The sequence below is a fragment of the Manis pentadactyla genome, chromosome 13, assembly GCF_030020395.1.
Source record: "Manis pentadactyla isolate mManPen7 chromosome 13, mManPen7.hap1, whole genome shotgun sequence".
Lineage (NCBI taxonomy): Eukaryota > Metazoa > Chordata > Mammalia > Pholidota > Manidae > Manis > Manis pentadactyla.
The window spans coordinates 100734938-100806588 of record NC_080031.1 but is presented as its reverse complement, the minus strand read 5'-3'; the positions used below and the strand labels follow the sequence as shown (position 1 = coordinate 100806588).

General features: G+C 44.9%; 2 protein-coding genes and 1 pseudogene across 5 annotated transcripts; 1 reads left to right on the top strand and 2 right to left on the bottom strand.

Annotated features, from left to right (window-relative positions):
* Positions 1 to 39995: 39995 nt before the first annotated feature.
* Positions 39996 to 44598, bottom strand: IGIP (IgA inducing protein). Its single transcript, XM_036896680.2, has one exon. It carries the CDS (start codon positions 40300 to 40302, stop codon positions 40141 to 40143), a length of 162 nt encoding a protein of 53 aa, XP_036752575.1. The 5' UTR covers positions 40303 to 44598; the 3' UTR covers positions 39996 to 40140.
* Positions 44599 to 49284: 4686 nt separating this feature from the next.
* On the bottom strand, positions 49285 to 61461 carry PURA (purine rich element binding protein A). 4 transcript variants are annotated; one of them, XM_057490961.1, is made up of 2 exons: positions 61274 to 61461; positions 49285 to 54656 (listed from the first exon to the last, which is right to left on the bottom strand). In XM_057490961.1, the coding sequence occupies exon 2, from the start codon at positions 54498 to 54500 to the stop codon at positions 53529 to 53531; it is 972 nt and encodes a 323-aa protein (XP_057346944.1). In that variant the 5' UTR covers positions 54501 to 54656; positions 61274 to 61461; the 3' UTR covers positions 49285 to 53528. The 4 variants fall into 4 exon arrangements, with proteins under 4 accessions (XP_057346944.1, XP_057346942.1, XP_057346943.1 ...); XM_057490959.1 differs by lacking the exon at positions 61274 to 61461 and adding an exon at positions 60324 to 60733; XM_057490960.1 differs by lacking the exon at positions 61274 to 61461 and adding an exon at positions 60458 to 60733.
* Positions 61462 to 69956: 8495 nt separating this feature from the next.
* LOC118916832 (40S ribosomal protein S6-like) lies at positions 69957 to 70735 on the top strand (annotated as a pseudogene).
* The last annotated feature ends 916 nt before the right edge of the window (positions 70736 to 71651 follow it).

The following is a 71651-nucleotide window of genomic DNA, read 5'->3' as shown; positions in this document are numbered from 1 at the left end:
CCACCATCTCTTTTTTATTTTATTACATCTCAAAACACACCATTCATCCAAACATTAAAATATTCTACTTCGGAAGAACTCAAATTTCATATGAGTCTCTATTTAATTCTCCATGGTACCTTTGCAAAGGGGGGTAGTGACCATTATCCTGTTTCAAGGTCAAAGAATGTTTCCATGCCAAGAAAGGAGGGCCCTGCCTAAGGCCTTGGGTGATAAAGGTGCAGGCCTGGAATGCTCCACGGCCATATACGCCAGCTCTGCCCCTCACCTCAGCCCAGTTCCCTTTAACAGAGAACACTTCTGCTCTTCAACAGAACAGCCAGGCCCAGTGTTTATCACAGCTTGTGTTTAGGGAAACACACTAACATTTTTTTCTGACAATCAAGTCTTTAAATTCTCTACTAGTGGGAAGACATGTGGGGGTGGTAGGGGTGAATGAAAGTGGAAAATTTCCCCAAACTCTTGGCCTACTTAATTGCCCTGACAGCACATAGTTATAGTTTTGGGGAGGGGGGTGAGGTGTGTGTGTGGTGTGGTGTAGACTGTTTCCTTCCAAAGGAGGCATGATTAGTTGGCTGGCGATTTAGAATTAGAAAATGGTTAACTTTTTTTAAATGAGGCCAAGAAATCTAATTTTCAACAAGTCTTAATATTACAGGACTCCTGCAAAGAACCTTAAAAATCACCATCATAACAAATTCTACCACTGAACAGGTCACAAAGGGGGGAAAACCTTGCAGGTAAGGAGTAATGTGTTATAAACAAGTGATCTACCTTAAGACTTCTTTTACAGAGAAGTCATCACTGATCTGACTGGAGGTTTGCTCTACGTAAGTGCCACCACTCTGGATTTGCCCTCCGGTAAAGTGCTGTGCTGGTTTCTACCCTTTATACACAACCAGCTGAGGCCACCTTCCCAAGTTCTCTACAATTCCCTCAACTGCCTTTTACTGTACAAGTTCCCTGGAGGTTCAATTCTGTTTTCTGGAGTCAAACAAATACAAAACAAATTGGTGGGAAAGTTCAGCCATTTCACATCCTCCCAGAAAACAGAAGTTGCTAAAGCTCAATATAAAATGAACTTCTGTGTATTTTGGGGGGTCACAGAATCAGTAAACTGGGAAAAGCCATAAATTACCACATCATTCCTCTTCAATGATCAAATTATCTTCTTCCTGTTTCTCAGAAAACTAAGACAAAATGGCCAAATAACACTGCAGCACCCTTTGGAAGAGAAAACCACAAGCTATGGTGAGCAGGTAGGAAAGAGAACTCTTTGTTCTTAAATTACCAAAGCACAGAACTCCTTTCACCTTTCCCAATGCCCCATATTCATGTTTTGGAAACTGTCCTTCAATAATTTCCCCCCATTAAATCTCCCACCAGTCCTTAGGGTTTGGATTTCACCCTAAGGATAAGGTGTCTGAAACCCCTGAAGGGCAGGCACCGTGGACAGTACAACCTCCGTGCATACAGAGTTGGGGAAGCTCTCAGGTACTCAATAAATCGTCCAAAGTAGATAAAATTAACTGCAGTTGGGAGCATCCTTTCTCTCACAAGAAGGAATTTTTTAAAAAAAATCTGTGAACAACGGCTAGGGTGTACAGCACCTGGCTGCCTGCGCCCCCACCCTGTCTGTTGCAAATATTTCATAAGCAGGAAGTTCGTAGAACCGCATCTCACCAGTTTTAGGCATTGCACCCGTTCCCAACTTGTCACAATGGCTTCCTCTGTGTCTCCTCATCCCAGTGCTTCCCCTTCCCCAATCCACCCGACGCTTCGATGGCTCCCGACAGCACATAAACCCTCGGCTGGGCACGCAGGAGTTTTTCCTAGTTGGCCCTTTCCAAACGGTCCCCCGCCAAACAACTCCAGCACTCGGAGCTTTCTCGTCTTCGCCTTCTCCAGCGTAAGGCACCCACGGTCTCCTGGCCCGGAGTTCCCCCTTCCTCGCCCTGCACTTCAAGCCCCCGCCGCTGCCGGGAGACGAGTCCCCACCCCTGAGGACTCCGCTCAGGTTTCACCTCACCCGTTAGGGCTACTAGCTCCTGATTCCCGGCTCTCAAGAATCAGGATTCCTCCCCACAACGCAACACCTTCTCATACCCCCGGCCCCTCTCCCGCCGCGTGGCTCCCGAGCGGCCTCTCGTCCCCAGCAGGCCCGGCTCAGAGCACGAAGTAGGCTCCCGGCAGCGCCCCCAAAATCGCAGCCCAAGGCGAAAAGATGCGGAAGCTTCCGGCAGACATCCCCCGAGACGGGGTGTGGCGGGCCCGCCTACTCCGCAGGGCGCGACCGGCTGAAGCGCGGAGCCTCGAGTCCGCAGCCCGGAGGCAGGACGGGCGGCGCGGGACCTTCCCCCGGCCCCAGCCCGCGCCGGCGGCACGGCCACGCGGGGCCTGGCGAGCGGCCGCGGGGCGCCCGAGTGGGCATCGAGCCAGCTGCGGCCGTTTCCCGGGCTCCCGGCTTCTCCTCCCGAGCGGGCCCACCTCGCCCCGGCGCCCGCCGCTCTCCGGGCGCCTTCGGAGGAGCGCGGCGGGCGGAGCCGCACAGCCCCGGGTGGGCCCTGCCCGCGCGTCACCCCCTCCGTGGTCCCAACTGGGCAGGGCTTGGGGCCGCCGCGCCTCACCTCTCCTCGCCACTAGCCGGCTGGACTCTGGTACCGCCGGGACGCGACCCGACCAAGCGAAACAGCGCCAGACGCGCAGCACCTGCCTCTTAACCGGTGAAGAGCCGCGGCGCGCCTGACGTCGCAGCCGCCCCTAGCGCCCGGAGCTCCGAGTCACCTGATCACCCTGGCAACGCGCGCGGGGCGGGGCGAGGCAAGGGGCGGTGTCACAGCACGAGGCCCGCCCCCAGTCGCGGGCCCCCGAGGCGCCGCCGAGAGAGCGCGGGGCTCCGCGGCGCAGGGACGCGAGGTCTGGCATCGGCCTCCTACCCCCGCCTCCGAGCTGGGACGGATACCTGAGACTCCAGCAGGCGCTCGCGCACTCGCGTCCGGTTGGATCGGTTCTCGGAGATTCCGGACGATGGCCTGTCGCCGCCAGTGCGGGTGCCTGAAAGCCAGGGCCTGTGTCCCCTCTGTACCCGGCTCGGTGAGTGGCACGTAGGGTTTGCTGGAGGCTGCTCCTCCTGCCTTCCCGGTCTAAACTCAACTCGATTTGGGGGTTTCCTCCCCGAGCTGTCCCTGAGAGGACCGGGGCCGAGGCTGATAACTGGATTGCTTTCTGGCAACTTTCCCCCGTAAACATCACAGCAAGTAGTGCAGCTTCTGCTGGAGGAAGTACTGAAACTCCAATCATTCAGCCCAGGGGAGGAAAGGGGCTGGACTCCAGGCCCAAACCTCCTGTCCTGAAGGCCTCCTCCTCCTATTCCACAAGAAAGAGAAATCTCTAAAACATTCCCAGAGCAAAACCTAGGACAGAACCTGCAAATCCTACTTGGAAAGATTTTTTTCCTGTTTTTTCCTTTAGAAACTGTTTTCTCTTCAAATTCCTCCCCTTTCTTGCTATAATCCTATGCCTACACCTCTGTGACTCTGCAGTCTCCAGGCATGGACCATCAGCTGCAAAATGAAAATTTAACACACCATGAATGTCACAGTTTAAGAGACGCTGCTTATTCACCCCTTCACTTCTTGCTGATTTTCATTTACATTTTATTCTCTTATTCCCTGTACTTCTATGGATGTTTCATGTATGTAGTCCTTCTCAAACTATGGAATTTTAGACCAAAAAGTTATTTTATAATGAAATTCTAGTGAGCACCTTTTGGTGTCTTTTATGCTTTTTTACTTTTATACATTTATTTTTAAAAAACTAACATATACATAGGGAAAAAAGACAGTTGTGAAAGGGAGAGAAGAATCACAGCTCCAAACAGAAAGACGGGTACAAACAGGAGAGAAGAGATGGAACTTGGAATCTAGGTCCCTAGTGGGCAGGAAGGTGGTGGGAGCAGGGCAGGAGCAGCCAGACCTGGGGGGTTAGGCAGATCTGAGGAGGGGAGCTCTAACTGGAGGTCAGAGAGGGCTGGGACACTTGGGGCCCCGTGCTGGGAGAGGAGAGATGATAGGAACTGCTTTCAATAATGTCCCTGGCCCCTCCCATTACCCTGGGTTGGTTAGGTTCTGAAAGGGTATAACCTTCCAAGGAAAAACAGAACATTCCCACTGCCCCCACCGCCCCCACCACGAGGAAGGAGTGCCATCAGGGAGTCCAGACTCAGGGTATGTTGCTGGCAGCATCCTAGAACCAGATACTAGCCAGGGAGCGCATCCCACATGGCTCTTTCCCTAGGGTTTAACCTCAACGCTGCACAGCGACCAGCTGGAGATGTTGGTAGAGTTTCACCAAGTTTCTTCCTAACAGCAGTGAGTTTCCATTCCTGGAAATTAAGAAAAATGTTTGTGTAGAAGGCCCTAGGAAAGCATTTTCTCTATGAAGTGCATTAGCCTCAGAAGCTGCAATTAATTTTGAACATTTGCAATTCAGAAACATCCAAGGATTGTTGTTCCATCCAGGGTTTGTTTAAGGAGGCAGCATGATCCAGTGGCCAGGAGCCACTGGAGATTTATCTGCTTTTTGAACTTGGGGAAGTTACCTACTTCTTTGAACCTCAGTCTTATCTGTAAAAAGGGGATGATAATACAATTGATCCTTGAACAACACAGGTTTGAACTGCATGGGTCCACTTATACATGGAATTTTTTTCAATAAACATTGGAAAATTTTTGGAGATTTATGACAATTTGAGAAAACATTTCTGTAGCTTATTGTAAGAATACAGTATATAATACATATACAAAATATGTGACAGTCAACTATTTATGTTATCAGTAAGGCTTCCAGTCAACAGTAAGCTATTAGTAGGTTAAGTTTCAGGAAAGGCAAAAGTTGTACTTGGATTTTTACCCCTAACACAGAAGTTCTTCAAGGGTCAACTGTACTAATCTCATGAGACTATTATAACCTTTAGGTGAATCCTTAGTCAAAGGAAGAACCCAGATTCGTAAGTTTTCAAAAAGCCATTTAAAAACCGTTGTATTTTCATTGAACCCCATTTGTTCACTCAACAACTGGATGAAAAAATGTTTCTTGGAAGCGTCATGTGCACTCAACACCGTGATGGTACCAAAGGAGTGTGTCCCCTGACTTGGTCCTTCAGGCATCTGATTCCCGATAGGAAAGTGAGACAGCATGACACCTCATAAGGCCCCCATGAAATTGAATGCTGAACTGTGCCATGCCCTTTTGTACCCTCAGCATTCATGGAAAGGGAGGCCATGCCAGCTGCATTGGCTAAGATGGAGTGCATGAAAGGCAGGGTCTGGAGTAGAACCCTGAAAAGCAGGATTTAGAAAAGAGGGGAGAGAAGAGAGCATTCTTAGTTATGTCACCCAGACAACATAAGCACCCGGGGCAGGGGCTCAGTACATTTTTGCTAAATGTACTGAGACAGTACATTCAGCTTTTGAGACAGCAGAAGCTTCTGGTAGGAACATGGGAGCTGGAGTGACAGGATTGCATTCAGAGTCCATCACTTATTGGCCATGTGACCCTGATCAAGATACTTAACTTCTCTGTGCATTAGTTTCCAAACCTGGAAAAAAAATAGGGATAATGTTGATATGGACTTAATGGCATTCTTTCGAGGACTAACTGAGATAATGCATATGAAACTAAGCATGGTGCCTGGCATGTCTTAAATGCGCCAAACTGTTAGCTGTTGTTATTAGTATTAGTTTCATTAAGAGCTGAGAAGAGTATCGATTCAATATGAGAACTACAGCGAAGCTGCTTGGAGTGGAAATAGGCATGGGATGCAGTATTTTGTAAAGAATCATTGGGCAGCAGAATTCAGGCAGCCAAAAAAGGAAAGGAGGGCCACAGGAAAGGTGCAGCCCCAAAGGGTAAAAAGGGCTGACTGAGGCCTAGAAACAGCCTCCTGAAAAGGAGAAAGCCCGCCCCACTTGCTCATATATGTGTGGAAGTTGAAGCCTGGCAGGCAGAGACGCTCAGTAACATTATTAGAGGAACATCTCTAGATGCCTTGCAAACTGAACAACATTGTTTTGGAGCTCCTAGGCTCAATGGCAAACACTAGTGGAATTCCCCTAAGTCAAGTGCAGAGAGTTTTAAAGCACTGAGAGGTCCACTAAGGGCTGGCCTTATTTCAATGTCTTCTCCCCGTGGAAGCAGACAGATGAACACATGCGAAAGCACAACCAGTGAATGTAGCCAGCACACGCACAAAACCCAGAAAAGAATGACCAGATTCTTTTCTCATGTTGGGGTATTAAAGAAATGAGAAAAAAAAAAAGTACACGTCTACTTCCTAGCTCACTGCTCTGCCTGATTCTAATGGAATTTGAGGTGCATGTCAAGGAGAAAGAGACAAAGTCATCAGTTCAAGGTTGAAGGTTTTGGTTTTTACCTGAGCAATGGGTCTCATGGTTTTGTGCCTCTTTTTCAGATCTCTTTCCCAGCAGTTTTAAGAAAAGCTCCAGATTGGAGACTTAGGGTTTGTGTTGGCTATGGGTAACTTGCTTTCCTCTGACTGGGTGGCTGTGGCCAAGGGATGTGACACCTTGGCTAGTTCCATGCTTTCCTCTGGAGCTGGGAATGAGATTAGCCTCTCCCAAATCCCATAGTTGAAAGTGTGGAAGCAACATCTTCCCCAGAAAAATTTAAGTTTAATTACCATAACTAGGAGGAATGGATGCCTAGCAAACAAAAACACAGCTGAATACCACAGTCACAAGGTCATCAAAGGCTCCTGCAGGCACATGGAATATAATATTCCAATAGGCAAACTTTGAATCTGCTTGGGAGTCAACTCGCCTTCTGTCTTTTCAGGAAAGTTGCTTCAGTGGGAAGCAAACTCCAGCACTCAGAGGTTGAGCCTTATTGGGATCATGGCACAAAACCTGTCATTGTTTTTATCTAAGTGCACTCTCTGCTCTGGAAGTATTATCGCTGAGGAAAAGGCTTCAGGGAGCAATTAATGCCTTAAATGTGTACACAGTACCTTGAGTTCTCAAGAAGCATCACAAATGTGTGCATTTTTATTTTTATTTTTTAATCTTTTGTGCATTTTTAATTGTGACTTTTTGAAGCATCAAATCCTGAAGTGGCCTGGCATTCGGATAATGATCTTAGATCTCAGCTCTGGAGGAAACATGTTTTTCTCCTTGGCTGTGACTCACCTGAGTGTGGCAAGCAAGTTCCTTCCCATCAACTCTGAAGAATATTCCTGCTTTTTGATATTTTGAAGGAATAAGAAAAAAAATCAACACAGATAAATTAGACATACTCAGCCCATAAGTCATTTGCACTTATATTTATAAAATGGACCAATAATAACTTAGCACATGACATATGAAGAGTAAGAACTCAGGGCAACATTGAATCCACGTAACATTCAGTCCATTTACTAAGTGCCTACCATGCGCCAGACTGTATGAAGCTCTGGGAATGTAGGAATAAGCAAAACAGATGGAGAAAATCCTTGTACATGACTCTCTCATTGCAGTGGAGTGTGCCCATTTATATGCCTCTGCGAGTTTGTGTCATTGGCAGGAAATAGTCATACATGCCAATAAGCATACAGCACAAATTCTTAGGGCTTCCTCAAGGCTTGGCTTTCTGCTGGTGCTCTGCATACATTATTTCATTATTTTCTTCTTCCTAGGGATTAAAAACAGGCTTCAGAGAGATGCAGACACCTGTTCAAAGGGCCACAGGAAAAACGTGGTGGTGTCAAGACTGGAACTCGTATCTCCGCATCTGCCTTTCAACTTGTACCCTCTCTTAGGGTGTGGATGGGGGGTGATGGGGAGTGATGGGGACTACGGCAAACTGGAGAACAAACTCTGTTTAAAGGAAATCACTATTATTCAGCTCGAGCCACTTACTTGCCATGGGGGAAATGTGGCCAGGTTTTCTGATTTTTTCACGAGAAGCCAGCAAACAGGATTTTGATTGTGAAAACCAGTTTTTAAAACCATGTGAAAGCCAAAATTCAGCATAATTCAGGCCATGGGTCTTCCCTTTATTAGAGGTCACACTGTGTCCAGGAAGGTCCTCGGGAAGGTAGGATTCCAGATAGCAATCCCGCAACTAAATGTGGATGGAAAACTGTAAAAACAGCTGTGACCTTAGAGCAAAGTATTTCTCAGGTTGACTTTGTAAGGCTAAGGTAGGAAAACTGTGCCTTTGTTTACCAAAAAAGCAAAGTCCTTAATGGAAGGTAACAGCAAAGGAGGAGCCAGAGCATTCCAACCCCCCCGTACTGTGGAGGAGGTTGGGATAGAACCCTCCTATGCTGGGTTGACAGGCCATGCTTATCTGAAAGGGAAAATTTAACTTTAGGGCGGGCTTCATGTTACATCTGAGGTCCTAATAATGATCATTATGCTGTCAGCACACCAGACATGGTTCAAAATAATTCTCCTCCTAAAAGTCACATTCTCTGCATTTCCTGGCCCTTCCTTTCCTCCTCCGCCCTGTGCTCTCCCACACTCCACAGCCCACCCCATTTGCCAAGGGATGGCAGCCACAGGACATACGGAGGTCTCATCGCTGGGGTGGCCTGGGACTGGAATGGAGTTGGCCTGGTGGTGGCAGTGCCTCTTCCTCTCCTGGCCTTTGGAGGGAGGGAGGGGGCACAGAACAGCTTCCACAGTTAAAAAGTATTTGCACCATCAATAAAGACTGAAATTCTGCAAGACAATGGTTTTACTTAAAAAGTACAAAGGAACGCCCATCCGCTGGATCTTAACAGGAGCAGAAAACCTCTGTTTACTATAAGAATTGTTTCAGAAAGACAAGTGAAATCTGGCACATGAAAAATCCCATTTCTATCCACTCTGAAGATAGTAACTTTGCAGCCATATGCCACGTGTATCTCATCACAGCAAAACGTACTTAGTGCACTGGGACAGACCTGCTGCGGCCACCACCTCTGCCACCTCCTTCTGTTGCTTGGATAAAGCTGAGGCATGTGGCACTGCTGTGAGATTCTTAGAGGCCCAGGCAAGTGCGCCTAGCAGGGTCCCTACAACTCAGCACCAGGAGGCTCCAAATCCCAACATCTTTGGGTCCTGGGAGACTTTTCTTTGCAAAACACACATAGTCTAAAGACTTAGATACCTTCTGAAAGGATGGGACAAAGAAAATGTGTACCTCCTCACTCCCCCACTCCCCTTGCTTGAAAAATCATTTAAGATTAAGAGATGAAGTGACCTCTCCCACTCAGGAGGAGGCAGGGCAATGCTGTGACTAGGTGTGCCAGAGACCTGGGTTCCAGCCCTGATTCCCCTACATCCTTGCCTTGGGACCCGGAACAATTTACTAAACCTTTTGGGGCCTCAGTTTCCTCATCTGTAAGATGGAAATAATGGGATTGAGCACACAGAGCTGTCACAAAGGTTAATTGGCAAGACGCCAAGTGCATGACACGCTGCTCTCTCTGCACAGAACTTGCTCCCCTGTTCACTTCAGGCTCCAGGAGCCCCCATCATGCCCCCCATCCACAAACTAGGAGCTATACACGCCTATTGTGGCTCTGCCACCAACTCCTGTGGCTCCTGGGACTGGTGATCGGGAGTTACACGTGATGAGCGGGTGACTCTCTGGCAATTCTTTAGCTGCAGTGATGGAGACACCAGCTGCCTTTGCTCCCATTAAATCCAGAGCCTTATTTTAAATGCTACCTTTCCCCGAATTTCTGGGCTGGTTTGGCCATCGTCCAGATGAGAGTGCCCATCCTGCCTCCTGTCCAGGTCCTTGGAGAGGCCAGACTGGCAGCTCCATAGGTATGGAGTTCACCTGTGTGTGGGTGGGAGTGGCACTCTGTACATATGCAGATTCCTGGGCTCCATCCTAGACCCACACTGCTTCTTAGTCACTGGCGCCCGGGCTTAAGAATCTAGCCCTTCATCACAAGCCCTTTGAGGGAGCAGATGCCCTTAAAAACACTTATGGTCCCCTGGTGCCTCAAACTCTACAGGTCTTTTCCTCAACCTGTTTCTCCTCATGTGTCCTGCTTAACTGGATTGTCATAGTCCAGGGCAGCCAGGCCTCCAAGCTAGAAACCTGGAAGTCCCGCAGGTTTGGGAGAGTCCCAGTCATTGCTCATCAGTTTGGCCTGTCTCCCTGCTCCGCCTGCCCCTGTCCAGCCTTCCCCATTATCTCACACCAGAACCAGTAGTCTTTCTCTCCACCTGCTCCATCTGGAGGTCTTGAGCTAAATGTAAACCTGGCCCTAATGCTCCCTTAGTTAAAATTCTTTAGGGGTTTCCCATCTGTAGGATCAAGTCTGATGAGGCATTCAGAAGCCCCTCTCTCCAGCCTCAGCTCTCCTGCCACTTCCCCTCCTACGGCGAAAACTCCATCTAGACTTACAATATGCTCAGGTGTCCAAATGTCTCATGGAGCTGCATGCCTCTGGGCTTCTGCAGACACAGTACTCTCCCCTGGAATACTCTTTCTCTTCTGCTATTCTACCTTCAAATCTCAGCTGAAACATCACCTCCTCTAGGAAGCCTTCCCAGATGCTCCCAGGTAGCAGACTACTCCTTCCTCTATCCCTGTACACTTCCCAAATATATCACCCTGTATTGCCTTTATTTGCTTATATGTTTCTGCCCCACTAGACCATGAAGGATTTGCAATTTCTTCATTTCAAACTCCATATCTTTACGAGGGCTGATAAGGTCCTGCAGATCTGGCACCAGCTTACCTCTCCACCCTCTCCTGTCACTCTCTGCCCCACCCACTTCACACTGGCCTTTGGACTGCTCCCAAGGTGACCAAACTCCTTCCTGCTTCTGGGTCTTTGTTCCTGTAGTGACCTTTTCCTCCAGTGCCCTCCCCTAGATCTTTCCATGGCTGGCTCCCTCTTGACATTCAGATCTGTGCTCAAACGTTACCTCTTTAAGAGTCTTTCCTTGGCCAACCAATCAAAAGTAGTCTTCTTTCCCCACTGTTCTCTCTTATAATACCATATTTTCTTAACTTTTTAGTACTATCACAAACTATAGTTAATTCACTTTAAAAATAAGCCTTATTGAGGTATACTTTGCATACAATAAACCACACCCATTTAAGGTGTATAGTTAGATGAGTTTTGTAGATGTATTTATACAAATACCCTCCAGTTAAGCAGGACACATGAGGAGAAACAGGTTGAATTGTATCCACTGCTCTACTCAAGATACAGAATATTTCCATAATCTGTACAATTTTCCTGATTCCTCTTTCCAGCCAATAGCCACCTCCCTGTGGCCATCCCCAATCAATCACTGCTCTACTTTCTGTTCCCAGAGCTTCATTCTGCTAGAACCTCATTTAAATGGAATGATAGCGCGTGTGCTCTTCTGTCTGGCTTCTTTCACCCAGTTAATGTTTTGGAGTCTCATTCATGTAGTAGGATTTGTCAGTGTTCATTTCTTTTTCTTACTGAGTAATAAGCTATTGTATGACCATACCACAACTTATGGATTTGCCTTGTTGATGGATACCTGGGCCATTTCCAGTTTGGGCTATTATGAATAAAGCTGTTTTGATAATTGATGTGTAAGTCTTTGTGTGGACATACATCTTCATTTCTTTCAGGTAAATATCTATTGTGGAAATTGCTGGGCATATAGTCACTGTATGTTTAACTTTACAAGATACTGCCCGACTTTTTTCTAAAGTGCCTTTGTATTTCTCACTCTTGCCAGCAACATATGAGAGTACCAGTTCTACATCCTTGCCAACACATTATGGTCTTTTTAATGTTAGCCATTCTAATGGGCCTGTGGTGTTATCTCGTTGTGGTTTTAATTTGCATTTCCCTAATGGCTAATGATGTTGAACAACTTTTCAGGTGCTTATGGATATTTGTATATCTTCTTTTTAAACTATTGGTTAAAAATCTCTTGAAAATATTTTTATTTGGTTGTCTTCTTACTAAGTTATAATATTTCTTTATATGTCATAGAATAAAATGGTTTGTCAAAATACATAATTGCAAAATTTTCTTCTAGTTTGTCACTTACCTTCTCGTGTTCTTGATGCTGTCCTTTTCCCCTTTTATGATTAGTTCTTTCTGTGATCTAAGAAATCTCTGCCTATCCCAAGGTCATGTAGATTTTCTTCTATCTTCCTTGTAGAAGTTTTATAGTTTGCTTTTTTAAGTATTTCATTCTTTGATCCATTTCAAGTATGTTGTAAAGCAGGGGTTGAGAGTCATTGCTTTCCATATGGATTGTCAGTTATTCCAGCTATTGAGAAGTCTATTTGTTGAAAAAAAGTCCAACCTTTTGTTGAAAACTCTGTCCCCTCACCTGTATTTAAATTTTGTTTCCTTTTATTAGATTATTATTTGTCTCTCCCACTAGACTATAAGCACCATATATTTGTTCCTATTTAATTTGGGCTTTTTTCCATCCTTCCTACCTCTTTGCAGGTAGAGAAAACAGAGAAAAGGCTTGCTTGCAAGGTAATTCTAGACATGATCCCAGGGACCAGGAGTAGGGAAGTGGGAAGCGTGAAACGGGAAGGGAGGAAAGCCAGGACAATGGGGTGCAGTGCTCACCGCTGGGGCCAGCTGGGCTCCATCTGGCTGGGACTTGCTGAGAAGCTGCATGGGGCACACAGCAGACCCAGAGTCCCAGAGAGGTGGTACCCATCTACCACCTCCAGCCCCATCGGTTGGGGTTGCCCTGGCAGGGTTAACTTCCTTAGACTTCCAGGCCACAGTGCAGGAGTCCAGACAGAAGCCCTGGGCAAGAGGCAAGAGCTATGGGAAGCCCCTGAACCAACGGGCTTCCACAGGCTCCAGGCTGGCTGCCATAATGATAGCTGAGGCCAGAAGAATGAGAGGAGGGTCAGGAGAGGTCTCTGATACACGTTCATCCAACAGACATTTACTGAGTGTCTCCTTCATGCCAAGCATCATGCTAAGCACTGGAGATAATCACCAAAAAGCCAATCCCTGCCCTCAAGGGAGATAGAGATGGTAAATATTCAGTCACTGATGTGCATTGTTTCAAGCAGTGATAACTGCTATGAAGAAAACTGTGAAGATGAATGGAGGGACAGGGCTCATTTTGACCATCAGGAAGGCATCTGGGAAGCTGACATTAGACAAGAGCAAATGGGGTGAGAAACTGAGCCACGTGGATAACTAGGGCAAGAACAGTCCAGGTGGAAGGAACCACAGACAAAAAGCTTTGAGGCAGGAACAAGCTTAGGGTGTTGGAGAAACACCCTAACATGGAGGCCACTGTGGCTGGGGACTGGTGAGGGGCAGAGACCTAAGTGGGAGGGTGAGAGGGTCTGGCAGTTCTCAGAAGCCACTGGAGGGTTTTAAGATCTATAACTTGGTCTTACTTAGGATTTAAAAGTTATGCAGTGTATGTACCATTACACATGAATTAGAAAGGCTTAAAAAAATGACAATACCCAGTCCTGGTAGGGATGCAGAGCAATAGGGACTCTCATACGCTGCTGGTGGGCATGCAAAACGGTCCAGCTGGTTTGCAAAAGCATTTGGTTGTTTTACATAAAGATAAACTTAGACTTACTAGACAACTCAGCAATCCCACTCTTAGATATTTCCCCACGTGAAATGAAGCTTATGTTCACATACAAAACCTGTACACAAATGTTTATAGTAGCTTTATAATTGCCCCAAACAGGAATCAATTCAAATATCCCTCAACTGGTGAATAAACTGTAGGACATCCATATAAGAATGCTCATCAGACGGGTAAGATTCCTCAAGGGAGGAACAACCTAAGACAGGCACAGTCGCAGGGGGGCCATCAGGTGAGAACTTGGGGATCAACAGAGGTGAGGCTTAGAACCTCCCCCCCCGCCCCGTTCTGAGAGAAATCTTCTGCATACGTGGATGTTTTATTGCCCTTGTCTAGCTTGGATTAACACACAGTCTACAGGCACACACCTGATCATCTACATTTGCTCTCTTACAACACTAAACTATGTTTTCTATCTTTATCTTGTATCTACCTACCACTCCAGCATTTTATTAAAAATAATAATAATAAAGAGAGAAATGTGGTATCCACATATAAATCGAGTATAAAAATCAAATGAGTATTCATATTTGAACTGACTGTTTATAGTTCATAATGCATGAGCAAAACCGAACGTTTCTGTGATGACTGCCCTTGTACTGCTCACCATGTAACTTACTCAATATTCTTATGAATAAGAACAAATTCTTATGTTCTCCATGTAAGAACTTGTTCGTTATGCTTCAGAAGATTGGAGACTGACGAAAATTAGGCTTGGGGTGGATTAATGATTGTGCATTGAGCATTGACTCCCCTATACAGAATTTTATTGTTGTTAAAAACCATTTGATCAATAAATATGAGAGATGCCCTCACAAAAAAAAAAGTACACACTTCCAATTGTAAAATAAATAAGTAACTGGGATGTAATGTATAGCATAAGGAATATAGTCAAAATATGGTAACAACTTGGTATGGTGATAGCTGGTACCTAGAATTATCATGTATATAAATGTTGAATCACTGTGTTGTACACCTGAAACTAATGTAATGTAATACTGTGTGTCAACTACCCTTCAATAAAAAATAATTATCTACAAAAAAAAAAAAAAGAAAAAAGAATGCTCATTAATAAAAAGGAATGAACAATTGATAATGCAAGTGACAACCTGGAGAGACCACAAGGGCATTACACTTAGTGAAAAAATTCAATTTCAAAAGGTTACATACTCTATGACTACATTCATACAACATTCTCAAAATGAGAAAACTTCAGAAATGGAGAACAGATTAGTGGTTACCAGGGGGCAGGGGGGCATGAAGTGAGAGTGGGTGTAAAAACAAAGAGGTGTAAAAATACTAGAGAAGAACAAAAAGTTCTTCTGTGGTGAAGTAAGTTTCCTATCTTGACTGTGGCGGTAGTTATGCAAATCTAGACATAGAGTTCAAGTGCATAGAACTATGCATGCACCCCACCCCCAACACACACAAATGGACGCAGATTAAAGAATGGCGAAAATGGAACTCTGTGCTCTGTGGTCTAGTTACAGTAATGCACGTAATGTCAGTGGCCTGGTTTTGATATTGTACTACAGCTCTATATATTACATGTCACCATTGCAGGAAGATGGTTAAATGGTACATGAAACTCTATTATTTTTGCAACTTCTTAAAAGTAGTCCATAATTGTTTCAAAATTTAAAGTTTAGAAATAAAACTCTAGCAGGTGGGTAAAAAGCTATGAGAGACTTTTTTGACAGTAGGGGCATTTGCAAATGGGTGGGTAGTAGATGATAGTTGACAATCATTGTCAGCTTTCTTAGGTGTGATAATTCCTAGATGTCCTCATTCTTCACTGACTGACTGACTGACTGACTGACAGATGTCCTCATTCTTAAGTGATATATATTGAAGTTTTAGGGTCAAGTATCAGGGTCTACAACATACTTCAGATGGTTCAGCAAATATATACCTATGTATATATGTCATTTTTAAATATGGCAAAATGCAAACTATTATTGAATCTAGGTTGTAGGTTGATAGATCTTCACTGCATTATTCTTTTATCTTTATATTTGAAATTATTCACAATAAAAAGTTGAAAGAAAGAGAAAAGGAATGAACCACTGATATGTACAACAATATGAATTGCAAAAGTATTTTATGGTAAATAAAGAAGCCAGATTAAAAAGGCTACTGTAAGGACAGAAATCAGATCCCAGGCTGCCAGTGGCTAGAGGTGGGGGGGGAGGGGCTGATCACCAGAGAGTGAGAGAAAAACTTGGGGGGTGGTAAACATGTTCTACATCGTGACTGTGATGGTGGTTACATGACTGTGTTTGTCAAAACTCATAGAACTGTACATTAAAAAGGTGAATTTTAATGTATGTGAATTATACTTTAAAAAAAGTGGAGGAAACTATCATGTGCAGATGAACTGTTAAAAAACAAGCTATATGACAGCAAAGGTCTTACCTTAGACCTGTTTCTTGTGCTTATAACACACTTGGCATCTAGTGAGCACTGAATAAATATTAGGTAGAATGTGCAGTAAGTTTATTCCCCCATTAAAACCCCTGCGTTGTTCGGACCCTAGGCTGTGCAGTGCCTGGCAGGCTAGGCAGCTGCTCCATGGCTGTTTCTGAAAGTCTTGTCTTACTCACAGGGATGTGATGTTTTCCCTGCTGCATCATCTGAAACAGTGAGGTCCTTTGGTGCCCTGTGTCCAGGTGCTCTCTGCCTGGAGGGAGCTCTGTGGGCCATCTAGGAACCAGCAATACCTCCAGCCAACTGGCACCTGGCTGCTACAATGCAGGCCCAGGTAAAGGCATTTACCTTTCTCCTGAGACTTGTAAATCAAAACTCAACTTCCTTCTCCGTGGACTAGCTCATTTTAAAAAGAAGAAAGAAGTTAGAAGTTCCCTTAGAAAACATAAAATGCTAAATAAACACAACACTTTGTTTTCCAACATAATAATAACTAGAATTTGGCTTTCTCAATGCCAGGTTTCTTTATAAGCACAGTCTTATCCTCGCAGCACGTGACTGTGGCGGCTATTGTTAGTAGCCCCATTGTACAGGTGAGATAGCTGAGGCTCAGAGAGGTGGAGTCGCTCTTGGCCACATCCTGGGGTGCTCTGACAGCTGACCCTGCACTTAGCTGCTTTATCATGTGGGTTTTCACAGAGCCCTCCCACCCACTTTGAGCCACTAGCCCGATCCCTACCCGGGGGAGCGTCACGTGGTCATGTGGGCCATAGAAGTCTCTTCCTGTGGCACAAAATGGGATGTTCTCTCTACAGTGGGATGAGCAGTCACCTTTAGGTCAAATGTGGATGGGAAGGGGAGGGGTGGAGGTGAAGGAAGGGACGGGGAGGGGAGAACAGGCAGGCAACACCAGATGCTCTTCCAGTTTTTAAAAAACACAGGCATTAGGGAACACAGATTCTTATCAGTCTGTTAGGAGGGAGAAGTCAGAGGGGGAAGAGCAGACTGTGGAGAAGGAAAGGGCTTCTATCCAGACCTCAGAACTGGGTCTGGGGCCCAATGATAATGACAGTAGAGATGGTGGTGACAACCACAGTAGTCACAGACAAGGTGTGTCAGGTGCAGAGCTGAGGGTTCCACATGAATTTTCTCAGGTAACTGTCTCAGGAACTCTTCTGACTTAACTACTCTTATTTTCATTCCCATTTTCAGATTAGGAATGCCCAGAGAGAATGTAAGCCAGGTCATATATTTTCATATGTAGAGACTCACATAAATACATCGAATGAGGTCAAGAAGGACATACATGAAACTGATAAAGAAAAAGTTCTGAGATATCCTGAAATGAAGTGCCATAAGGACTGGAGAACAGGGGAGAAGATGAGGGAAGGTAGTCAGTAGCTGTGGGCCATAGCCAAAAAGAGACCCCAGGTTCTTGAATGACAGCATTTCAACAATTTTCCAGAAGGTCCCTGAACCACTGCACCCCTCTTCCATGTGAACCAATCCACTAGTCTTCTCTATGGATTCATCTCTTATCCCTGGCCCGATCCATGTTAGCTCTCTTTCCTTACCTATAACCAACAGGAATTTAAACTTTCTTTCCTTAAGACCCCTTATATACGTCCCGTTTCCTGAGTCTGGTGGACCCATTGCTTCTGTTAACTGACCTTGCTGCTGGTGAAGCAGAAACATCCTGTCCTAGGACTCAGTCTTTTTTTCTGGCTGCATCTGTAAAAGTTCAACGAACCCTTTTATTTCAGAGAACCGTCTCTAGTGATTTTGTCAGAACTAACAGTAGCAATTACCTGAGGTGGGATGGAGTGAGTGTGACAAAGGTGGGGAGCTTTCATCTTTGTATTGTATCGTGTAGTATTTTTTACAATGGGAGTATGTATCCATGTGTGTATTAAAAAAAAAAAAAAAAAGGTGGGTGGTGCTGAGGACTGTGTCCAAGGAGCCCATAACTAATTTGGAGCCGGGTCTCGCCGACTGCAGATCCCAGTCCTTAACCATCGGGCAGCGAACGCTGCCTTTGAAAGAGAGCCTCGGCTCTTTCCCCCACATTCCTGATGGTGCTCAGAAAGGAGCAAACGACTTGTGAGAGGCGTGGGCCCCTTGCCCACCCGCCTTCCCTGGGCTTCCCGGGGGCCCTCGGCCGGTGGCACGGCGCGGCCCGGACGGAGCGCGTGTCTGGGAATCCAGCCCCGGGGCCGCCCACTATCATGGAGCGAACTCCGGGCCAATCAGAACGTGCTGATGCCACGCCGGGGGATGAGAGTGGCAGGAAATCAAGGTCAAGGCCCCGGACACAATGGGGCCATTGTCGGTCTCCAGTCAGTTGACTTTCAAGCAGCGGTTTCATCCACCCTCGCCCCTTCTCCCCATCCCCGCCCCTTGCCAGGAAGTCACCCAAACCTGCGGCCTCCTTTCAGCCTCTGCGCGAAGGAAGCCGCACTCGGCATCCTATCCCAGACGGGCGAGGCTGGGTCGGCCCGGGCATGGTCTGTCACGTCCACCAGGTGGCGACAGAGCACCGCACTTCCGAGGGCGGGGAGGGAGCCAGGGGGCCGGCCGCTAAGTCATCGGCGCGTGCGGAGACCCTGCCCTTCCCATTGAAACTGAAAAACCAAGTCAGATTATACTTTCCCACACCCCTTATCTGAGGTCACCGAAATCTGGACTCTCAGGGACTCTTCCCTCAGCAAACAGCAAAATGGCCGTGGAGTGTAGCAACTTTCCTTGAAGGAGAGGAAAACCAAAGGAAACCCTCTTTCTCGGCAAGTCGCAGCAGGTGGTGCCCGACCTACCCTGTGGCCTGGATCAACCCACTGGCTGGCTGGTTACGTTAACGTAGAACTGTCATCTCTTAAAACCCCTCCCTCCGCTTCCCCCTCCGCCGCCCTCCCCAGTCTAAATTATGTCCTCCTATGTGGTGCTCCCTCAAAACCAGCTGTAGTTTTCCTTCTTGGCATGTGTCACAGTTTGTAATTGGACGCATGCTGTATTTGTTTGATTCCTTTCCACGAGAATATGTGCTCCGTGAGAGCGGAGACTGGATCTGTTTTTGTTCTCCAATGCATCCTTAGTGCCTGATACAGAATCTGGGACACAGAACATGTTCAATAAATATTTATCAGCATGATGAGGTGCCCTACTGAACCCTGGGCGTGGGGACGGGACTTCAGGTTCCTGACCATTCAGCGCGAGTGGATACAGGTAATGCCCAGGCCCCCTGAGCAGGCGGTACTATCCCAGACTGGAATTGGAGAGGCACGCCCTGGAGACAGAAGAGCTTTGGGGTTAAGACTTCTGGTTCTGGACTCTGGCCACCTGGCTTCACAATCTCACCCCCGCCCCTCACATGCTGGGCAACTTGGCACATATCACTTACCCTTCCTGGGGTTCAGTCTGCTCTTCAGTAAAATGGGGATTCAAATGGCCCTTATCTCCTGAGGCCATTTGAAGTTTCTGAGAGATAATTGGGAAAGGTGCTTGGCACAGAGCCCGAGACACAGTAAGCACTTGGTGAATATTAGCCAATATTATTATTGCTGCTGCTCTTCTTTTTGGGGAAGGAACTTTCAGACAGGACGAAGCCCAAATGCTCAAGGCAGCAGGTAAGCTGCAGTGAGGGTCTGGGGCCGAGAGGTCAAGTCCATTGGTACCTGCCCCTTGGCAGTTCTGGTTCGGTTTCTTCTATGAACTAGCCCAGGAAGTAGAGGCTAGTGGGGGTATGTCCCTATCTTCGGGTGGCAGGTCTTACTCTCTGATCAGGGTCAGATCTGCCTCTGCTCCAGTCACTGCTGGGGACAACCTTCTGCCGCCTCTCAGCCCCCCTGGGACACTGTGCATCCAGACAGACCCTGGTTTAACATGCACAAGGCAGGTGGCTGCCAGGCCCTAGGAGCACCAAGCAAAATCACCTTGTCTCTGTCCTCAGAGACAGTTCTGGAGGGGAGGAGAGATGAGATGGGAATTGAAGCAACAAAGAAAGAAATGCAAATTTTTAATGCGATAAGGGGACAGGACAAGGGCCTGGCCTGAGCCATTCCCTCAGGAAGTGACTTGTGGGCATGGATGAGGAGCTATATCCAAGAAAATCCCTCCCTTTAAACTCCTGGAGAGGGCTCCAGTGACCCAGTGGAAGCTCAGGCCCTTCCTGGGCCCGGCAAGTGGTTAGACAGGAGAAGGTTAAAAACAAACACGCCCCAAATACACAGGCTCCTCCTAAAATCTGCTGCCCTTGCTTGTGTCACCTGGGGATGTGTGTGTGCCCACACCATATCAGGTCCCTAGCACTGGCCCTGAGCAAGGAGAACGAGCCTTTCAGTGAGGTGGCCAGAAGAAGCCTTCTACAGGTTCAGAAAGGCCTTGGGGGGAACCCTGGCCAGCATGCCAACAGTGCCTGAGGTCAGCATTCCTAGTTGCTACCAGGGAGCTTGCAGTCCCTCTGCAGAGCGGGCTTGGATGTGAGCCAGAGGTTCTGAGTGTCCATACATCCCAGCTACTAGCACGTCAGAGTAGCTGAGAGCTACTCTGGAGCTGCGCTGTGGAGGCCTATCCCAGTTCTGTGGCTTGCCAGCTTTGGAAAACCACTTAACCTAAGCCTCAGTCTGCTTGGCTATAAAATAGGGGCAATGATAAGAGTGCGAAACTCCCTTCCACTGAGAGCAGGCTGGGCCGGGCCTGGTGCAGGCCAGCAGCGAGGGCAGGGGCTCCGGTTGGGGCTGAGATCCTGCCCTGCAGCCCTTCCCGGAAATCTCTGCTCCAGTTGGGGCACCCTGACAATGAGGATCACTCCAAAGTCCTATTTCTTGGGCAAGATCTTTGGGCTCCTCCCACAGGTGGGGCCTCTGTCTTCATTTTCAGCCTCCTACCCTCCATCTCTATCCAGTTGCCCCAGAATCTGGAGAGAGAAACCTCTGGGTGCCCAGTCTTCTGAGGGTCTGGAGGAATCCTTGAGGATCCCACACTCCCCTCGGGCCTGGCCTGGCAGGAGAGAGCAGGGGAGCTCCCTGGTGGAGATGGGCCCCATGTGCGGAGCCTCGGAGCCTCCAGAGCCGGCAGATCTGAGCTTCGATTAGGCTGGAATGTTCCCGGTCCGGTTCGTCCGCAGGGGGACTGTGGGAGGGTGTCTGGCTACCCCGGGTCAGGCTTGGAAACCCACAAGCCCTGCCTTTAGGGCCTGTGACTTCTGGCCTACCCACCCGCAGCCCAGTCCCCTTGCCTCTGCCCACCTCACCCCGACTCCTCAGCAGTGCTCACAGAGCTGCAGCTTCCCTGGGCCTTGCTTATATGGTCTGTGCTGCCCCGACCACCTGCCATCGCTTTTGTCTCAGTAAGTCACTAATTTACTCTTTCTTTAGGACTGCTCCCTGGCTCAGGCTGGGCTGGCTGCGCCCCTCGTCATCCATCACGCATGCGGTCTCCTGAGAATAGGGACGGCACCCTCACTGGGCCCTGGTGCACAGCGAACCTGAGTGTGGAAGGTGAGCAACTGGATCCAACAGTGAGCAGCAGTCAACCTTGCGGCTTTAGGAATCCACAGTTCATTGTGGATGTGGGGATGGGAGCAGGGGCCACTCCTGTCCTCAGATGCTTCTCCCACACCTGAGGCTGCCTCTCCCCTCTCTAAGTTCTAGAGTTCAGGCCCCCTTTCTCTTCCACTCCACCACCACCCCACAGTCACACCCGGGAAGGGCCCTGGTGGTGGGGCAACAGAGGAGGTAACCATGGGGCCACATGCCAGCTGTGGGGGGCATGACCCAGGTTTCCTCTTCTATAAAATGGCTAATTCCTTTTTAGGGTGGCTGAAAGGACTGAATGTAATGATGCCTAACCAGAGCCTCTTGCCTCCCCTGGCTACTCTGGAAAGGGGGCAACTTTCTTTGCTAAAGGTCTGTGATCCCCTGGGGTGGGAGCAGCTCTGGGTTCTGCTTGGAACCCTACTTGCAGCGGTTCTGCTGTCCCCACCCCCTCCCTAGAGCCACATCTTTCCACAGTGCAGAAGCCAGTGTAGCTCTGGGACATGGGGCATGGTGTCCAGGGGAAGCTTCTGGGTACATGGGACAATGAATGGCTTCAGTGGCAGGTTCTCTACCCACTAGTTTGTGTTCGGTTTGGGGCTCACAGGGCACTGCTAGCTTTATGTGCATGTCTTCAATCTTGTGACTGACTGACTGCCCGGTGCTGGTGTCTGGGAAATCACTACCTGGGCCCAAGGTGGGGAGCAGAACCAGAGAGCCCAGACATCTGGGGAGCCAGCCATCAGAAACCTCCTCGCCCTGACATCTAGAGGCTCTCTGCCCACCCTCAGGCCACTGTCCTCCCCAAGGCCAGGAAGACAATCTGCGTGGAGGTGTGACAAACTCAGCCAAGGGCAGAGGCCAGCATGGTACCCAACCCTTCTCTCCAGTGCCCCTCCCTCCCCCAGCTCAGGGCCCTGGGGGTTAATATGTAGGAGGGATGGAAGGTATGAACCCTGGGGACAGACAGGCCTCAGTTTGCATCCTAACTAGCTGTGTGTGACTTGAGCAAGTGACTTCATTTCTTGAAGCCTCTGTTTCCTAAACTGTAAAATGGGGATATCAACAGACATCTCTCTTAGAAAGTTGTAAGGATTAAATAATAAGATTCATGTAATGCATTGAGCTCAGAGTGCACATATTAAGTGAACAATAAATGGTGGTATGACTATTATCATTATCTGCCCCTTGCTATGTTCCTAGCATCTACCGAGAATATTTTAATGCTGTCCAATCTAACAGTCAGTATGTGTTGAACATTTATAATATCTTAAAGAGGGGATCGATTAACTGGAGTGAGAGGAGAAAGGGGGCATCAGGCACGGCTTAGGTGCTGCTAAGGCAGGTGCTGCTTTCCTTCCTGCCCCCGTCCCTGACCCGGATGGCCCGGAGCCCCAGGCTGTCTTGGTGCCCCTCTTACCTCTTCCACATTCAAAAGCTCAGGGAGGTCTTGCTGCATCTTCCCCATGTGGGAAACTCAGGCAGGTGGGCAGCCCTGCAGTGCAAAGGCCAAGTGCCCCAGCCTAGAGGCCACGGGCTCTCCAGCTGATCAAGAGTGGGGTGGGACTTGTGCCTGGCCAGAGAAGTGATAACAAGGATCACCCTCACTCCACGACCCAGTGCCAAGCTTCTGGCTTTCCAACAAGGATCTTCACACTGTCCCTCCTAGAGATGACTCCCAGGCAATGACCCCAGCAGTGGAAGTGGCCTCTGTCTGTGCTGGGCGGTCTCAGGAGCAACCAAACCCAGCTACAAAGCTCTGTGGCCACCAGGAATGTGGAGCGGCTGGCAGAGGGGGAGAGGGAGAGGCTGCGAGACCCACGTCCCCAAAGGCCCAGGCCACAGAGGAAAGCAGGTGCATGTAGCACTCCCCTAGGTCCAGGCTCTGGCCCTACTATGCGGAGCAACACCAGGGGTAACACCCCGCAGCCCACCCCACACATCTCATCCACATCTATAAGGAAAAAAGGAAGCAAAGTGGCAGTGACATGTGTACCGGGTGTCAGTTGAGGGACCCTGGCATTCCCATGTAGGCACCTGGAATTCTCTCCTGTGGGACCAAGAGGCATGACGGAGAGGCTATGCCCAGGATGTAGGCCAGTTGGCCCATCCATTGCTCATTGAGGTTGAGGCCTGAGCCAAGCTCCCACAGTGGACAGCACTCCCACCCAGCCACCAGCCATGGTGGTGTCGGACCCTGCACCCCCATTCAGAGGGAGCAGAGGGATCCACAGCCTTCTCTGAGCCAGGGTGTGGGGTGGGTGACCATGAAGGCGCTGCCTCTTGCCTTGGTACTGGTGACCCCAGGGGAGGCCCCCTGGCTATCTGGGCAGAGCAGTTTTTACCTAGAAGCAGGGTAGCCTGTCCCTTCCAGACACACGCCAGAATGTGAAGTGGAAGAAGGGCCAAAGTCAGGTGGATTCAGTCATCCTGGAATGGCCACTTTGTTGGATGAGTCCCGGGCCAGGGGCTTTGCTGCCCCTGTCCTGAGGGATGCGGGGGCTCGGCCTTTATAACAAGAATGTCAGAGAACCAGTGGAGGTGGGGAAGGGAGTATGAATGTCATTGTGCCAAACCTCTTCGCTCCTCTCCTAGGAGTTCTTTTATTAAACATCCCAAGCCCAGCATCTCTGATGGGGCTCGGGAGGCTGGGACACAACAGCCCTATGACTTGAAACCCCAACCCTCCACTGGCCTGGAAACTTCAGTCAGTGGCCATACGGGGCGCTGCAGCTTCCTGTCACCAATTAACAGGCACCAAGGAAAGGTGCCCGGCATCCTCAGAGAGAGGGCCCTGCAGAGGGACTGGCAGATTTCCTGGGTGTGGGGGTGAGGGATAATGTATAGGGTGGGGCCTTCTTGAAGCTCTGAGGTCATGTTTCAGTAGGAAGACAAGCACCATACCAGGTTCTTCCAGGTTTGTATCCCTGACCGTCCCCTCCTTCTGCCCCTGCCACTCAGGCTGGCTCCCCACTCTTCCCACTCAGCTGTACATGTGCCCAAAGGATCCTGTGATTTTCTTTACCATGGCTTACAATTCTCTATTTCCCAGATGGTTTGATTAGCGTCTGCTTCCCCTATGGACCGTGAGTCTATGGGGTGGCACTGTGAGGATGGCTGGGGCTGTGCTTGTGTTCTTCACTGTCTCCCTAGCACTTGGCACAGGGCCTGCACATAGTAGGTGCATAATACACATTTAGTGACTGAATGAGCTGAAGAATACATTCTTCCATCAGACACCATGTACCCTCCCAGGGGAGGGACTGTTTCTGGTTTATTTTTGAATCCCCGACCCTGGCATGGTGCCTGTCATGAATAGGTATCCACTAAATTTGGGGGTATGGAAAACTCACTGGGAATAAAGGGGGGCCAAGAGGAGCCTCTGCAGATGTGTGAAGAAGACTCATGTCTCTATCCCTTCTCACCCACAAGGCAGCAAAGACATGGCCTTCTCTAAGTAGCTCTTCTGGGAAGGAAGGGCTCCCCAGCAGGGCTGAGAAGAGGGAAGGGCAGCAGGGTAGGCATCTGGACCAGGCCCAGGGCTGGGGTCATGCAGGCTGTTCACCTGACCCCATCCCCAGAGCCTCCTGAGGTTGGGGACTGAGGCCAGGGTACTCACAAGGGCCACTCTTTAGACCTGAGGGTGGTCACATGAGGCTCTGGACTTTAGGCCACTCCTTGACTTCACAGTCCCAGGAAGTCTCAGACACATACAGGGCACTGAAGGAGAAAGAGCAAGGGTGGGATCTTGGGCTGGCCTTGGAGTAGACCCCCGGCATTGTCAGCAGCACTGCACTGGGTCCTGGAAGATGAGGATCCCTCAAGGCTGTAGAAATGCCCAGGCACTCTGGCTGTGGGATTATTTGTGGGCCCACCTTTTCTGTCCAGAGGAACAGAGGTGAAGGCAGAGAGTGCCCTGGGACCCAGGTCCTGGATGCTAAGCAGATTTGAAGTCTGGAGTTTGTAGCCCAGTCCCACACCTCAGAGCTTCAGTGACTTCTTGGCCAACAAACCAGTCTGGTCTTGTCAACTCATGGTGGGCAGAGGAGTGTCTCATTCCAGATCCTGTCCCCCAAGGGTTTCTCTGAGCATCTATCTGAGCAGCACGAATCAGAATAGACTAGCAAAGATGTCAGCCCTGGCACTCCTGCGCTTGTGTGCTGCTTGAGACATAATTTAATCTTTAACTCTTGCTTAAGGGTTGCAAAAAACCCCAAACCTAACCAAGCCAAAACAAAATGTGGGTGACTGATTAGCAGGAGAAAGGTACTTGTTTCAAAGACTCCCTTTGAAACAAACATAAACTTGACTTACTTTTATTCAATGGTGCAAAATTTACCTAGAATAGATGCAGGCTGGTGTACGGGCACAAAGAGGATTTAAACACACACACAGGTCCGACATGTTTTGAGAAAGGCTGACTTAGGTCCCAAAGAGAGAACAACATCTCATCAAGTGGAAAGATGCCCAGCAGTACTAAGGCCGTGTGTGTGTGTGTGTGTGTGTGTGTGTGTGTGTGTGTGTGTGTGTGTGTGTGTGTGTGTGTGTGTGTACGCGCGGGAGGGCATGTCCCTGTTCTGAGTCGTCGGGGGTCTCAGGCTGCAGCCCCAGACACTTAGGAAATTATAGTCCTCGCCACGAGCCGCACTGGAGACAAGCCAACGTATGCAATTGCAAAACCGCTTTTTTTTCGTTTGTTTTCCTAAAGCCAAATGTGGCCGCTTCAGTAGGAGACCGCAGCGCGGGTGATGTGCGGAGCAGGTAGAGGCCAGTTCCAACAGGTGCAGGCGCGGAGCGTGCGCACCCCGCCGGCCTCGCGCTCTTTCTCCCCCGGCGCCGGCCCCGGCACCTGCACCGGCCGGACCCGAGCCCCGGGGTGAAGAGACCAGCTGCGTGCGGCCCGCAGCGGCTTTGGAGGGATAGAAACACTGGAGCACCGCGCTGCATCCTCCCGTGCCCCCTCCTTAAATTCCAGCGACCTCCAGTTGCTGCGCCCGGGGTGCGGCCTACCCAGTCACTGGCCCCGAAAGCGGGGCTGCCGCGAGAGCAGAGCCTGGGCTGCAAAAACGGCGGCGGAGGGGCGGGAAGGGAGCGCGGCGAGTCCGCCGGGCAGGGCCCCGTGCGCGCGGATCCGGGCGCGTGGTGGCGTCGCCCCTTATGCGGGCGCGCGGCAGCTGCGCTCCGGTCCAGGCCTGGGACAGTCAGAGCCACCCAGCCGTCCGGCCCGGCTTCGGCGGCCGCGGGAGGCGAGGCTGATCTGGCGGGCGCGTCTTCCCCCCGCCAGGCCTCCCCGGAGTGCAGCGCCCGAGCGCCCGGCGTCCCGAGGGCTGGCAGGCACCCCATTCGCCCCCTGGCGGCGCCGGGGACCAGCCGGCCGCCGCCGCTGCCGCGGAATGAGCTGTCCACAGCAGCACTGGGCGCCGCCCGAGGTTCCTCAAAAAATGTCCCGGGGCAGGGCGCCCTTGGGAGGAATGGAGTGACGATGGAATGAAGCACCTGTGTTTGGGGATTTTCCCTGGATCCACACCCTCCACATCACGTGTGAACTTCTCCACCAGCTTGGTGACTGACACCCAGGGACCTCAGCCCCAACCGGTCCTCCCTGGAAAATAAAAGCCTCTCTCATTCTCACCCACTTAGGGAGATGTCCCCGTCTCCTACCTCGTCTGCAGTGAGCTGACAGTGACAGCCTAGGCAGGCCCAGCCGCACTCTGACCTGACACCCCCCGACCTGTGGCGGAGAGCTCCGAAGCAGGGCTAGGAGGTTACTAGGAGAGGATAAGCATTCCGCACCGTCCCGGGAGGCCACCGGCAGCACGTGTGGGCGGTAAATGTCCTCGCCCTCGGGGCGCTTCCGACCTCAGAAGACGAACACACTCACGGCTCTGCTGGTACAGCAAGTGACCAGGCGGCAGGAGCCTCGGGGAAGGGCATGGTGCCAAGGGCTGGGGTATGAGCGCCGGAGCCAAAAACCTTGCCAAGTGGACAGGATTTGGAAGGGGAGGGGGGAAATGAAAAGAAAAGGACGGAAGAAAGAGAAAAAAGGGGATAAAGAAAGAAAGAAGATATTCCTGCTCCAATCTGGAGAGGAGTAAAGGGCTGGTGTGGGAGCGCTGTGGGACAAACCCCAGAGCCCTGTAAGGTCATCAGCTTCGGCAGCGGGAAAGGCTGGAGGCTGGAAGCTTCTCCGGGAAGTAGCAGCACAGCGTTCTGAGGTGCTGGCCCAAGCGGGCTGCCGCACCTGCCCAATTCTGAGGGGCGCGTGTGCAGGAAAGCAGGGGCTCCGTGCTTCTTCAAGAGGTTGGATCATACCCTCCAAACCCCACCCCCCACGCAAAACGAGAGAAAGAAAGAAAGAAAGAGAGAGAGAGAGAGAGAGAGAGAGAGAGAGAGAGAGAGAGAGAGAGAGAGAGAGAGAGAGAGAGAGAGAGAGAGAGAGAGAGAGAGAGAGAGAGAGAGAGAGAGAGAGAGAGAGAGAGAGAGAGAGAGAGAGAGAGAGAGAGAGAGAGAGAGAGAGAGAGAGAGAGAGAGAGAGAGAGAGAGAGAGAGAGAGAGGAGAGAGAGAGAGAGAAAGGAAGGAAGGAAGGAAGAAAGAAAGAAAGAAAGAAAGAAACAAGAAAGAAAGAAAGAAAGAAAGAAAGAAGAGAGAAAAAGAAAGAAAGAAAGAGAAAGAGAGAGAGAGAAAAAGAAATAAGAAAGAAAGAAAGAAAGAAAGAAAGAAAGAAAGAAAGAAAGAAAGAAAGAAAGAAAGAAAGAAAGAAAGAAAGAAAGAAAGAAAGAAAGAAAGAAAGAAAGAAAGAAAGAAAGAAAGAAAGAAAGAAAGAAAGGAAAGGAAGGAAGGAAGGAAAGAAAGAAAGAAAGAAAGAAGAAAGAAAAAAAAGTTCAGGACAGACACAGGTTTTGTCAGGAGCGAGGAAGCCCGGGCTATGGGAGGAGAGGGAGCAGCTGCCCGCTGCGTCCAAAGGTGAAAAGGACTTAGGCCAGTAGGGGGCGCAGGGCCTCAGAGCCTCACGCCCGCCAGCGCTGGGTAGCTCACAATCTGGCTGTGTCTGCTTCTACCCCATTTTCTTTATAGAAATCATCTCAGGTAACTGGGGAGACCTTCTCCCACCCAGTCTCTGGCTTTGTACAGCAGATGTGGCAAACTTAGAGTGAAACCTCTAGGCCTCATTGTCCGTATCTGTCCAGGTCTTAGGGCTGCTGGTGTCTTGCCTCAGTAATTTGACTTAGGAAAGCCATCTTTCTGGCAGCTGGAGACAGGCTGACCATCAGGTCCTGTTTTGGTAACATGTTTTCCTCCTTGACCTTGGCGTCCAGAAAGGACTGTCCATTCCTCAGGCTGGGCAGCTTCAGGGTAACCTCCCAATCTGACTCTGGGACAGGCTCTGATGGGGCCATGTCAAGCCTGGCAGGCAGAGACTAAACAGCCCAGACATCTAGGTACTGGCTATGCTGGCATTTCCATGTGGAGGACTGAGGGTGGCCAGGTGATGAGCTGGGAGAGTCAGGGGCCAGCTGTCCAGAGCCAGCAACCTAAAGAAGGCTTTAGGCCATGGGGCTCCCCTGCAGCCCAGAAATCAGGACAAGCTGTAAGACGCTCACCAGGCAGGACAGCCCCTGAGGAGCAGAGAGGGCCGGCACTGTCCCCAAATCCTGCCACAGTAAGGATCTGTCAGGGCGCTCCACAGGGCTCCGGAGGAAGCACCATTTGTTAGAAGGGCCAGGGTCAAAGTCTCCTGGGATAAGAGTGGGGCGGTGTTCCAGTGTGTGCAGGGACAAGGGTGAAGGAAGGAAGGAAAGGGTCCTGGCCAGGCAGGGACCACATGGCCAGTGCTCCTTTGCCCAGGTCAGATTTCCGTCCCTCTGCAATCAAATCACAGCTAAGGAGAGCCTCCATTTACTCAGACTCTGAATTCCTCCAGGGCCAGCTCCTCCCACTTTCTCCCTCTTCTATAAGGAGTTTGGAGAAAATAGGGAGCAACATGCTTCATTTCTTCGTGGATGATGCTTATGTGAATGTGCCTCAGGGCTTCTGTCCCTGCAGCATCTGCTACCATTACCCTTTCCCTCCATTGGAACATGTCCCAGAGGGAATATGGTTTCCCAGCTGCCTTTCCCAGCCACTCCTCTTTAAAATTTACAAAAGCTATCACTCTCTATGTCCCTACTATGTGCCAGGCACTGCAGTAAGCATGTTAGGTGTGTGACCTCATTCGCTCCTCACAGTAACTCAGAGGCCATCATCTCAACTCTTTGACTGGTTCTGGTTCCCAATCCCAGCCAGGCACAAGGGATTGAAGTCTGTTCCCTAAGCTGAGAGAGGGAGGCACAGTCCAGTCTTGGCGTCACTCATTGTGTGGTGGCTCAGTAAATATTAATTAACTATGAGGACAAGCTGCACTTTGACTCATCTCTGACTAATTAAATAAATCTGCCATGTATATCAGCAGAGGGGACAGAGAGGCATTAGGCTGGCTGGGCTGAGGGACAGTAGGACCACTGGCTTTCAAGCAGATATCTACCTGGGTCTGCTCTGGCTCTCTGTGTCTCTGAAGCTAGGGCAAGAGTGCCAGGGACAAGGAGTAATCCGCCTCTCAGAGAAGGCCTCACCCCCGAAGTCCAGGGAACTGGGAGCAGTGAGGCAGGTTCCCATGCCCACTGGGTCCCACAGGTCCACACAATATGAGGGTTCTCTAAGGAACCAAGAGAGAACTACCCAATCTTCCTCCCTTACCTCCAACTCCATCCCTGTACCTGAGGCAAAAGGTCCCAGTGGGAGACCTGTGGGCCCGAGAAAGGTCAGCTGTGGGAGACCCGGGGCCTGAGGAAGGTCAGCTGTGAAAGCCCCTTCCAAAAGCACCTGCAAGTGTCGGACTGGGGGTGCTGGCGGGCGCCACACTGGGCTCTGCTTCCTTCTGGTCCTTCTGCTCCTTGCTGAAGACAATAGACCATGGCAACACCCCAGATCCTGTGAAGGCCCAGCTCCCCTTCTGACCAATTGTGAGACCTGGAGTAGGCCACTTAACCTCACCAGGCCTGGCCCCTACACTGTTAAACAGGAAAATAACAACATCAACCTCACAGGGGGGGGTTGTGCACAAAATGAGGGCTCGGTAAGTGGTAGCTATTCTATGATGATATTGGTGACGTCTGTATCTGGTGGGTAATGACCAATTGTATCCCTGAGCAATGCTGGGCTGTCTTAAGACATAGTTGGAATAGCTATTGTGTTTGAGCCCTACACTGCCACTTTGAAGGTAGCTATTCTCTATATGGAATAAGAGAAAACATCATCTCAAAATAATTTCACAAAGTTAACATGGAAGAATAAAATGAGACAATGCAAGGGTGAGGGCTGGGGCAGAATGAGTGCGTGAGTTTCTGAGAAAGGATGTAAGAGTGTGGCAGGATGCCTTCCCCTCCCATCCAAGTCCCTCCCTGCAGCCACCTGGGAGCCCTCACTCCTCAGAGTCCTCACCCCCACTCCCCTGAGCTAGTATTTTCAAGTGGCTCAGAAGGTTAAAGCCAACTCTAGGGGCCAATGGCTTAGGTCAGGCAGTCCTCCACTCTGTCCTACCTTAGAGGAAGCTGTACCCATCAGCACGGTGGGCCGCAGGAGCCCGGCAGAGTCCCCTAGCGGTGCCAAGCAGGTACAAGACAAACAGGCACATTCAATGCCCCGGAATAGACCAAATGTGGTTCTCAAAAAGCTCAGACTTGCAAGCTTTGGAGAAGGCCCAGGTTTGGCTCCTTTTAACTCCCAAATTCTTGTGGGATGTTGCAATTACTTGTGACAATCCCTCTCCCTGCCTGGGACTTTGATTTCGGATTTAGACATGTAAAACTGGGTGGCTGGCTGGGCCTTGAGCAACTTGGGGGGTGGGGTAGGGGATAGCTGGGGAAAATTCTTTACAGCGTATTGTGTTTGTAAGAGAGAACTCGAGGAATCAGATGCTGCAGCTCTGTTTGTGTTACCAGAACTTTTCGGCCACTGTGGCAGATTTCCTGTCCCTGAAATTGGTTTGCTATGCTGGACTGCTTGCTTCATCTGTCCTTTGAAACACAAATGTCTAGGAATCATTTTCTGTAATAATCTTATGTTAGAGTAACTCTCCAATACCTGTAACAAATTCCACAGTCCTTACCCTGAAATCTTATTCCCTGGATAAGCAGTGAGTGAAGGTCTGTCAAGAATATAGAAACACTATAAAAAAATATGGGAGAACACGTTTATTATCTGGACATAGGGAAACCTTCTTTATATACCACAGAATTCAAAGCCATAAAGGAGAGGACCAATACTTTTGGTCAAAATAAAGAGCCTCTATATAACCCAAGGAACCATCATTAATAATGTTAAAAGCACCAGTTGGCCTGGACTGAAGGGTGGCTCTTTCTGCCCAGGGGTAGTCTGCAGGGCCAGATGGTCTTGGAGGCCTGTCTTTTCCCTCATAATTCCTTCTCAGAAGTCAGGGTTAAGGAGGAAACAAATAAACAGCAGAGGGTGGCTACTTCCCACTGTTTATTATTCCAGAGCCCCAAAATTGAGAGCGAACTCGGGTCATAGCTACTAAGATCCTGCTCGGAATGATGGGTTACATGCCAGGTGCAGGACAGGAGATGGTGAAGCGAGACAGAAGGGGAAGGAAGAAAGAGTTTTGCTGGCCCTGGGTGAGGACCAGCACGAAGGGCTGCCAACCATCATGCTCTGCAGTCCTTAGGGTCATCTTTCAGAGTGGACAAGGTTCAGGCAGCTCCTCCCTAGACCTCTTTTTCCCTGCACCCAGAGCCTTTTGGAAGAGCCTGCAGAGAAAGCATCACTCTGTGTGGGCTTTCATCACCTCCATAAGGTCCTGCAGTCTCTGTGGGGATCCGGCCACTCCTGGGATTATGGCCCCTGCCCAGACTTCCAGTGGCAGGGATAATGGATGTGCCTATGTTCTTGGGTGGGCCGGGTGGCTGTAAATGGTGTGATGGCTCCAGGCCAGAGGCCTATGACCTGGAGAGTTGACTCTGTTTCATGTCTGGAGCACACCCCAACTCAAGGCCCCCCAAAACAAAGTGAAACTCTTGTCCCATGTAGCCTTTGTCAGCCAATTCACCCTAAATTTTTGTTCTTGGGGGAGCCCAGGGAACTACTGTGCTCAGCTTTCAGCCTTCCCACTTGTGAACTGACTATGGGCTCAGAGCCAGTTTGCCTAATTCAGGTCGTAGGACAGCCAAGTCTTAGGAAACCTCCATAGCATTCTGATGCCATCCAGGAGGCTGTGCTCGGCACAAGGACCTGGGATTTGGGAGGAGGGTGAAAATTCTCAGCAGGGAAGTAGATGTCATGAACAAGAAGCTGCAATAAGGAACATGGGTACGAGAAAAGCAGGAGACAGAAAAGCAGGACTGGCCAGAACTGGGATGGAGCCTCAGTGATGCAATTATATTCCAACAATCATCAAATAATCTCACAGGCCCCAAAACTGGCTTTCGGAGATATCTTTCAGGACATGTAGGATGCATGATAAGGAGTAAATAAGCAAAGCTGGGGGTAAGACCAAGGCAGCTGACCACCTCATGAAAGGATGCCGCAAGGATAAGGAGAAGCCACTGGTCTCTGGGAAATTAAAAAACGGACTAAGAAACTTAGATTTAATGTTTGCAAAAGGAAAGGACACAACTCCACATCAATGCACAAACTGTGGCTGAGTACCAACTATGTACCAAGCATCCAAATGAAGGCCATGTGAAGAGATTCCTGAACCCCCCACCATTGTTACCACCAATACACACCTAACAAACCACCCAACCCTGCCTCTTACTTCTGACATGACACCAGATCAGTCCCCCAATTAGGCACAAAATATGGCAGAGTACCTCATAATACTGCAACCAAATTTCAGGGAAAATGGGGGGTTATTTAGCTAGCTCAAAACCCCCACCTTCCAAAATGGACGTGGCAGGCCCCAACCAGCCAACAGGCCAATAAGGAGAGTTCTCTGTCCTTGAAGACTGAGCAACTCTGCTTCCAGGCCCTTTTTCACTGACGGTCCTGGTCGGGAGGCCAGGCTGAAGGACGCAATCTCTAAGAGAAACCCACGGTGGAGGGTTCTGTTTCTACTCTCAGATGAAGACCAGTGATTCTGAACTTACTTGGGCTGTGACTCCCCTTGAGGGTTTTGAAGAAAACTGTGGATCCTCCTCTCAGAAAAATGTATGCTGTATATTCAGGTATTACCTTGTATAAAATTTCAGGAGCTTTACAAACCCTCAAAAGCCCCAGCTTAAGAATTTCTGCCAAAGGCAAAATCACTCCTTTTCTTACGCGAGAGCTGTTTCCTGGGGTTGAGTACCTGCTATCGCAGATGTCCAACAGGTGAATTAATATTCAGCATTGACCTCTAGTCATCCCACATCCTTGGCAGATTGCAGTCTCTGCTGTTGCCTGTAGCCAGAAGGAAGCAGAGCACCTAGACTGAGACCACATTTTGTTTTCAAAGAAAACTCCTCCACCACCAGAAAACCTCAGACACCCCAGGTCTAGAACAGAGACACTGAGTGACGAACCAAAAATAAATCTGACCCAGGGTACAACTAGGCCTGAGGAGAGAGAGCCACAGACTGGTCCTCTTAGGGCCAGCAGGAGAAAGGTAAGAGTGCAGGCCCAGGGCTAAAAGGGGAAGGGACCAGAATGGGCCCCTCCCTTCAACTAAAGGCAGATGAGGTGTCTGCTCCCTCCATGGTGCCTCTACCTGGGAGGCAGAGGCTGTTTGAGGCAGTGCTCCTATGGATACTCAAATTCCACATTCATTTCCCTTTTTCCCAGCAGCAACAAGGATAATGATGATGACGGCATGTATTAAACATTATGCTGTGCCAAGAACTGTGCTGTAAGCTCCTGGCATAAATTATTTCATTTAATCTTCCCCAAAATTAAATGAGGTAGGCACCGATGTCCCACTTACAGATGAGGAAACAGACTAGGAGAGATCAGGTAAAGTTGCTTAAGACCAGAGCTTGTGAGTGACACAGCCTGGATGTGTATCTAGGCCTGATTTCAGACCCACTTCTTTTAACCCCCACCTCCACGCTCCTTCTGCAAAGCCAGGACTCAGACAAAGGCCTGGGAAAACCCCCGGAGTGGTGGTCTGGTCTCCAGGTCCCTGCCATCCCCTCCCCGGCCTCTGCCCACCACACAGCAGCCTGCTTCTCACCAGGGACCCACTTACAGAGAGTTAGTTGGAAATCCTCACTCAACCTTCTATCTTTGTAGTGACTTTGCTATTTGAGTCCATACTCCATAGCCTGGAGCCGAAATTTATTTTAAACTCAGCTGAGTTCAGGCACGTTACTTCCTCAGTTTTAGAATTAATGAGGAAGGCTCTTTTTCACTTTGTCCCTGGAAAGTTGCTGGGGAGTAAGGGGTTTAGTTGTTACCACTCCCATTTTAAAGACTGGGGGGAAGGGCCAAGGAACAGAAATAAAAGACCCAGAGGCACAGCTGGCTCCCAGAAATGGCCTGGACTCACTGGAGTCATTTAGCTGCCAGATGTTTGTTGAGTGTCTTCTATGTGCCAGACTTGTCTGGGCCCTGGGGACGCCTTAGTGAGTCCTGCACTCACAACATTAGCCCACTGGCAGTAAAAGACAGAAAAGGCAATTTTGGCCAGTGATACGCACTAGAAGAAAACTGAAACAGCTGTGAGGTAGAGTGATGGGCAGGGTCGCTTCACTTTGGGTGGTCAGAGGAGGCCTCCTAGAATGGAGGACAGGAAAGCTGAGGCCTGATGATGGAAAAAGGGCCAGCGGTGTGAGGCTCTGGAGAAATTATGTTCCAGGCAGAGGGAAGAGTGAAACTGAAGACTCTTAGATACCATGAAGCTCCGTGCAGTCAAGATACAGAAAGATGACCAGAATGGCTTTGGAGAAGTGAATAAGGAGGTGAAAGGAAGAGAAACCTGGCAAGTTAGGTGGGGACTGGATCATAAGGGCCTTGTGACCATAGTTATAAGCCAGCTGCTGTGTGGAGAATGGATTACAGGGGCAAGAGTGGCAGTAAGAAAACAAATGTGGAGTTTGTTAGGTGAGAAAATCGGTGCCAATATAATTTCTGGTCTAAACCAGGATACTTGTGCAGGCAAATGGGGTGCTACAAACAATCAGGGACAACCGGCATGACCAGGACTTGCCACTGACAACGCTCTAGCTGCAGCCAACAAGCCCCAGCCAGGCCTGACACAGGAAGTCCCGCATGTTTTATAGCAGCTCTGCCCTGACGTAGAGCTCCCAGGTTTAGGAGAAGGAATCTCTTTTCTCTTTGGTCCCATGCTCCTGGAAAGGCGTCCCATTCTTGAGCACTGGTTTTTGGAAGAGGCCGTGGGCTACAGGTACGACACATACAGGGAGCAGCAAGCCCTTTACCCTTCGCTGTCTGGTGCACAGACATCGCACTCTCAGTGACAACAGACAATACAGGTGAAAGGACCAATAGGGAGTTTGGGGCCACTTCTTCTCAAGGTGGTGTTGAGACGGTGGAAGTTGGAGAGGGATGGACAAGCTCTAAGTTCTGGAGCAGGGATTCTTAATTTGGAGCCCAGGGCGTCTGCCAAGCAGCTGAGAAGGCACCAACCTTTCATCAGATTCCCAAACCTAAGACTCCAAAAGACATAAAGAACCTCTGCTTTAGAGGGCAGTGGTTCTCACACTTCAGTGTGCATTAGAATCATCCGGAGGGCTTGTTGCAGCAGGGATTGTTGGGTGCCAGCAGGTTCTGGTTCAGTTCAGTCTAAAGTGAGACCCAAGAATTTGCACTTCTAACAATTTCCAAGGGGATATGCTAAAGCTCTTGGTCCAGAGGCTGCACTTTGAGAATCACTGCTTTAGAAGATACAAAAAAAGTAGGGGTTACAGTTCAAATTACGATTTTCCCTTTTTAGACAAGAGTTCTAACAGATGCCACAGCCCTATAAAACACCCCTTAGTCCCCAGGAATTTCATATTTTATTTTTGGAAGAAGTCCCAGGAGAGTGACAGACTCCGGACCTTCCCTTGGAGGTCAGGAAGCATCTGGAAAATAGTACTTGAGAGGACCCAGGGAAGTGCCTTCAGAAAGTAAAATCCCGAGCAGAACTCTGAGCCAGAAAGCACAGGGCTGGCCCTGGCTGATCCAATGAATGGGCCAATTATTGGTAAATAGTGAGGTTTTGGGAACCTGGGCAGACCCAGATCCTCTCCTAGACACTACCTCCAAATCCTTTTTGAGCCTATATCTGAAGCCAAATGGGCCCAGCTAGGTCTGCTATAAGGAGGCTAGTGGGGGGTATAATCTGAAAAACAGAAAGAAATCGACAACTCCACTAGACATAACTTAAGAGCTTCAGTCACGGACTCCTTTGATAGGTCATTGTGGGGAAGGCATGAAGAGGCAGGAACAGTACTCAGGGCTGTGCTTACTTGAAGCAAGAGCAGTGGAGAGAGGCTTGGAAGGGCTATTTGCCAGCTTTCCTCAGACCTGCTCTGAGTAAGTCATTCCCCGATGAAAGGGGAGGGGGAAATGAAAATGTGGATTCATTCATGAGTCAACTTTCAGAACAGCAAGTGTGGCTTTTGTGCCATGCAAAGAAATTCTTCTTTGCTTGGAACACGGGCTTTGCCATCCAGTTAAATACATCCCAATGATATCAAAGTCTGGGAGACCCTACAAATTAGGGGAACAGGAGGCAGAACTTCATAGGGAAGGCAATGCACCGGAGTAATTGAGACCGATGTGCTTTGCGTCAGCGCACCAGGACTCATGACTTGAATTCTAACAGTGTGACCCTGGGCATATTACTTAATCTGTGTCTTAGTTTATTCTTCTGTAAAATGGGAATAATAATAGTGCCTAACTCATAGGGTGGTAGTAAGATTAAGTGAAATAGTCTAGATAAACCACTTAGCTTGGTGACTTACATGTTTTAAGCACTCAATGTTAGTTTAAGAAAAAAGTGGTGGGCTTGGAAAAATTCAGGGTGGTAGCAGTATAGACCCTTCTTTAGTGTCACGGCCAGAGACAGAAAGAGAAAGCAGAGTTAGGTTGGAGCTGCTACCGATCTCCCCAGGAGGCTGACGGGGACACTCCTGTGCCCTGGGAAAGGTCTGAAGTGTGAGCTGAGTCTGCAGGGTGAGGCAGTATTCCAAGGACAGTAGGTTAACTGGACAGCCCTGCTGGCTGTAAGGTGCCTTAAGGTGTAAGGTGTAAGGCTGTAAGGTGTTTAAAAGATATCCTGCTCTTTTAAACACTCTAACACTCAGTGAGTGTTCTGTTACATTTTCTTGCTGCCAACCTAAGTGTCAAATGGCCTGATGTGAACAAATCAAAATGAATGAAAATCAGTGCCGGTAGGAAAGAATGACGATATTGGAAACACTCTGGAGATTTGAAATATTAAGGTCACTCCCCATTTTCAGGGAAAAAAAAGTGGCTCTTCCTCAAGTTCCAGAAGTGTGGGAGATAATGTTTAAGTGAAAGCAGTGGTGATATGTACTGGGTCTGTGCCAGTCAAACACTGACAAAAGGATTTCTCTCCTCTGGTCCTGAATGAGCAGAATGTCTTCTATAACCCAGTATCCAAAATCGAAAAGTCTCCTTGGAAGGAAACTGTTATCAGAACTAGGAACAAAGAGATTTCTAAAAACCATGCAAAAGAGCCAAAGTACATGATATACTTCACGGTTAAACAAACGTTAGAGAAAATAAATTGGAGGTAGGGATGGAAGAGATTGCCAATTATATCACTTTAGAAAAGAAAGAACTAAAAAAAATGACAGATAGTTCTGTTGAATATGCTGGGCCCCTTTCTTCATAGGCTCTCTTGGCCCCAATGAGGCTTGCTCCATAGTTGAGACCTACCTCAAGTCTGGGATGTTCCCCCTGTAATGCTGCAGAAGAACTTCACTTCTCGCTCTCCAAAATGACCAGAGGGCATATTTATAATCATAGTCCCATTTAAAGTCTTTAAAAGATTAAGGACATAGGGTAGTGAGGAAGGGGCCTGGCTTGACTTTTCATTCCCTTATACTCACCACAAATCATGGCTAGGTTTCCACCACAAGTTCCTGTACAAGGGAGCCCTCTTCTTGGGCAAGGACCTAGGGGTTTGATCCCACCTTGAGGAGAGAGGGGAATCTGGTCTCCTCTTCAGAAAGTACCCATCTCTTCTCTGTGTGTCCCCCAACATCAGAAGCACTGCAGAACTTAGGGAAAACTAGAGCTTCTTAGCACCCCACTGACCTCCCCAAAACACTCGCAGCTTTAAATTTTCATAGAGCAACATTTCTACATTACTTTTATTGGATTTGGTGGTTGTCAGATGTGAAAGCTAACCCAACAGCTAGTTAGCTGTTCTCTGTGGAGGGCCATTTTAGCAAAACATGAGAACCACCAAAACTTCCTTGGGATTCACCTATGGAAGCCTGCAGCTGTGCTATTGTAAGCATGAGACGTTTCTGTGGCTATCTAACACTTACAAAATAACCACTGTCACACACTTTGGAACAACATTACAATTTTCTCCACAGTGTGATTTACAGGAACCTTGTTTTTGCAACTACTTGCTCCAAGCCTTTTCATATCCAGCCTGAAGGCAAGAGACAGCATCAGAAAAGGTGAAATCAGGAGAAAGCCACAAATACAAATTCCAACCCTACTTCAAAGGTTGAGGAAAACATACCTGAGGCCTCTGCTGGTTTCTGACTTAGAGACCAAAACTGGGAAGGTTCTTTTTGGTCAGATCATCTGATCTTCTATGAGAAAGTCCCATTAAAACTCCCGTGAAGGGTCACTCCTGTGCCAAATTTTTATTGGTAACTTCACCCACTGTCTGCCACTCCACTCACTAGAAAAGCAGTTTTGGGAGGATCTTCTTTGCAAGCACAGCCTTATTTTCTGCAGAGGGGTCCCTTTATCTTTTGTCATGTACTCTTTTTAATTGCTGAATTTATTATTTTTATTTGCTACCAATAATTTAACTGTAAGAAATACAAAAGGTATGTTATGTACTCTTTTTAATCCTTCCACTACCCCAGACCAACTGCAGCTTTAAAAAGACAGAAAACAAAAAACTCTGCATAGGAAAAGGGCATTTCTATGGGAAAAGTTTTCCTTTCTTTTTGTTTGTGATAGTTAGGTTAACCATCCCACAATCAGAGAACTTTAAAAACTGACTCAAGAAGCAAGATAGGGAAGCCATTCATATAAAATATTTTAAAACAAATTTGTTTTAAAATAGAATAGAATTTTCTAGTGTGAGAGAGCACACAATGCTTGCAGTCAGTTAATATTCAGGTAAGTACACTTGCTACTGGGTACTAAAAATGATTTCCATCTACCAAAAAAAAATATTCAAGAGCAAAAAGGCCCCCCTTCCCGAAAGGCACTGAAACAAGAGACTGATCTGTTTATATAGTCACATGAAAAATAAACATCTTTATTTTTTTGCCTACTTTATTTCATTTTTTCAAATAAAATTTAAATCTGTACAAAGTATACTGTTACAGTATATATTTTGTAAGAATCAATGCCTAAAAGAATCACAATACTTCAATAAGCAGTACAGCGGACCTTGCTAGTTTCAGCTTTGATATTGAACGAACTCAAGCCGGCTGATGCACAACACATTTGCTTGGTTTCCACATGGTGAGTTCCCAGCACTGAGATGGGAGAACATGACAGCAAGTATGGTTATATTACAGCCCGACACACTGCGCTTCTTCTTGTGATAATAACTGCACATATTTAATACAGAATGCTCAAATTTACTGTTTAAATTGCATTTGCTTACTTCTTAGTTGGCAAAATTAGCATTCATTCTTAATGGGGTCCCCAAACAGTGCAAATTAATGATATTCTACTGTATAATTGGCACATCTCCAATAAGGATTAACTTGTAAACTCAAAGAATATCACAACTTTGTCCTAAATTTTAACTAATATACATCTGGTCCTTTTAACCAAAGTCATTTTGGAAAGATATTAAAGAACAATTCTATTTCTGAAAGGATATTGTTTTGACCATTCTTTAGAGAAGATAAATTTTTAAATTGTCATTAAAATGTTTTACTATAAAAATTTTACAAACTTGATTAGAAATTTCAAGATTATGATTTGCAGCAGACAAATACAAACTGTTTATATTCCAACAATACCTACTCATAGACTTTCAAACAAGCACAACCATGTCAGCTGTGTTAACTAAAAATTCTGAACAGTGTACTAAATTTATAAGTGGTGCTGGGTCTAGCAAGTGTAAATACACAGTATATTTTAATGAAAAGAATTGTCTTCTTTATACTTTATTTGTTTTCCCATAAGGAAACATTAATGTTTACATTCTTTAATAAAGTTAATCTTACATCAGAATATAACTTAATACTGTCAGCAACAGGGACCACACACAGTAAATAAGAAGCACATTTAAAATAAGTCTGAATTCACATAGAGTAACATTTGTTGGTTAATAAAATATCGACAGTATTACAATCTTACAATATTTACAGTAAGAAAAATCTAGAGTAATATATACCTTTCACAGCAGGATTCCTTTTTTTTCTTCTTCCAGTTTGGGATTGTGTATACACGAAAAGCTCAAATAAAGCAACTCTGCAATATAATCTTAAAATAATGGCTACTGGGGGAAATTTTATCACAACCATTGAAAATAATGGTGACTTTTCACGGAGTCTGTGGCATCTGAGAACCCAGTTAATTAACCAAAGTCTTGCTCAAACCAGCCTCAGTTACCCAGATTAAAGCTGCAGAACTCCGGCCTTCCCTGACTGCTGAAAACCCAACAGATTTTCTCAACATGCTATAAGAAAAGAAGGAAAATAGATTTCAGTTCACACCGTGTGGCTGGAAGCCTCTGGCCAGTGCACACTCCCCAACTTATGCTAAATGAGGGCCAATTTCATCCCCAAACGATTGCAAGAGTTTACCCTCCAACTACAGGGCACTTTTGACACCAAGCTCACTCATTTCTTAACTCTTGTGCATTAGGATAAGACATGAACTTGGCCCATGTAATACACACCAGCATCTTAGAGACTTGGGACCAGGCAAAGAAACGGACTAGTGCAGTTTGCACTGAGATCAACAGGGAAAATGGAAGCGATGCACATTTCCAATTAGAATGGCAAGAAGAAGACCCACATCCCTAAACTGGAATTTGGCCAGGGCATCAGAGTTAGCACCCCCTCTCTGAGTACCACAGGCGCTTAGGATGTGTGCTCTGGGCCTCCTCCAAGAGAGAGCATTTACAGTAACACCATGTTGGACACTAGTTCAATGATGACTCCCCAAGAAAGCAGATACAATTCTCAAATCCAGGGCTGTCCACAGCACCTAAGCTCACTCATCTGAGCTGTGACCTGTCCCAACTCTGCTTACTTTAAGAGATCTGATGGGCACAGAGCACTCAGGGATATATGGCTGCTGCCTACTTTGGACTCTAGATCTCACAGGTAATCAACAGGTATCTGGGATTGAATTAGCAAACTGTACCATAGCTCCTTAAACAGACACTGTCAGGTTTGAAATCATGTCAAGCATGAATCTTCACTGTCAGGTCAGAAATCAAAGTGGGAGTCTTCCCACATCAGCCAAGGTTATTTTGTCAAAACCTTAGAGGAGTTGGACAGTTTTTCATGATGCAAGTGATTAGTTTACTTATTTCAGTCAAGCTGTATTGGTAAACCAGACTGATCTATTTAGTTAGCTTTTTTTTTTTTTATTCTTCTGTATGTGTTAACCCAAAGCTGTTGTATTTGGGCTAAATACACTGACAGAGAAAATTCAAACAACAGAAGTTTTCAGCAAACTTCTGTGGTATTTTCTTTTTGGAAGTCAATGCATGATCTAAAGGTATTCCTACCCAACAAAGTCTGTTTAAGTGTTATTTAATGTTATTTCCTTTTTGGTCCTATACAGAATGCTATGACTTCTATATAGGCCTGAATGCTGCTCCATGTAGATTCCTTCTGTATATCTAAAAATATATACTTTTCAGTAGTTCAATACATGGTTAATCTTCCCACAGAGGAAGATTTTTATAATCACATGTTGCAAAGTAGAAAAACATCTCCTTTCTAAGAAAGGAAATACACTTTCTTATTGTACACTTTTGAATAAGCCCAAAGGCATGCACCAAAAATCATTATTAAAACTAATACATGCACTAAAATGGTGTAGAATTAAAGTGCTGCTTCTCAATTTTTAAATTTGGAGAAGACATTTTGTCAGTTGTTGACTCAAAGATACCCCTCCACCCCCAACCCCGTGGCATCAGGAGAGGAAAATAAGGTATGCATAAATTTAAACTATTCTTACATGGGAAAAGGACAGATACATCAACTATCCTATTTATAAACTGGATTCCCAGTTTTAAATAAAACCAATATTTACTGGTAATAATTGTCAAAGCTAATACATCCAAACAAATGTTACTAGTAAATAATGTTCTACATAGAGAATAATTTACTTTGGTTTTATGCACCTTCTCAAAAATAATACTGGTGTCCCAAACATCACCAAACTGATGTGTTCCAGCAAAGTTGTAAGGCAAATCTTTTTTTCCCTAGTGACATCTTGTTTCCCAAAAGACAAAACTAAAATCTTCTGGTGAGGAAGGGGTCAAGATAATGGCTAACCCCTTGACATCCTGAGCATCATGGTTTATCAAACTCTACCCTGCTAGAGGCTGTCAGGGACCCTGATCCCTGCCTTGAACCAGGAATGGCTCTAATGTCTAGGGATGCCCTGAATCCTTATAAATAGCTCTCAGAACTTTGTTTCTTTTTTCCTTCTGTCTGGATGTTATGTCTAACAAAGCTGGTTGTAATGTCACATTTTGCTACTGGGGCCACCATCTAACAATAATTCCAATCTGAAATGTTTTAAGTCAATATTCTGAATTTTACTAATTAGTGCACTAACATTTTCTCTATAGCATTTAGAGTAGATCCTTAACTTGGGCTTCTGAAGATGCGTGATGCCCCTGAGGTTATATGCAAAATTATCTTTGTATGTGCAGTTTTTTTTCTTGGGAGAGGGCCCATCACTTTCATCAGATTATCCAAGGTATCTGTGACCCCAAAAAGGGGTTAAAGGGACTTAGAGGGATACCCGTAATTCATTTTATTCCAGGATTGGGAAATGGGGGCAGAAAACTAAAAATGGCCTCACAAAAAGGGCCAAACTGCTGGTCTTTTCCCCTTTATTCACATTTGGGAAGTAAGTGCTTTAAACTAGGAAAAACAATTAAGCTGATTAAACTCCAGTAAAAAATAATCAAAGCTACTTTCTAAAATATTTGCATTTTCCATATATGGTAAATTTAGTCTCCAAGAAAAGGTTTGGATACTGGATTTTTCTCTTTTCCCAAAGGAAATTCATAGACATAATACTGATCATCATCCACATTTAAAGATCTGACAATATAAAACTTAAAACAACTCTAATGATGTAATTTAGGCTTTAATTCACGATTTTGAGTAAAGGATTATCTAGAGTCAAATACACATTTGTCAACCTTCATTTCCCAAGATTGGTCCATATTTAGACAACTACCAGACACAATTCCACTAGATAAACCTAAAATCTGAACAATGGAAGTTTGACTTCCTACCCCGATTAAAAACAAAGCCACAAGGTTCCACAATAGAGTCCAGCCACAAACATTCACACCATGTCATAGTGGATTTTCTCCTTTTAAACATACTACTGAATTTTCAATAGAATTTGCAAACATAAGATGCAGAATGACTAGCAAAAACATGATGAGCAGAGCATGTCAAGAATTAAAACACCACCCCCTGCCTCCCCATCCAGAAACACACTCAGGCATTCCAAAAATAAACCAGATCTGAAGAGAGGCCTCTCACTTGTTGGTTTTAAGTATGAAGCGCCTAAAAGGCTATGGGAAAGGTAATATAAAATGAAATAATAACTTTAAAAAGTTAATTTTAGCCAAAACACATTTCTGTTCTATTTAAAAAACTATGAACTTTTTTTTTTTGCAATTCCTGAACTCCAACTGTGTTGCACAATCTCACTAAGACAAAAAAATATGTTCACAGGTATACTTTTCATTCTCCTATTCTTTCTAGAACACATCTTGAGATTGTAAGAATGCCTCTAGTTAAAATAAAGTCTCTTATCCCTTGCTACCCTCCCCCCCTCAAAAACTGAGTCAACCTTGAATTCCAAAATGGAATATTCATTTAATATAATTATTTCAATACCAGTTATATCACATAAATCATGAGGAAATTCTATGAGCATTATGGAAAACTACATGAAAGAGGGAGCTGCCACTTGCCACCCACTTTACTTCCAGCTTTTTAAGCCAATACCCAGCCAGACTCAAATCTCATCGACTTTGGTGAAAATAAATCAACACTCTAAAACCAGGCCATCTCAGGCTGGAAGTTGCATCTCAAAGACATCATTTCATATGTTTACATATATATATATTTTTTCTATCCTAAGCTTTCACTTTGTCTATTCAAATAGTTTAATAAAGATCACATTTACAAAGGATTATATTGGCAAATAAAGGCCCATATTAAAAATTTTATCAAAAAAACTTTTGTTCTACATAGCTAACACTAAGAAATACTTTCTTGGACTTATAAAGCATATTTAATTGCATATAAGTTTTGCTTTGGGTGGGATACTGAAAACATAATTCTGTAAGAAATTAGAAAAGACTAGAAACAAAAGTGAAAGTGACTAGTCTTAACTTTCAAAAAATCAAGTGCAAAGATAAATAGTGCAAATAATGAAAACTAGAAATTTTATAGGCAACTTCACATCATCTTTCCTGCTTTTGCACTTTTACATATTGACAACCTTATAAACCCTAACAACTGTATGCAGCATGGAAATGGGCTATCATTTATCTCCACTGACTAGACTCAAGGAAGTCTTTCAAAGACTTGTCTCACAGTCATTTACATCACTGGTTCTTGACACAGGTTTGGGAATTCACTTCCTTTTAAGCAATTCCTAGGGGAGGGGCTATTTAAGAAGGCTCTGTACTGGCTTAAACAAGTTATAGTACATAACTGTATTATAATTTAAAATCTGACATGCAATAAAATGAGAAAATCATAGTGCTAACTCTACAAAACAAGTTATAATAAAAATAATTCTGTTACTGTTAATGAACTTGACATTTGTAAAAAAAGAATTACCTTCCAAATACAAAATCTGAACATCTTTTTAAGTTGTTTTAAAAGATATTTTATCATTAATGGATACAGATTTGGGTAAAGTAAAACTTTAATCTGTCAAAATCACTGAGGATAAGTCTATACTAAATTAGAAAAGAGTTAATCCAAATATACCTGGATTATGTAATTTTAACAACAAATATTACAGCAGTTCTTTATCTTAAATAATTTAAAATGCTCCTGGGATATTGTGAACAGAAATCTCAATACTATCAGTTCACCTTAAAAAGGACATTAAAAACTTCAAGATGTAGTAAATTATATTATTAATATCTGCCACCACAAACTCATGGGAATTCTACAATTTTAAAGTAACAGAAAAAGTAGGAAAACAAACAGAAACTTTAGTTTGGGAGGCTGTGTTGTCTAATTTCAGAAATACAGTATTACTGAGGGTCTTGTAAGGTCCACAATGTTAAATGCTTGCTAGAATTACAAATGTAAAAGAAATAGAAAAGATATCTAAAATGGCTAGTTAGTATTTTTACCTGGTTTATTGTCCTCTTCTAAGAAATTTATGTGGACCAAAAGCTCAAGGTTCTGTAAAACAAGGCATAAAATGGATCTTTGTGGACTGCAAAACCAAACGATTTGACCTAAGGACCATATTGAAAAGTGAAAATAAACTACATTGTAACATGAGCCCAGGGGAAGAGTCTGTATGATAAATATTTGATGGTTTAAAAATGATAATTAAAAATAACTGAAAATTTGAAATTTCCTTATTTTCTTTCCCTCAAAATAGTAAGTCTCCTGCACCAACTTGCCTTGACCAGAAAAGTTGCCATTCCACAATTGTGCTACTTAATTTGTCCAGAAAAGCAAACATCCTACACCTAGAAACAGGTATGTATAATGCATCATCATTGTAACATCTAGCTACAGAACAATAGTTTTCTCATAACCAACAAGGGACCAATTTTTCTGGCTTTACTGAAACTTAGTGAAGATCAACTTCATTGTCCTTAGCAAACAACTCTCATTTAAGACTCCACCTTGGCATCTTTTCCTACCTCCAACAGAAATTTCTCCCACTTACCTCCAAACCTTTCCCTTATATACCTCTCACACTCCCATTCACAAGCACATTAAACAATTCTCAGCTTTCTGCTCTCAAATTTCTAAAGCAGTAAGACTCAGTCCCCAGTAACTTACCCAAAATACACATACTTCTTACTCTCTTCAACTCACAAATTTCTCAACAATTTTGCCCTTCAAACTGCCAACGTAAGACTATGGGGAAAACAGAAGTCAGAAAAAACTACCCGGTTAGAAAACAGAAATCTTCCTGCAATCATTTAAGTAGTTCTAAGGCAGGACTCAGTTATTTCTTTACTTCCTTCTTTAAGGGGTAAGTGTGAGTGCCAATGGCAGGTAAATGGCAAGGAGAGTGAAACAAAGAAAAAGGAGGATGGGAGAAAGAATATGCCAGATGTATATGGTAGGGAGGTCAAATGCCACCAACAACTACCTACACTGGAAATTGCCAATCTACTCTACCTGAATAGGAGTTTGACTCGATCCCAACATGTGTCTAGTAATTCATTAGCTGATGGTCACTGTTTGAGCTAGTCAAGGTGAAGGAATACATAAGTCACCTGTCCTGTAAGTTTGCCACTTCACAATAAGGACATCTTTTCTTAAGTCCTCCTATGATCCCTCTGTGATCCAGTTTAGGCCACAACACATGCTAACAAGAGCATTTGCATTTTTCTCAGAATTCTAGAATATAAAGGTTTGGTCCTTGAACTTGGAGGCCTCTTGAATTATTAAAGTGCACCCTAAATCAAGAAAATTAAATTCTTTAGCTTAAAATTTTCCCATGATATGCTGCAAAATTCTAATTAATGAGCAACTAATAATTATCAAAAGCAAAGTATATATTCACAAAAACACAAAAGTCTTGCAATTCCAAAATGAGTGCAATATTTCTAGTCTGTAAGAAGTAACTGTATTTTACATAGAGGATCACCACCATGTTTCTACCTATCGAACAAGACAATTTTCCACAAAAGCAAAGCACATTAGGAAAAAAAATAAAAAAGAAAGAAAAGAAATACCAAACATAATATGGGGACAAAATAAAAATAAATGAGTAGCTATGAAATTCTTTTTAAGAAAAATGTTTCTAACAAGTGACCTTTGCCATATTCAACTTTCTTAAAGACACAAATTGTCCAGACCATTCAACATCAAAACTTGGTAGTCAGTTTAACAGCTGAAAGATAACAAACTGTTGGCTTCAAACCAATCATATCTTTCACTTTTTACCTGGTTGTTCTTGCATTATGAAATGCTATCTGACTCATGTTAATGCTGGTTTAAATAATCTTCACTTAGCCCATAATAATGAAATTTCTGTAGGAAAAGAGCCTGCCAAATGGCCTAGACTTTAAATTTAGGTTTTGTTCTAGGATCAAATAACTCAAATATCAAAATAAGCTTTTCTTAAAAAGTGTATTGCCAATTCTCTACAGTAATTAATGCTGCTGGGTGAAAACAGTAATTTTAATAGCAGTGATCACTTTAGTTTTATAGTGTACTTCATTATGAATGGCCTAAATTCAGTTAAATTACAGTTTAAAAAACCAGAAATATAATGTATGATTTAAAAATGGATAAACTTTAACAACTTTGCACAAATAATTTCAGTGAATTTACTCACTGAACCAATTCCAATAAACTCTTTCCTATTCAACTCTCATGGAGAAGTATACTTATCTCCAAATAATTAAGAGAGTCAAATTTAGGGATAATCAATGATCAATGTTATACTCAGAGTTATCACCGACTGTTCCAAACCCAAGTTGCCAAAGATTTCCTTGTTTTAGCATCCTTTTTACATAGAAGGAAGGGGCTCATTCTGATATTGAAAAGATTCTGAAAAGGGGACAAAGTCATTAGATTTGGTATCTCACTTTTTATGGGGAAAAACTCTTAAAAGTATGTTTTCATGTAAAATAAAATGAATTGTGTAGCTATGAAAGCAACCACAGCAGTAATTTCAGAAATCCCCATTTTAAGTTATCTGGAAATGTGTGTGCGTGTGTAAGTAATATGAAAAAATGAGTGGGAATATTGGAGAGGGTGAACCATGTGTGGGAGATAAAAATAATGTGGCCACCATGCCTGGTAGATAAACCAAAATGTCATAAAAGTAAAATGTGTTTAGAAAGTTTCAACAGTGCCAAAGGCAAAATGCTAAAGCACAGAAACAATGAATGAGATAACCCCCACAAACATCAAGTTCCACTGGAAAACAGGAAGAAAAAATTGACATATGCATCTTTTTTAATATACCAAATCTTAACTGACTTAAACATTATGTAAAGTGCTTGGGCCATAGTACCCACCCAGATTCTCATTATCAATGGACTTATTTTATCCCCTCCCTTCCACCCAAATTTAGTTCAGTTTTCCTGCAGAAAAAGTACAGCATTTCTATATTAACAAGAATAAGAAATGAAAACAGTGAGTACAACTGATATAGATCCATTGACTTTTATTACAAATGTACTTGATCACTTGGCTTCAAAAAGTTTAAAATCAATACCCTATTTTCTGTATGCCAGTACAAAGCAAACTGTTTTACAAATTAAATACCTAAAAATTTGACAAAAATATTAAAATTTGATGAAAAACAATTATAAAAATCCTTAATCTCTCTCTTCAAAAAAGGAGGCAGTCTTCCCACTCCTATTATACAATATTAATAATATTCACCATTTTTAGAATAGGTAGCTAAATTATATTTTTCTGTTAGCATACAAAACTTAGACTAATAGATTTTATTTGTATATGCTCCAGTTAAGTTTGTGAATGCCATCTGATTGCAATATAATCAACTATCTTTAATTGAGTCCTAATTTACACTTATTTAATAATTTGCATAGTTTAAAAAGGGGTAAAGGTTATTCTACAACTAATTTTCATAGGCTATTACAGTGCTATTTTTCAAGGCAATAAGTATTTGCTCCCAAATGAAATTATTTGTTTTCTTTAGGCAGGGGTTAAAATACTAGCAGCTTTCTCCATTACCTGAAAAATCAAACTGGACTAGTTATCCATCTCTAGATGTGAAGACCTAGTAAACATTGATAGACTTTCCACTTTGAGTCAAATTTCAACCCCTGCATGGGACAACTAGAAAGTGAGACTTTCAAGGTTTTTATTTCCCCATTGGTTTTGGTTTCTACTCTCCATGGCTTTTGAGAAGCTGGGAAAGTTTGTCTTTCCTGACTCGCATTGTCTTTCTTTTCCATTTGGCAAATATTCATCTACCTCCAATCTGTATCTAGTAGAGGAAAAGCCGACACAGCTTTTCTTAACTTCCTTTGTTGTCAAAGGCATGTATAATGAGTTCTACAGTTCTGGTTAGTTAACTTTAGCTCCCTCTGTGGCTGGATGACTGCTGCTTCTAGCATCAGCATGATAAATAGGAGGCACAAATAAAAAGTAGCTTAAAAAAAGATTTCGTGATTTAAAAGAAAAAAAACGAACAACACCAAACATATACACATATATGGGCATTTCAAATCTGGTGGCTGATCTCTGGATAAAATTACTTGACAGTGTCTCTCATTTTAAAGAATATCAATATTGCAATGCATTTCAAGTTTTCTTTTATACTTAGGCAAATATTACAGTTTAACCAAGTTCTTGGACCTTAATTATAAGACAAAGCAGATCATTAAAAATAAGGCATACATGTCAGGAACTAAGTTTTGTTTGCTTGCTTTTGGCACATTTGATCATACTGTCTTCTATGAATAACACATATGGTCAAATATACCATTTCCTTTTCTGTTTCAGCACAAACTAGTAAAATAAAACAAGAAAAAACTCCAACATAAAACACTGAGATATAGAACCTTGGTAAAGTACTGAGCACCTGGGGGGGGAAGGGTGGGGAAAGGCTGAAACAGTAGAGGGGAGAAGGAAGGTTGGGAGGGTGCTTGGGGAGGTAAATGAGATGCAAAAAAAGAGCATCTTTACAGTCACTTAGTCTTTTCTACGATAACCTTTTAAGTCTTAAGAGATTTGCATGTGGATTTCTTTTCAAACCCACTGACTGTAAATCAGATACTGGTTTCAAAATCTTAGTAAGATTGTGAGTAACTGTTATAGTGTAAAGACAATTGCACAATACATGTGCTTCTTGATCCGGTAGGATTCCAAGCAGAATCTGAAGTCTATAGGTAAGAAAGGCTTCACTTTAGGTAACTGTGACCCTAAAGAAAACCTTATGAAAGAACTCGAATCTCAAAGAAAGGACACTTTGCCTAAGTTTGCTGTGTTTTTGTTGACTTGCACTACTTATTGCTGGCTACTATGAAACACTGATCTAGGAGTACTCCAACAACCTGTAGTACAAGGCTTAACTTTAAGAAGCTATAGTAAACAAGAGACAAAATCAAAGCAATTCTCTTTCCTAACTAGTAACAGCACAGAGAATGCAGTCTTTTCCATATCACAGTTAAAGTACAGTGAACAAAACAGCTCAACAAACCTTAAGACAAAAAAGTGCAGGTTATTAATGTTTACATGCAGTTGATAAGCATTCCAAATGTCACATTATGCACTGTAAAAGCTCAACTTTACTATATGGAAATAAGAAAAATGCACCTTGGGGGAAGGGGAAAAGCAATTTAATCATTTCCAGTGATTTTGTAGGTAAAGAAATTCCTAACTATTGTACGGTCACCTAATATTTAACATTGTATGAATATTAAAAGCAAACAATTTAATGGAAAAATGCACAGTACAATGGAAATAGCTTGTTATTCAACACATACAGTAGATCTCAAAAACAAAGACAACACACTCAACCAGGGAGCTTAAAAATATCAAATCAAAACCCAAAGAACCAGCAGAAAAAAAATCCTTCAAAAAGACAACTGTTTTCACCTTCCTAGGCCAATGCTTTACAATGTGAGAAGCACTGATACCTTCCAGCTCCTACAGGTGGTGTCTTCTACATACAGCAGTTAGATCTATATGGCTGGATTGCCAAGAAACAATTCCATCCCCAGAACTCTGTCAGACAAGATCCTTTTTTTTTTAACCAAAATACTTTCTACAGACTTCCAAACCAAAATTACTGTTTAAGGCATCTTTTTTTTTATAACATTTTCTCTTCACTCAAAGATGATAGTCATGCAGCAATTTAATGATAAAAATATATTAATATTTTACTATACAGCAGCAAGAAGTTAGTCGTCAATTAAAAGCACACGAACATCTTTAAATGAAAACCTGTAAAAGACTATCGTTACAAACAATTTCAGTTTGGAGGACACAGCTTGGTAAAGTGCTCTCCTAAGCTTTGCATTTTCATACCCTACACCTTGAATATATGAGTTGTAAGACATACTTTTGATAGAAGGCATGTACACTGGGGAACACAAATACATTTAGCATATAATGTAGCCAGTAATAACTAGCACCACAGCTACATGGAAATCCTTTACATACACCAACTTGTCTTTCACTTTTAAAATGAAACTCAGAATCCATGGCTCAGTAGGATAACTATAATTGTGTTGCTCTGCTTTTAACAGGTCTACATGTTAATAGCACTGGCAAAAATCAAAGGATAGCTCAGACCTCTTACAAATTTAGAAGACAGTGCTAGTGACCACAAATAGACTTGCTACCTGATGTCCAAGTACAAGTTCACTGGAAATTGCTGCACGTTAGTTTTTAAAATCTTTCTACACATAATAAAAAAAATATATTATGAACAATACATCTCATATACACAATAATGACAAAACGCCTACTCAGTCAAAGCAAACAGATGCAGAAAAATAGTATGGGAGATTTCCTTTATCTTTCTTTCTCTTTTTTCCTTTTACTATTTGGGTAACTTTGGTTCCAACCATAAAAATCACAACTTTGCAAATTTCATTTAAATGCCTTTTTTAATAATTTCTTCATGTTCACAGAAGTTTCACTGACCATTTTTATATGTTTAAGGTCCAGATGCAATGCATATTGTATAAAAGAGAGCACTTATTGTTTACCTTGCATGAATTAAACCTACGTACCTTTAACTCTACAAACTTCTGCATAACATTTAGACAAAGCTCAGACACACAGCATGCCTAGCCCTCATATATATACACATCTCTAATCACAGGTATATAGGGTGTCAAATATACTATAGTAACCTCCATGTAAGGTTTGAAATTTGGTAACAAAATGAGAAAAACTAAAAATATTATTTTACGTGTTCTAAAATATCTCTTTTTTGTGCTAAAGTCAAATGTTAGCTCAACATGAAAAGGACTTTTATATAATTCAGCAATATTATAATCTTGACCATTTTGCAAACACTTTTAATAATAATAGCTTAAACGTGTACAAAAGTTCTTGGTTAATTAGGGAAATAAACACTCAGTTCTTTATATTTTTTAATCAAGTAGGAAACACAGTTCATATAATGTTATTACTTTTTGTATTTTTTTTGTTTTTTGTTTTTAGCAGCTGCTTACTGTTTTATATGGTGGATAAAGTGGACAACATCCAGCGATGGGTGGCAAGTCAAGAAGAGAAACTGTCAGTTGGTGGAGGTTCTGTGGGTGGTGCTCCCTTGGAGTTAAGTTATTTTTTTTTTAACTTTTTAACTTTTTATTTTCTTTCTTTACAGTATATTTTCTGTGTGTGTGTGGCTGTGTGTGTGTATGTGTGTATGCATGTGTGTGTGGGTTTTTTCCATTCAGTTTGATCAATCTTCTTCCCCTTCTTCCTCACCCTGCAGCAACAGGGTGGCAGCGGCGGTCTCCTCCTGCTGCTGCTGCTGCTGCTGGTGGAGCTGCTCACAGGCAGCTCGCTTCTCCCTCTGCTTCTCTTGAATCTTCTTCATCTCCTCCGAGTACTTGCAAAAGGTGTGTCCAAACTTGGCCCACACCTTGTAGGGCACGGTGATGGAGTTGCGGTAGGTGGGCTTCACCTCGCTCACTCGCATAAACACGCCGTACTTGTTGGAGCCCACATCGAAGAAGAAGCGCTTGTTGTCCACAGTCAAGGAGGTGCCCTCGGGCAGCTCGGCCGGCTCCTCCTCCACTCCGTAGTCATCGATGAGCTTGGCCAGAGCGTCGCGGAACTCGATGAGCCCCTGTGCGGGCAGCGCAATGGTCTGGCCCTGCGTGGAGCCCAGGCCGGGCCCCCGGTTGACCGTCTGGCGGATGCGCAGGAAGCGGCCGCGCTGGTTCTCCTTGAGATCCATGTAGTACTTGCGGTTCTCGCGCACCAGGAACTCACTCTTAAGCGCCCGGCGCGGCTCGTCCTGCGCCTGGGCCAGGTCGGGCGGCTGGCTGGGGCCCAGCTGCGCGTAGTGCTCGATGAAGTCGCCCAGGTAGTCGCGGAACTCCACGGCCACTGACATGGAGAGAGTGAGGCGGCTCTTGTTGCCGCCCGCGCCCACCTCGGCGATCTTCAGGAAGCGGCCCTTGGCATTCTGCTTCACGTCCAGGTAGAAGCGCTTGTTCTGGATGTCCACCCGCTTGGAGGCCAGCTCCTGCGTCTCGTGCTGCAGCCCCCCCGGGGCCCCGCCGCCGCCGCCGCCGCCACTGCCTCCGCCGCCCCCGCCGCCACCACCGCCCCCGCCGGAGCCCGAGCCCGAGCCCGGGTGCCCCAGGGAGCCGCCCGAGCCCAGCGCCGCACCACCCTGCTCGCTGCCGCTGTCTCGGTCCGCCATGATGCTGCGCTCCGCCGCCGCGCCGCCGCCGCCGCCGCCGCCGCCGCCTGCCGCTCCGCCCGCCGCCTCAGTCGCCTCAGCCGCCGCTGCTTTCCCTCCCCGGCTCCGCCTGCTGCCGCCGCAACCCCCACAGCCAGTCAGCCACTCTCGCGAGATCTGCGGGAGAGACGAGACCCGGTAACAGGGCACTGACTCCCCAGTACAGTAGCAGGGCGCCCTACTGTACGAGCCCACCCGCCCGCCGGCACGTGACCCGCGCCCCCTCCTCGCTGCCAGCCCCTGTCCGCCCGCCCGCCAGGCGGCGCCCACCCGCCGGCCCTCACCCCACACCCCTGGCTGCGGGGTGGGGGTGTGGGGAGCGGGACGCTCCGCGTCGCAGCTGCTGCTGCCACCGCCACCACTGTGACTGTCGCTGTTGGCCAGACTCTGGGCAGCCTTGGCCTGGGGAGTTGGGGGACTAGGGGTAAGAAGGGAACTACCGTACCAAGCACAAGGGAAGGCCCTGGGCTCTGCTTTCCAGTGACCCCAGAGAGAGGATGTGGGGGGAGGGGCCTGCGGAGCTCAGCTGAGAGCGCTGCAGAGAGGGGACACCGAGTCACGGCCACCTCCTCCCCTGCGTGCCCCAGCCAGACTCAGACCCAAACCCAGACAGGCCCACCCGCCGCCTGGCTGGGCTGTCTCCTACCGCAGAGCCCTGGCCGCAGGGGCGGGCGAGGAAGAGAGGTGGTGCGGTTGTAACCCTTAGCTGCAGAAGGGGCTGCCCGGGATGAGGACGGGGCGCTGGCAGCAGCGGCGCGGAGCAGCAGACACCTAGCCCGTCGCTCCCCTCGCTCCCGCCGCTCCCCCTCCCCGCGCACGGCAGCGGCTCTGGCCTCAGATGATCCCACTCCCCCCTCCCCCCAACCGCAGCCCCGCACAGTCGGGCGGGCGGGCGCACTCACCGGCGGGGGGGAGCCGAGCAGAGGACGGCAGCCTCACCAGGGCCGGGGTGCCCGCAGTGCCTGTTCCCGTTGGCCCTGCCCTTCCCCCCAAGCGACAATCAAAAACAAACCCCACACTCACCCCAAAAACCTTCACCCAGCCCTTTTTGGGACCACAACTGCCCGCATGCCTCCCCCTCCTCCTTCCGAGATTTGGGGAAGGGGGGCACCATGCTCAGGGCTGAGCCCAGCCTGGGTTGCCGGCCAGCTCTGCGGATGAACCAGGCCCTGCCGAGCCTTCGGCCCCTAGCCCACTCTCTTCCCTCTCTGGAAGGTCCCAGAATGGAGGAGAAAACCAAGCAGGCTTTAGGAAATTCACGAGCTAAAAATGTCAGGAATTTCCTGGGAAACGCAGTTCCTTACGGGATTCATTAACGCAGGTTCGCTCCCTCTTTTACCACTCCTCCCCACAAACTCCTAAGTATCAAGAAGAGTCCCCACCTCTCAATAAGTAAAACATGAAATGATTTCTGGTTTTAGGAAGACAGGTAGGTTACTGACCATTAATTAATCAATGAGTCTTTGGATACTGACAGCTAAAAGGGGTCTCTCTGGTCTCAGAAATAATTGATTTTTCTCTTGCTATATCTGAGGCATAATCTGGGGCCTATTTTCCTTCTCCCAGATAGACAGTGAATACTCAAACTCCCTCTATGCAGTGTTGCAATTCTGAAAGCTGTGGGAAAACTAAGGCCTATCTCCAGGGGACCCCCTGCCAATACCCCATCACCTTCTTCAGGGGGCTCAGAGGATACAGACACCAGAGCCCTTCTCCTGGCCTTCTTGAGCATGGATTGCTGCCTCCATCCTGAGAAGAGTGTGCCTTTCCCATCTATGGGTTCCATTCCCATTGAACATCCCCCAAGCCCTGAAATAAGATGACTTGCCTCCCTCACTTTTAGCTCTAGAGACAGCTGAGTACATGGTTGCCCAAGCTTCCTAGAAAAGAGAAGGGTAAAGAGAGGACTAATGATCAAGAAGCCACACCAGTCCAAGGCATAAGCCTTATCAATGCCGAAGCCCTCAAACCCCCCGAATATATCCCTTCACCTCCAGAGCAAACCTGGCTGCTAACTATTAGCAGCTTCCTTTTTCTCTTAGCAAGGGCCCCATTCTACCCAGTATTAGCTACTTTAGTTCCAGACTGACTTTTGCTACTTCCCGCTAAAAAGGAAGAAACAGGGCAAAGCACGCTGGATGCCAAAGAACAAACTGGGGTAGTCCTGTGAACCAGTCTCAGAACCACCTACCTGTCCAACAGTCCCTGAAATGGCTCCCTGAAGGTGAGGCCCACTCTGAGAGAGAGAGAAATCCAGGCTTTGGGCCCTGTGAACTTCCCCTTAGTTTGGGGGCATCCTCCAATATCGCTTAGTACCCTTTCAGTGCTGATTTTTCCGTACTCCCTCCCGTTCCCAAGTATGTAGGGAAGGGGACATAGGAACCACTGGTGCACTCCCATGCACAAAAATACGTGTGAAGAAGCAGCGGCTCCTCTGAGCTCTCACAGTAGCGATCAGGACCCTGGATAGACCCCGGCTCCAAACTGAGACACAAAGGCTGAGTGCAAGGGTCTTATGCACAACGGGGCGAGGCACTACGCTCTCACCTGTACGCTAAGGCTAAGATCTGGTTAAGTCCGATCTAGAAAAGCCACTGCTTTTTCTCAAGGCTTTACCTTGTACAGAACCAAGCCCTTGTCACTTCAGGAGAGCTCAAAGCAGCATCGAGGCCAAAGGGATTGTGATGAGGGGGCAAGTGCCTACCGGTCCCTGCATTCTTTCTAATGAGCGCTTCCCCCAGGACAGAAAACTAGGTCTCAAAACTGCCCGCCTTCTTAGAACAACTTTGGAGTCTAAATTTCTTGCCCTCTGTCCGAAACATTTAAGTCCAGGGGTTCTGAAGCAGTTTGAGTATGCCCTGATTCTCTGCAAAAGTGACTGTCACCAGGAACCGAGTTCTTAATTCCCCAGTGCAGAGGCAACTGATTACGTTTCTAAACAAAACACAGGTTAAACATCATTTGCACGCTTAAACTGGGAATTTTAAGCTCAGATCAGCAAATGACAGAGCTAAATCTCTTCACGTAAACATGTGCTTATTTTATGCTTTTTAATGCGATTTAGATATTATGTAAAAAATTTCTGCCGTTATATACCAGTTTCTCACTTTATAAATGTATCTAAAAAGCAAACAAGGTTAATAATATTTTTTCCAAAATAACTCAATAATAAATTGGATATTTAGAACATTTTCACTACAGTGAAATTCAGGTAAGCCTGTAAGTGGGGGCTTTTTAGTCCGACTGGGCAGGCGGGTGGGTAGTAAAAGGCAGCTTTCCTTAGGCTATATGATACACTACCTTTAAAAGGCAGTGTAGGAAGAATGAATATTGACTCAGAAACTCTTAAGTTTAAAAAAAAAGTTTAGAACCTTAATCAGAATTTCAAAGTTAGATTTGCATCCTAACATTGAAAATCCATTAGAAAATTGGTGGATTTAAAAAGACTTCTAGCCAATTGTTAATTACTAAACAATATACTAACTTGGTAAATGAAAAGCCAGTTTTAGTGTCTAGCTCTTCAAATTTATTATTTTAAAACAAATAGTTGTAAAATTAAATCTCTAATTTCAACCCAATGTAGAAAAGACAAAGGGAAAACGAAATACATTAAATGCAGCAAAATATCCATGCTAGTGAAAAATTTTTCAAAAAAATTCCTTTCTTCTCAAAGTTTGCTTACTTTTTAAAATCTGTAAATGTTTCTAGATTTCTTGTACTCTATTATTAACACCACACGCACATTTTGAAGAGAATAGAAACTGCTTTATTTTTAATCCCACTATCTCTATGCCTTTAACAAACTCTTACCACCAACAACAAAAAAACTGGCCGCAAGTGAAACAGACATTAGGCAGAACAAGAAGGAAAAATCCCTCAGTTTTCCTCAGCCTCAACTACGGATGATTCTGAAATAATCTAATTCAGCTTTGATTTTTAAAAGTAAAAATTAACACATACATTTATAAAATAACTTGGAGAGAAGTAATCGACTTCTGGGTAATATACTCTTTTGATTATGGAGTTCCCAACAGAAATACATTGATTAATATTTCACAAATCACATATTTTCAAAATAAAAGAGAAACAAGAACACTGGAACTTGTGTTTTCAAGTGCTACTTAGACAAAATGCTTGTCTTAATCCAGACAATTACCTTCAATACCCAAATCATTAAAGCTAACTAGAATGCTGTACTGCAAGTGTTCAAAGTGGAGGAATTACCTATTTCTTGTCATGACTACCAGGAAAATTAAGAGAAACTCTCAAGTAAATCTTAACATTTAACAACAATAAAGACTGCCAGTAATTTCACATTTTAAAAGAGTGTGTCCCCTTTCTATAGCTCACCTAATCTTTAAAATTATGCCTCTCCAATGCTATTTCAATGTTTAGGAGTTAAAGATATGAGTTAAACATTTAAAATTTGAAGAGAACAATCCATGATAGAAACCTCGCATTTCACAAAATGTTTCATTTTTAAGCATTTGCATTAGAGTTAAATAAACATAGCACACACTCTAAATTCGATAAAAGATTCAGAGAACCCGACATTTTATATACCCAAAAGGTCCAAACAGAACCAATGCAAACGTCATTAGCTGTCTTTCGGCTGACACTTAAATGGTTTTACTAGCACCCAAAGATGAAATAAGCAACTCTCTCCACAGTCTAGTCAACACACCAATTTTCAAAGCCGCAATTCGCAAACGTCAGTTTGGGCTGGGAGCAGTGGGGGTCTTGAAGTAATAAAGAATACTCCTTTTCTCCTGACAGTCTACCTAAAGATGTCAAACCAAATTCAGCCTCCCTTCCAAGGACACGGGACACAAACACAGACACCGCTGCAAAAACCTGTCCAAAAGCGCCTGGCCCTACAGAAACGTGAGGGGCCCAGATAAGAACAAATCAGAAACCTCCAGAGGGTCCCGCAGAGACAGCGGAAATGAAGGTGGCATTTATTCAGGGGTACACAGCAACGAACCAAAGAAAGTTGCCCCGACCGGACTCTTGGGCCTTTTTCTATCCAAGTTCAAACTCAAGGCAGATAAATTTGTGGGGGTCCCTTCCCCAATGAGACATCTCAGCCACTTCCCAGGCCCACTGTCGCTCAAAGGAAAGACCCTCCAGTTTCACATTCGTTCTTTTTGCCCCCGTCAGAAGGCTGTCGAGCTGACCTAGCTCTGTGGGGCACAAAAATTCCTTGTTCGGGCCACCCATCTTTGGGCCTGGCTTCATCTGCGATGTCAGCACCAATGTGTTGTTTTTTATTATTACAACGCATCCTGGGCGGGTATATGCATTGCGGGGGGTGAGGGTTTAAACAGAGGCGAGAAGGGGTTGGTAGTGGAGCCTAGAACCCTCCTTCCTCTCCCCTCCTGCCAGGGTTGCTGTGCAGGGAGTGCCGGCCCCGTCTGGCGCACTGTCCCAGACCCCGAGCGAAGGTGGCCAGGGGAAACGGGGCTTAGGGATTGCCAAGCAAACGGCAGCACTGGTGGGCTCCAGCGTCTGCGGAGGTAGGATTGTCTTTTTTTTTTTTTTTTTAAGGGGCGTGCGATTTTGTTCTCTTTTGGATGTGGGAAGGAGTTCGTTCGATCGTCCGCTACGGGCGGGGAGGAGGGAGGAGGCGTTGCTGCACAGCCAGGGTCCCCGGAGGGAGGGTGCGGGGAGGTGTACAACAGTACAGTAATTATTCCTGGGGTTTAAGGGGGCAATTAGAGGGGACGGGGTGGGCGGCACCTCGAGCTGTGGCAGTGGCAGCGGGGAAGGTCGCGAGGGGCTTACCCGGGCGGGCGGGCGCTGTCCTGCCGCAGGTGAGGGGCGCGGGCTGGAGGGAGGGAGGGCGCGCGCGAGGCTGGCGCCAGGCAGGAGCGAGGAAAGGGGGAGGAGGAGGGAGAGGAGGGCGCGCGCGCGCACACCTGTCCTGGACAGCGGCGCTAGCCGAGCGGCGCCTCACTCGGGCTCTGCCGGCAGAGGAGGGAGGAGGGCGGGCTGGCAGGCGGGGGCGGGACGCCGAGGGGAGGAGGAGGAGGCGGCGCGGATGGCTGGCTCGGCTCTCGCTCGTTCTCCCTCCAGCGGGCAGGCCCGGCTCACACCCTGCTTCTCCGGCTCACTTACAGCCCCCTTGGCTCTCCCTCCTCCTCCTCCTACCCCTGCGGGATCAGCTCGCCGCCGCCGCCGCCGCCGCCGCCGCAGACGGCAAGTCGTGGCAGCCAGACGTCGGCGCGTAACCCGGCGCTCCGTGCGTGACTCTAGGCGACGTCAGCGCGCGCTCCGCGCTACCCACCATCTCCCCCAACCCTCCCCCCGTGGCTTGCGCCCTCCGCCCTCGCGTCCCTCCGTTTCTGTTGCCGCGGCGGCGGCCGCCGCGCGCGGTCCCTCCGCCCCCATCTCGCGCGTGCGCGCGCCCTCCCCGCCGTTGGCGCGTCAGCAGCCCGCGGCCCAGGCCTTGAGGCGCGTCTGAGGAGGGGGCTGCCTGCGGCCTCTCTGCGCGCACTTCCTCCACCTCCGGCCCGTGGCGCCCCCAGGAGAACTTATCCCTCGTTGGGCTTTGAAGGCTGAAGCCAGGCTCAGGCGGGGATGGAACCCTGTAAGGGCCTGCGTCAGCTCCTGCTTAGGGCCCTTAGCGTCGTTGTCGGTGCCGCTACCGCCGCGTTACCCCCCTTCCGCCCCCGCCCTCGTTCCGCCCGCATCTCTCCGGAGGCAATGGGACTTCGTCTCTCGAAGGGTCTCACCTTGGCCTTCAGACGCCGCGGAGAGGGGCTAGGTGGGCAGAATTAAGAAGAAAGAGGCTGGATCACGTTCAGGCTCTAGCCCCAGGAATCCTTGACAGGAAGCGTGGGGTTGCTGCCCAGCCTCCCACGCAGTGTAGGTGAAACTGGGCCCCTTTGAGGGATTGTGACTAAGGCCAAAACCCTGATAAATATTACTTATGCGTCCTTGGGCCGAGGGGGAAAGAGTAAAAAAGACGAGTTAATTTCATAAATCGTTATGCAAGGGCGAAATGCAGGACTATAAAATGTCCTTTTAAGAATTTTCTTAAAATCTTACCAAGTTTGACAAAATTTTGATGCACGGTAAGTTTTCCCTCGCTTTGTATGTCGTCATCTCCATCCTGCAACACATCTGTGCAATCCGTACATAGAAAATAGATAAAACTATTGGGTGGTAAATAAATAGAAATCTGCCTTCACCATCTTTATCATTATTTAAAATCTCAGAGAAGTCAGCCTGTGATTTAGGAAAACTTAGTCACTGTCCTAACTTATTTAACTGAATATATTTTCAAACTACTTTGCAACACACGGCAAGATACTTTTTTTTTTTCTGGCAACAGTAGGCTTTTAAGCTCGCTTATTATAGCACCTTTTCCAAGAAGCTTATCTAGTTAAGCCTTGGAGGCAAGTAGGAGCGAGGTGAAATTAACCCCATTTTTTAGACGAGAAAATTGAGTTATAAAAATGTAAGTCAGTTGTTCAGAGTTGCAAGGAATCTGTCACCCATAGAGGGAAACACTTTAGGTCTGCTATCACCGACTGTGTCCACTAAACCAGAAATCCCTCAGTTGTTTACTTCCAGGTATCTTTTGACTGCTCCCCCCATGCTCCCCCTTCCCGCCCCCTCGCCTTATTAGGCACCCCTCTCACACTGTAGGCAGTACCTAATGTCAGAGAAACAAATTTGGGAGGTGCTCCTGGAGACACCAAATCACAGAGGTTTGAGTGTGAAATTTTTCTGCCATAGGAAATTAAAGCTCAACAGTTAGTTATTGTGAAACAATTCGACTTCCATACACCACCAACAAAATGTTAATTAATCCCTGATTAGAGCTGCAAAAATTTTTGAGACAGATTTAGGAATGATGGGTCATTTCCTTTGAATTGCTTCTTTTTCTCCTCATCTTTAGGTGGCAGCACTACTATATAAATCTCTTTAGAACTACAGTCTTCTGCAGCTTGATATCCTAAAGACTGTTTTGTCCTAAATGCTTCCAGCTATATTGTGGAGATTAGAAGCTGGTGAAAATAAGAAATCATAGCTGAGAATTAGAATACTTAGGCAGTTCTAAAGGAGGAAAAGCAGACTTTTAGAGAAGTTAATAAACTACATAAATATAATCTATTGAGGGCAAAGACCAGAAAGTTTCTTTTAAACTTCTTTTTTAAAGTTGTATGAGGAGCAAGTAGCATCTTTACTCTAAACCTGATCTTTTATTGAAACGTAACACAAGATAACCTTCCAAAGTAAATACAGTTTCTCAATACTGCATATTGATTAAGCATTTACAAGTTTAAAGTTGCTAGTTGCATAATAGCCGGTATTCTAACTACAATTTTAAAATCCAGGTGCAATTTTCCTCATTAAGCTGTATCAACCTTAGGAACTTTATTGTTGACACTACCGGAAGAGAACTCTTCTTGACTCCCTACTTCTCTTCCTAAATTGTTCATATACAAAGTAAACCACCATCACTCAAGCTCCGAGAAATGAGAAGACAAGAAAAACCAAATGTAAAATGATAGTAATTTTCAGATATTCTGTATCTTAATTTCTCCCACATATTTTGAGGGTAATCAACTAATATATGGGGGTTATTTGGCTCAAGTGTTTCCCAAGTAGAACAACTCTGTCATGATTTCGTATATTTATGTTAGTTCTCCTTGCACCCCTTGATCTAAGCAACTAAACAAAATTGAGTTTACATGCATTTCAGAATAGACTGTATCAGATTTACAGTATAAACACAACCACAAAGGAATATAGAGTTATGACCATCAGGAGTGAGAAATCAAATTATTTTGGGGTAGAGGATGAAGTGTTAATAAAGTCTTTCTTGATGTCAGCTTCCATCTTTCTTAAGTCAAACTTGGAAAAGGAGTCTCAAGAAAATTGGTAGAACTCAAACTCAGCAGTATTATGTTAAGATTTTTAAGCTCCCTGGTGCCAGCAAATCATGCAGCCTGGAGGCCTTTGCTCCAAACTTCTGCCAACTCCAGTTTGGCAGTAAAGTGTTCTGTTGAACAAAGTTTGCACGTGTTTGGGGTGTGAAGTGGTTTCTCTGGCATTTATCTGGTTTTATTCCAGTTAAGGAACTTGAAGACAAGGGTCAGACGTGTGAGACTTGTATAGTTCATATGTGGCTGGAAACAGACTGCTAGTGATCTTGAATTTTCACTTAAGACAACTTTTTGTTGTTGTTGTAATTATTGAAATGGACCCTTCAGTTTACTTCTTAAGTGCTGACATGACATTGAACCAGTTCCCAGAAGCAGGTAAGCGGGACCCTCTCCGTTAAAGGTATAGAGCTGTGGAAAATTACTCATCCTCCTACCCACAATACCAGCAACATGTTTATCCAGATGAAACTCACTAAATAATAATATGTAACTTGTGGACAAAGAGGCCAGTAATTATGTAAACTATATCTCATTGTCACATATAACTGAGCCTCTGATTTCCTTTTTTGGTATCATTAATCTACAACTACATGAGGAACATTATGGTTACTAGACTCCCCCCATTATCAAGTCTCCACCACATACCCCATTACAGTCACTGTCCATCAACTTAGTAAGTTGCTATAGAGTCACTACTTGTTTTCTCTGTGTTGTACAGCCCTCCCCATGCCCCTCCCCTACATTATGCGTGCTAATCATAATGCCCCTTTTTCCCCCTTATCTCTATCTTCCCACCCATCCTCCCCAGTCCCTTTCCCTTTGATAGCTGTTAGTCCACTCTTGGGTTCTATGAATCTGCTGCTGTTTTGTTCCTTCAATTTTTTCTTTGTTCTTATACTCCACATATGAGTGAAATCATTTGACACTTGTCTTTCTCCGCCTGGCTTATTTCACTAAGCATGATACCCTCTAGCTCCATCCATGTTGTTGCAAATGGTAGGATTTGTTTTCTTCTTATGGCTGAATAATATTCCATTGTGTATATGTACCACATCTTCTTTATCCATTCATCTACTGATGCCCACAGGTTGCTTCCATTTTTTGGCTATTGTAAATAGTGCTGCGATAAACATAGGTTGCATATGTTTTTTCAAACTGGGCTCCTGCATCTCTGATCTTTTTTGATATCAGTTATCTGACTTCATCTTTTTTACCTATCTCCTCCCATCCTGGAGTCATTGGTTAACAATACCTGACCCCGATATGTGTGCTAATTTATCGTATTTCAGAATTCCCTCTTCGTATGGGAATGGGAAATATATACAAACAGTCTCACTTTCCATTTTTTCCCCAAGTAATTCAAATAGAAAATTCTTGCATAATCTGGAGTAGCACAGTTTAAAAGTCATTAAACTGCTGTTGGAGCATTCTTTTTGTTTTGTTTTTCTTCTGATTTAAGAGTATTGGAAAAAAGTACAAAAATAAAAGTTAACAGTTGTCAAAATGATACTATTATCTTACCTTTAGCCATGCACAATGGGGTATCAATTTGTAGGATACAAGTATGCTAATTTGAAAATGGAAGTTATTCTTTTTTTTTAGTATCATTAATATACATTTACATAAGCAACATTGTGGTTACTAGATTCCCCCCATTATCAAGTCCCCACCACATACCCCATTATAGTCACTGTCCATCAACGTAGTAAGATGTTATAGAATCACTGCTTTTCTTCTCTGTGCTATACTGCCTTCCCCGTGCCCCCCCCCCACATTATGTGTGCTAATTGTAATGCCCCTTATTCCCCTTATCCCTCCCTTCCCACCCATCCTCCCCAGCCCCTTTCCCTTTGGTAACTGTTAGACCATTTAGAAGTTATTCTTGATACTTAGGCCAAAAGTGTGGCCTGAATTCTTTTTTGCACCTTTCCCTTTTCTTTCCTTCTCTTTAAAGTAATTCCCGAGTCAGAGCTAACATATGAGTAAGTTTAGAAATGGAAAGGAAAGCTGGGACTTTCCAAAGAGTAGAACTATCTGGACTGGAAAGTACTATTGAACTTTCTGGTACATGTTAGGGTGATGCCAAACTCTTTTGCTTGCCTGCCTTAGAATATCAGTGTGTTGTCATTTTACTACCTGGAGCAAGACCAAATACATACATAAGTAGGTATGTACATATAACCAGACACCATTACTCTCTGAAGCCAATATATAGCCCATTTTTACAATGAATTCAGTAGCACTTTGCACTTAGATGAAGATCAGATGGGTTTCTTTCTGTGGTGAGTAAAAGGTGTCAGAGGGAAAAATCAAGATGACACTCCATAGAAAAAAAACAGAGTGCTTTTTTATTATTTTGTCCTGAGTATTTTTATCTTTTAAGTATATATTTTCTTCTTGTCTACTTTAAATACTCAAAATTAATTATTAAATATAAATGTAATGTAAGTGTGATCATTAGTTTTTACTCCTTAGATAGTAAGTCAATATTTACTTGATAAACTATATAAAGAAATATTTTTTAATTACTATTTTGGAATCAATTCATTAATACATATATTACACAGATATATTACAGCTGATGTTTAGATGGCATTTTAATCTTTTTTTTTTTTTGCTTTTAACTTCCTTTTGGAAAGTAAATGTATCAGGACTAGTTCTTGGAACTAACCACTATTTATCAGTCAGTCTTGTTCTCTTGAGTCCTTTATTGAGCAATATCTATCAAATACCTATTTGTCAGACATTGCTCTGTGTGCTTGAATAAAAAGTCCCTGTTCTCATAGGGTTTCCAGTCTAGTAAGACAGATAATAAGCAAATATATAGTATAATGCTGAATAATGAGAAGTGCTAAATTAAAAAAAAATTCATTGAAGGAGAGAGTTTTCTGTGTAATTGTGTGTGTATGTGTGTGTGTAGGTCTCCTACCTGATATTTTAAATAGTATGATCAAGGAAGTCTCTCTAAAGAGGTATATATGAGCAGAGACCTGAAATAGTCATTTGAATACCTGGGGAGATGTTCCAGGTGTTGCAAACAATTAATGCCACATAAGGTCACTCAGCTATAGTCCAGGCAATATCCTATGTGGTAACTATGTATACATCTTTTTTTTGTCCTTCAGATAAACTTATTAGGTTTTCTGGGAAATAGAGAGCAATGGTGATATTGAATGAAAAACTTTTCTGAAAACCTAATAAGCACCCAGAAAACCTAATGAGTTTCTTTTTTATCTGAAGGACAAAAAAAAGATGTATACATAGTTTGATTAAGGGCTGCTGCCCAGGACAACACATGTTAAGTAAAATATAGATTAGATAGTGTATTACATTCCTAAAATATGAAAAGAAAATTTAATTCAGAAACACATCTGGCTCCAAGGATTTTGGATAAAGGGTTGCAGACCTATACCAGATTTCCTCTTGATTCTCTGGTTAAATATCATCATTGATATAATCTTTAGAAGTCTTTTATTCAAAAGTATAATATTTATGTTCCTGGTGCTATGTAAGCCCTCTTTATATATATATATATATATATATATATATATATATATATATATATATATATGCTCATAAAATCCTCACAACAACCTTATGAGTAAGTTCTATTAGCCTCATGTTTACAGATGAGAAAACTGGCACGTAGAGATTAAGAAACCTGCCAAAATCACACAGCCACTAAGTAGCAGAGCTAAGAATTGAACCTAAACAATTTTCCTTCATAGTTTGCATTCTTTGCCATTAGGCTAGCCCTCCCTCTCCCCACTCCTTTCTCCCTTCCCTCTACTTTGGAGAAGTTTTGAATATTAGCATGGTTGATTCCTTCTACTTTGAAATATTAGACATTTAAACTTTACATTTTCTTTATAAACAAGTGTCTTTAAATATTTTTTTAATTTGCTCCTACTATAATTTTAGCTATTTCTATTCCCAAATGAGATTGGAGAGTTACTTACCTTCATTCATTCTGATAGGTTTTCATGTTAATCTTAACTTTCACTATCCTTTTCCTGTCCTCTGAATATCCTTGCATAATTATGAGGCACCTCTCTTGTCATTGTGGTCTTGTTAGATGTTAGATCACATTAAAAATTTGGATCTAGTTTACTGAGCAGTAACATCTGCTAAATAAAGCTCTGCCATGCTTATAGGTTTCTCTCAATGAATTGTATAAAATGCTTCAGATTACTTTATTCTACACATATTAAATTTGCATTGTTGAATTGAAATTGATTTTGTTTTCATTAGTTTGTTCTCACATAAGGGTCCTTCCATAAGCAGAAAGTTTTCTGTTTTATTTACGTATTGATTGCTATCTAAAAGCAAGGTTGACTATAGCATGAGATTGGTTAAAGACTCTATAATTGTACAATATAGGTAGGATCAATTTGAGCAAGTGTATTATATTAAATTTTCTTTCAAAGTATCTATTCTTGATTGTACCAGAGATTCATTGTGAGATATTAAGCAAATCATTTTAGTTGTTCTCTGTGGAAATTAACATGTTGTCCTTGAATACAAAGGTGGTTCTGACCCACACTCAGTAAAGCATCTTTGCTGTAATATTGATAGACTTGTTCTGAGCCAAATGCAATTTCTATGGAGTCACTCAACAGCTCCTGTTTGCTAAATTTAGAGGTGCAGTTCATGGCCACCAGAGCCAAGAAGGAATTAAACCTATCAGCTTTACCTCATTAACAATCTGCTGAACCAAATGAGCCAATAATTCAGCTATTAAATTGCTAAACAAGAAAAAAGAGAGACTGAATAAATACATATATGCATTGAGATTGACTATAAAGTACTTCAATTTATTATATGAGAAATTGAGGACTTTGCCAGGTTTACCTCGAGTAATTTCTACCTCTATCTCCTGAGGGATCAAAAAAATGACATTTTCTCCTAAGACCATGTGCCAGAGACACTCATTAGGTTTCAGGGTAGAAAAGTTTTTTATTCAGTGTCACCATTGCTCTGTAATTCCCATGATTATCAGTCCATCATTTAATACAAGATTTATATACAACCATACAAGAGAAATCTTGGTTCCTCTGCTATATACTACATTCATAATGTCCAATACAAAACTTTTGGGGCACATCATTAACATTTACCAAGGTGTAATTTTGTCTTGGGGGTAAAAATTTAATACAGTTTACATCAACCATTTATAAACAAATTTAAACAAATTCGTGTGATGAACAGCTATTTTTAGCGCATTTGCTTTTTCCTAACTCTTAGTTGGGAAATTCCTCTTCTATTCAGTGTGCTCATCAAGAATGTGGACTGGTTAATCCAATCTCCTAGGTTCAAAACTTTGCTTTCAAATTCCTAACTTTGTGACTCTGGCAAATTACTTAATCTCTAGAGGCCCTAGTTTCTTCATTTACCATATGATGATAATAATACCACTGCCACATAGGTATATTAGGAAGATCAAATTAGTTAATTCATACAAAGCATTTGGAAGAGGATCTGGCACGTAAGTTCTCCATAAATGTGAATCCCACCCACTGTGTCAGTAACTTTTTGATCAATTTTCTTAAACCCCAAGCCAAGTTCTCTTTCTCTCTCTTTTTTCATTCACATTTCAGGATCACAGGCTTTGCCCTTAGATTAAAACTTTCTCACTGCCAGATGCATCAACTGCATTGTTCTTGAAAACTTCCAACTATTCTTCTCTTTTCTCAGTTTTGAGCCATTTTATTCTTTATCTGAACACCTTTTTATGAGTTCTCTACATAGTATGTCTTCCATTTGCACACTGAGTTTTTTCCTTGATAACTAGAATATGAGTTCCTTGAGAGTATGGACTGTGTCTTTTTTTTTTTTAAGGTGTGATTGATATACCCTCTTATGAAGGTTTCACATGAAAAAACAATGTGGTTACTACATTTATGCATATTATCAAGTCCCCACCCATACCCCAATGCAGTCACTGTCCATTAGTGCAGCAAGTTGCCACAGGTCCACTATGTCCCTTCTCTGTGATACATGTTCTTCCCGTGACCCCCCACACCATGTGAACTAAACATAATACTCCTCAGTCCCCTTCTCCCTCCTTCCCCGCCCGCCCTCCCACACCCCTCCCCTTTGGTAACCACTAGTTCATTCTTGGGGAACTGTGTCTTAATCATCTCTATTAATCCCTGTCCCTTCCCCCTCACTGCTGCACAGTTTATGCTAAAGCAAGGTTGACTGAATAAATGAACCCATTTAAGCCTTCATATTTTGCTCATTTTATTCTGGGTATTCTATTCTGAGCCTCCAGTTTTCCTGAAAATTCTCTTGCTCCATTTGTCTCTGAAAGTTTTAACTTTATGTGCTGATGATGAGTTCCCACCCTGGATCATCACAATTTTCTGACTAAGGTAAGAGGTTCATTATTCACATGTTAGAGAAAGATTCCCATTTAATTCACCTGGATTTAATTTCATTTATATTCTCTTGGTTCCAGCTAGACTGATTATTCTCTTTAAAATCTGTAAGTAGCTCCTTGTTTTCGTGTTGACTAAGAGGTGGTTGGCTGCTTGAGGATGAAGCTGAACATCTCTTTCCCAGCCACTGGCTGCCAGAAACTCATTGAAGTGGACAATGAATGCAAACTTCATACCTTTTATGAGAAGCATATTGCCACAGAAGTTGTTCTGATGCTCTGGGTAAAGAGTGAAAAAGAGTTATGTGGTCTGAATCAGTGGTTGGAATGACAATATTTCTCCATGAAGCAGGGTGTCTTAACCCATGGCTGTGTCTGCCTTCTACTGAGAAAGGGGCCTTCCTGTTATAGAACAAGGAAGACTGGAGAAAGAAAGCACAAATCTGTTCAGGGTTGCGTTGTGGATGCCCATGTGAGTGTTCTCAACTTGGTCATTGTAAAAAAGGAGAGAAGGACATTCCTGGACTCATGATACTGTGCATCACCACCTGGGACCCAAAAAAGCTAACAGAACCTGCCAACTTTTCAGTATCTAAAGAAGATGACGTCCGCCAGTATGTTGTGAGAAAGCCCCTAAATGAAGAAGGTAAGAAACCTAGGGCCAAAGCGCCTAAGATTCAGCATCTTGTTACTCCACCTGTCCTGCAACACAAACATTGGTGTATCCCTCTGAAGAAACAGTGTACTAGGAAATATAAGGAAGAGGCAGCAGAATGTGCTAAACTTTGACCGAGAGAATGAAGGAGGCCAGAGAAACACTCTAGGAACAGATTGCTAAGAGACAGAGGCTGTCCTCTCTGAGAGCTTCTACACCTAGGTCTGAATCCAGTCAAAAACGAGATTTTTGGAGTAACAAATAAGAGCAGACCTGAGGCAAAAAAATCTATAAGTAGCTTTGAGAGGGATTCTGTTTTGCAGAACCCTTATTCCTTATTTGAAGAGAGAGCCATACCACCCTCCATTTCTTTACATGCAAAGTAGGAATCACTTCTCTCTCTCTGTCACTTGGAGAAGGTGAGGATGAATTAAATCTCTTAAATTTTTTCTTTTTAGTATATACAAAATATATACATATAAAACACATATTAGGTATAAAGCTTAATAATATAATGAACTACCCAACCCAAGAACTAGAACATTTCCCACTAACTCACATCTACCTTTGTGTTTCTCCTCTTTCTTCCCCCTGCCCTCAAGGGGTCACCAATATCCTAATTTCTTTTGCTTATCCTTTCATTGCTTTTTTTTTTAGTTTACTTTTTAAAATGTACATGTGCTAAAACAATATGTTTCTTAATTTGTGTTTTCAGCTATCATCAGATATATAATTTTCTGGGATTTGCCCTTTTAACTCAGCATTACATTTCCAAGGTTCATTCATGTAGTTGTAATACAATGATTGTTGATTTTCAGTACCATATAACATTCTATTGTATGAATAGATCACAATGTATTCCTCTGTTGATATGCAGTTGGGTTGTTTTTAGCCTTTTAAAAAATTATAAACATTGCTGTAAAAAAAATTCTTCTGCATGCCTCTTGTCACACATGCAAGTGTTTCTCTTGGTTGTATACCTAGGAATAGGGTTGCTGGGTTGCAGAGTATGCAAATATTCAACTTTGTGAGATAATTAATGCCAAATAACTTTCCATGTTCCCACAGTTTTTAAGAATTCTTACTCTCAATATTTTGTATTATTACACTTAATTTTTGCCAGTCTAGTGGGGGTAATTGGTATATATCTACTTTTTATAGGTTAGAAAAAGGAGTTAACT

Excerpts from the sequence above, each read along its gene's own strand:
- IGIP (XM_036896680.2), bottom strand. The coding sequence starts at position 40,302 with ATGTGCAGTTATTATCACAAGAAGAAGCGCAGTGTGTCGGGCTGTAAT.
- PURA (XM_057490961.1), bottom strand. The coding sequence starts at position 54,500 with ATGGCGGACCGAGACAGCGGCAGCGAGCAGGGTGGTGCGGCGCTGGGC.